Source organism: Apium graveolens, chromosome 6 (genome assembly GCF_009905375.1).
Source record: "Apium graveolens cultivar Ventura chromosome 6, ASM990537v1, whole genome shotgun sequence".
NCBI classification, from domain to species: domain Eukaryota; kingdom Viridiplantae; phylum Streptophyta; class Magnoliopsida; order Apiales; family Apiaceae; genus Apium; species Apium graveolens.
The window spans coordinates 76,393,822-76,465,910 of record NC_133652.1 but is presented as its reverse complement, the minus strand read 5'-3'; the positions used below and the strand labels follow the sequence as shown (position 1 = coordinate 76,465,910).

Genomic DNA, 72,089 nt, shown 5'->3' with positions numbered 1-72,089 from the left:
GACACCTGAGAAGGTCCTTACCTCATAGATTCAGTTGTTGGATTTAGAGCTTATCAGTTATCCACTTTGGATGGCATACAAGTCCCTAGGAGTTGGAACGCTTTACACCTGAAATTTTATCACATGTAAAGTTTTCTAATCCCTTCTATTATCTCATTTTTTAGGAAGATCTGATAATAAGTCATTAGGACATAGCTCTTAGTACGTGTTGATCTTGATTTTTGGTTTTTAATATGGCTTATTGCTTTATGAAATAACTTTTTGTTGTATTATTACAATGTGTGCTATGTGATTGCGTGAATTATCTCTTCAAATGTATTACTTCTTATATTCCATAATTTACTGTGATTACATAATGTGCAAGTCTTGTTTTTCCATGTTTCCTTTTGATATAAATAATTAATATTCACTTGCTTACTTACTATTCTTAACATCGAACATTGTGCAAAAAGGGCTTATCACCCTATTGCATTATCTTGTTGCAAAATAAAAATAAATAACGAGTATAAGTGCAGATGCTTTACGAATTCTTATTCATCTTGTCCAAAGAAAAGACAATACAGTTACAATAATATAAAATTATGTATCAATAACACATAATATAGGTCTGTTTCAAGAGGGATAAAAACCTCTTAACCACTCTACGAGTGCATGCACCGACATATAATAACACACATATTACATGTTCTTATATCCATTACTTACTACGATAATGTTAGAACTAAATATACAGACTGTGAGCAATGACTGTCATGACGACTTATAACCCATAAAAACATGTACAAGTAAAAATCGCATTCAAGTTAATATATGGTACTACAACTCACACATCTCATGAATTACACCATTATTCAATATGACACGCAATCTATAACACAATGACTCGTAAATATGCTTACTTCTCATTAGCAACATCCAGATTAGTTGAGAATAAAATTACGTTTAAGTGACTTGTGAATTTGTAAGCCCTCAATCACATGTTCAAAAAATATAAATTATGAATAATGAAAAACCAACAAGAATGCTAATTTGACACCGACACATGATCTATATAGACATAAAATCCATGTCAGTATATAACCAAACTTACTCTTGCTATAAAAATAACAAAAATACGCAAAATGGATAAGAAGGAAACTGGAATGTAAGCAAAGGAACTTAGATAAAGATGACAGGTCAAAGACATATCAAGCGATTGAAAGCATAACAAATGGAAATTAAACTGACATCCCCCACAATAAAGTGAAACAGGGATAAAAAGCAGCAAAATCCACAAAGTACTGAAGCGAAAAGATTTGGTTCAAATATTAAAATATGTTCACAACAAAATCAAATTTCGAAAGCACAAGGATCTAATTATTCATCATCAGGATCACCATTGTTGGGGGATTTCATCTCCTCATTTGTAGCACCAGGATTGTTGAACTCGTCCAGAGGGAATACGTCATCATAAAAAGCTTTGTTATAGATTTTCACCATCTCAAGCACATCCCAGAATTTCTATTCTCCTCTGTGATATTCAAGCATGGTGTCAACTTTGGTACGCATAATTTGCTGGTGGATGATTTTTTCAGTTTCATCACGTATAGCTTGTTCGAGAGACTGCATTTTAGTTGCAAATTCATCGAACTCTTTTTGCATATTTTTCATTGTCTCTAGGCTCTCTTACATGAATCATTTTGCATCATGTAGCGTACTGGCATACTTGTTGTGCTTAATCTCCAACTCCTTGAAAAATCTCATCTTGTGTTCATGGACCTCTTTAGCAACCAGTACACTTTGAAGTGCCTATACAATACATGATCAAAATGAAGCAAAATAAGGGGGAAACAAAAAATAGAACATGTCATAAAACATTACTCACATGGAAAGAATAACCGGCTCCATCATCTAAAATCTCTGAAACATCTTTGGCAGAAAGGTCCTCCAGGGACTGAGGAAGCAACATATCCCCCAACAAGTGTACAAATGTATCACGGTTGGCATGGACGGCATAACTATGAGTCAATAAAGGCACGGGAGCATCAGAAATTATGGTTGTAATAGAAGGGTTGACCTTAACTTTCTTAGTGGAAGGGCTTGCACTGGGGCTCATTAGCATGGGGGCTTTAGAAGAATCAGTTTCAGTAGATTTTCCTCACAGGCTCATTTATTGTAAATATCTTTACCTGAGATGATGGTTGGTTTGATGACAGGTGGTTTAAATTCTATAATCACATAGAAAGGATCAATCAAAGACAGGAGTGAAATCGATAAGAAGGGTGACAAAACAAGAATGTCAAGAAACAAAAGGCACAACAAATACCTTTAGAGTAAACTCATCCAGAAATGAGTTCTATTTTCTTCTCACTCTTAGGACTCTCTTGGGATTCAGATAAAAAGTTTTAAATTGATTGAGACATCATGATGGCAGGAGTAAAAGCTTGCTTGCTCCTTGTATGACTAGCAGCAGTCCTGATAATGGTCTTCCCTAAAATACCTTCATCATGTTTTACAGCATTCTTTTTCATCTTCGCGACAAACTCATCTTTATCAACAGCTCCAGCATCACAAATAGGACGACCAAGGCAATTGGGCCAAATTCTCTCAGCAGGGGCTAAGTCTCGAATTTTGTCCATAATGGTTTTGGTGGAAAAAATATTCTCATCAGGCTCAAAATCCAGATCTGGCCAGTAAATAATAAAATAATAATAAACAACAACATGACTATTAACGATTTGAGCACTGACATGTGGATTGATAAAGCTATAAATAATGGACAAGAAGGAATAGTAATGATATTTATAAAGGGTTGTTTAACATGAATTATTATGATAAAAGGCCAGATGAATTATAAACGACTAGTATGAACAACATGCAGTACTGATCGATTAACATATCGAATAATGGAAGTATTACAAGAATTAAATTAAGAAAAAGAGGATGATTTGAATACATGACTTATTCCAGCGGTCCAACCAATAGTCAGCATCATCACCAAGAGATTTTTTCTCAATAAAGAAGTAGTCTTTCTTCCAATTATGATCGTTGATAGTGTCATTTTTGAGTATTAATGGATCGTCAGTGTCTTGTTGCCAAACCCAACTCTGTAGTCACTGAATTGTTTTGAGACAGTAACAATGTTCTCCATGCAAAAGGTATCAGTTGCCCATGTTATACATTCAGGGTTTTGAAGACATCGGATTTTGAGAAAGAAAATGTAAGATCTACATCAAAGGGATTAAAATAAAAACAAACCCATCATGTTTGATGATGATCAGCACGCACAGAGGAATTGGGAAGAACATCGACGATGTTGGAAAGGAATAGCATCTTTGCCTCTTCACATTTATCGGGTTTCATAGCACTTAGAATACTGTCACGAGAGCCAAGTAAACCAGTAACAGCCCAATCGGTGTTTTCAACAAGAGCGTCGATAGGTTCATAATTGTGAGAGCTAGAGATTTTAACACTTTTCTTGGCTATGGAAAGGGTTTGAGAAGAAAATATGTGGAGATAATTTTGTTGACAGAAAGAGTTTGAAAAAAGAGATGAGAAGATGAAGGCTAGATTAGTGGTAGAGTGTATATAGGGAATCCCAAAGAATTGTGATAAGGTTTTGGGAAAAGATTTTTTTGATATATGAACAGCCAATGCATGCATATCAGATGAGTAATCACGCGAGGTCCCAGGAAGTTGAACAATTACTTCACGATATAGATAATTATCATTGTTAATGATTTTTATTTTTGGTTATTTACGGACATATCTAGTCTCAAATAGAGATTTTGTCATTTTAATTATTAAATTGCACTATAACAAAAATAACTAAATTCCACCAACTAAAAGCCACCGAATTCCATCGATTTAGGTGGAATTTAAAGTCAACTAGAATTTTCGTTGACGAATGAATAAAATCTACCGTCTGCGGTGGAATTTAAGTTTGGTCGCTTTTAATCGGTGGAATTTATAGTCGGTCGCTTTTAATCGGTGGAATTTAATCTTAGCTGTACTTTTATTTTTATTAAATTCAATAATAATAGGCGGGAAATTTCCCTCCAAAAATTACAAATATTGGAAACAACAAAAACAATGAATTCGGTGACTTTTATGTTAACAATAAGTTTAAAATAATTTAATTTACCTATATTTAAATATTTTAACAATATGTTAACAATTACCCACCCACCAGCAGCACTCTCGCCCCCTCCCTGCATTTCTAACCGAAACAGAGTTGTTAAAAATCCAACTACCAAAATCGAAATTGATGGTTTGGTTGCAATTTTCAATTTTTAAAACTGAAAATATTCGATTGCGTTTCCGATATTAATCAAAGAACAAGCCGATCATTCCTACCTCTAGTCCTCCGGCAATGTCACCCGCGGCTGTAGACTCAACCCAATAAAAAAGAAGCAAACAAAATGCATGAAGGGTAACAGATTATGAAACTTTGTCAGAAGCAAATCAGCAGCGTCCACCCCTGGGAATGATTATATCAATATCATCATCAGTTGAGGGCTAAGCTCATTTCAAATCTCGCAATACTTCTTGATGATCCCATTCTCTCCGACATCCCAAGAAACCCTTCTCTCTCCGATTTCGACACCCTTATTAATATGGAACTCGGCAGTGTTATGCGTATATTAGTTCTTAAAATGGACGCTACTTCCTTTGGTTGTTTTGCATTCATCTTTTATCAATTCAGCAAGCCATTTTATCAAACATGTGGTGTCCATTCTTTTTATAGTGATGTTCGTGTTGTGTTTTACCCAGATGTTCCTCCCCTCTTCTCACCGATCCATCCCTCCCTCCCTCTCTCTCTTCCTTCACTCGCAGCAGGCCATCACCACACCCAAACCGAACACACACACAGACTCACACACCCAAACACACACACAAAATTTACACAGCACACACAATCACCACAACATCTCTCACACACCATAACACACGTTTGTGGGTTCCAATGTGTGTTACGCATGTTTCAGTGTGTGTTATGACGGTCGATAATTTCTTCTTTCTTATATGATCTCTTGGTATGGATAGATTTTATGCTAAAACATCCATTTTATGGTGAGAGATGGAGTTGCCGGAATTTTTTTCGGTGGTGGCCGGCGGTTGCTCGGTTGATGGGGGTGGTTCTCTTTTCTTTTGAAAGATTTTATATTAAAATCGACCGATTGTGGTGTAATTCATTGAAAGGCGGGAGATTCAAATTTTTACAAAATTTTGAACTTCAAATTTTAAATTTTATAAAAGCGACCAAAGATTCGGTCGATTTTATATAAATTCCACCGCAAAACTTAAAATCCACCCTCTTAAAAGCCACCAACATTTTTCGGTCGATTTTATACTAAAATCCACCGAATATGGTCGATTATAGTTAAATTCCACCAATATTTGGTAGTGGATTTTAGTAATTTTTGTTGTACTGTTGACAAAATCTGGGGCTATTATTATTACTGATTTTTCTTACTAAGACATGACGGGAAAGGAAGATATAAGACGAGACGGGAAGCTGATTGAAGACATGATACTAGACGGAGAACAAGTCGTGAGCAACATGGACGACAAGGTGACCAGATAAGCACAAATAGGCAGTCAACTAACAGCTCTGGTTAGTAGGAGCCGAAGTTGAACTACAAGACCTATTCTTCAGCAACGTGTATACGCATAGGAGCAAAGGTAGGGAGGATAAGAATGATTTTGAATGGAGAAAAAAAGAGGGATGAGGTGATATTGAGCTACACAAGTCAGAACAACATACATATACGTCACATACATAATCGACACTCAAGTACAAGGATAAACATATAATGTATCTCTTTGAATTTGAAGTTTGGTAACTTGGTTTGAATGATCTCACTTACATTGTAACCATATTCGATATCTTAGTGAAATATTTTCGGTTGGGTACACAATCCCACCTGTAGTTTTTACCTATTCATAGGTTTTTTGCGTCACCAATTCTTTCTCTCATTTACTTTTCCGTTTATACATTTGCTTGCAATTAGTTCATAATAATCAAGAGTAATCTTTATTATTTAATTTATAAATTTTGGTAAAAACAAATGTATAGTGAATGAGTTCGTGATAGTTAAATGATTTGGCTCGACTCGACTCAATAAACTCGGCTCGAATTACACCAGGTTCCAAATTCGGCATGCTCGACCCAAATAATCATCTTTATCAACCGGAGTTCCAAGAAATAATTTTCTTAATAACCTAAAAATTACTTTTGACACGAAAAATTCTAGATTTTTCAAAATTTGGTAATAAAAGTTTCTCGGATTATTATATGTCACAAAATAATTAATCATATTCTCAATAAATATATGGGACACCATTCTTTCAAGAGTTATTTTCTTCAATGCTGTGTAAATATGTTAACTCGTTTATTATTTTGGTTAATTTTATTCTAGAAAAATCCACATTTTTCATAATAGTGCCAATATTTAGGTCTATTGTATCATCTGTTAATCTGTTGTTCGTTGTTCCTTCCATGAAACCTACTAAAAGGTGTTCCTTTTTTATGATTAGAAATCTACTCAAGTTCGTGCAAACTATTAAATTCGTTGCTTGTTACTTTTGAGCCTACACTTGTAGTCAAATGACATAGATGTGAAATGAACAAAGAAAGGCTTTCTTCAAGGGAAATATAGAATAATAGAATATAGTTTCAACTTTCACGATAATAGTGGTGTAATATCATATGAGGAACTATTTCCCATGTGTTTGTCCATCTTTATCCCTTTCAATATCATATGAAAGGCTTTCATAGTGATGTTTTTTTTATTTTACTTGCTCTTACGGACTAACCCTCTATATCGTTGGGCTTATCTTCTATGCGAACACTTTCTATGTTCATCCGGGTATCCTCCCTGGCCCATTTAAGAAACAAGGAGCAACGAACAATTGTCTTTCACATGCTTGCATCTCCCGCTTTTCACATTGAAAATAATGGTAATGTACCTTATTCTAAATATGTGCCATAGCAGCATCCCCAACGATACTCTTTAGCAATAATATCTTACATAACATAATTTGTAGCAATAGTGATATAGATAAAAAAATACATCCTGAAGACATATTAAATGTCGCATTAAATAAACTTGGAATTCTTATCCAAAGTCCAGTACAGACTAGGCTAGTCTAGACTCATAATAGACTAGAGACGGCCCAAGCGGTCAAGGCCCACAAGCAGAGGTCTTCAGGGTTCACGAACTTGAGTTGTAAAAGATATGCCTGTACTTTAACAAGACTAAGACATCTTGTCAACCCTAAGTAAGTTGTATTGTTATCTTAATTTGTATTTTGTACTTGTAACACTTAAAGTCTGTAAAAATGCAAAGGAGCATACTGGAGTCTTTTTCCTGAAACAGTATCAAGCCTAAGGATTCTATCTGGAAGAAGATCAAGAAGATCATGCCTCCGAAGAATTTTAAAGAAGCTTGGAGTTGAATAAATCTGTTTGGAGAAAAATATTCTAAGTCAAGATCTCTATAAGCCACAGATTTAATTTTATAGAGAAGTCATTCGAGAACTCCAGAATGGCTTATCGAGAAGTCAGGAAAGCTACTAGAGAACTCAGGAAGATATCGACAAGCCAAATTGAAGAACTGAAGATTGGAGATATCGACAAGTCATTCCTTCACTAGAGAACTCAGAGTTATCGACAAGTCTACATTCAGTAGAGAACTCTGAGTTATCGATAAGTCAAGTTCCACTAGAGAACTCAGAGATATCGATAAGTCAAAATTCAATAGAGAACTCTGAGATATCGACAAGGTAAATTTTGACTTGAGAACTCTGAGATATCGACAAGTCAAGAATCCACTAGAGAACTAAGACTTATTGATAAGTCAAAGTGTAGATGTGAAGACTAGAGATCTCGACAAGCTGACGACCTCTACAAGCCAAACTAAATATGGAGTGTTAGAGATCTCGATAAGCCTATATACTTATCAAGATGTCAAGTGTTCTATATACCTAAACTGGAGATCTCGATGTATAGTCTCAAAGTACAAAGTTGCAGATCAGTTCAATATCCAAGATAAATAATCAACAAACAATCCAACAGCTGGATTGACAAGTCTACAAAAAGCAGCTTGAAGAGTGTGCAAGATCAATGGTAAAGATTAACTGATAGAGGAAGATTAAAGTGAACACGGTATGCTAAAGATATGCTAAGCCAGAAATGGAAGATCTGCTCTTTTATAAATAGAAATGACAAGTGCCAGTTTAGAAAAGCTAATAACATGTTTTATTATCTACTGTGTAAACCAGCAGTTAACTGAGTTATAAAATTAACACTGGTCCTTAGTCAGTTGTAAAAATTTAGATCAGATTTCTTGTAACACTCTCAAGAAGAAGCTAAGCTCTTTATCAGCAAAGAGCTTAGAAATTTTGTAGCAAAACAGTCTTAATTTTAATATAAAATTAAGTGAGTTTTGACGATTTGTGTTCTTTATTTTTCTGCAAGTTTAAATTCTGCATGAACACATTTCTCTACAAGAATCAATTTACTTTGTTCAACCATAAACATTGAAGAAAAGCTCAAAAATAGTAAAACACATTCACCCCCCCTGTGTGTTATTCATTTCCTAACAAGTGGTATCAGAGCCAAATCTGAAAGTAAATAGATTTAAGATCTTGGAAGAATGAATACACAGAAAATCAGTAGCATCAAAATTCCTACCTTTGACAAAGCTAACTACACTCTTTGGAAAAAGAAAATGACGTTGTTCATCAAGATGGCCAATCCACACTACATTCAGATCCTCAAGAATGGACCCTTCATTCCTATGGTTAGAGTTAAGGAATCTACAGATGGAGACATGGTTATCCCAGCTCATTTTGCTCCAAAAGATCCTTTTGAGTATTCTGACCCTGAAAAGGAGAAAGTCTCCCTGGATAGTAGCTTACAATTAATATTGATTGAGTCACTTGACAATGTGATGTATAACAACATTGTTAACTGTGACACTGCCAAGTAAATATGGGAAAAGATTGAGATACTCTGTGAAGGAACGGAAGAAGTTAGGTCAAAACAAAGAAGAATATTGATTTCACAGTATTAGGATTTTATGGGAAGGCCAAAGGAAAGTATTACTGATGTGTTTGAAAGGTTTAACAAGCTGATAAATGACTTACAGCTTCATGAAAAATATTATGAAGTGAAGAAGTGAACTTGAAGTTCTTTCTTACTCTCCCTGATCATTTGGAACAGAAAATCTTAGCAATCAGGGAAGGGAGAGATTTGAGCAGAATAACTCTGGAAGTTCGATATGGAATTCTCAAAATATATGAACTAGAGATGATTCAAAGACAATCATTGAGATCTGGTCAGGGACATATTGTGGATGGTTCAAGTGCCTTAATTGTAAATGAAAGTCAAACATCTAATGATGAACCAAGATCTCAAACTTCAGTTGCCTCAACTAGTGAGCAAAGAACAAAATGATTCACAGGAGCAAGTCATTCTGGAATTGGAATAGGATGAGTTCTATACTCTTGAAGAACTGGATGAGCTAGATCAGTCAATGGCCTATTTAGCTAGGAAATTCTCTAATATTAGAGTAAAGAAGCCAAGATACTTCAAGAATAAAAAACAGTCCTTCAACAAAGACAGCAGCTGGAAGGAAAAAGGGAAGTTCAATTCTGACAGCAAGAATGGCTACAAAACTGGATCTGTTGATAGATCTAATATAAGATGCTTCAACTGTGATGAACAAGGCCACTTTGCTACAGAATGCAGAAAACCCAAGAAAGCAAAGAAAGACAAGACTTATCTTGAACTTGAAGCAAAGTATGAAGCTCTTCTAAGGAAACATCAAAGTAAAGCTTATATTGCAAAGGGTAAAAGTTGGGATGACTCTGAAAATGATGAAGATGAAGAATTTGGTAATTATGTACTCATGACCCTGGAGCAAGGAGAATCATCCTCATCTAAATCACAAACACCAACTCTTACCACTACTAATTTAAATATAAATTAATACAAGGAAACTGTTGAAAAGATGAGCACAGAAATATTTCACATTCACACAAGCATGGTTGCTGTTAATGAAGAAGTTAGCATATTAACAAAGATAAATAAGAAGCTTGAAAGTGAGAAGCAAGAAACTAAATTGTTGTTGGTGGAACTTGAAGCTTTAAAACAAGAAAATGCTTATCTAAAGAACAAGCTCAAGTGTGCAAATGAAATTGAAGCAGTGCTCAGGGAGAAGCTGGAAAAGAATGAAGTGAAGATGAAATCTTTCAGGAATGCATCTGAACTGGTCAGACAGTATCATGAGAAGAATAATCCGTGTGCAAACATTGTTATTGGGCTTGACTATGATGCCATAAATGACAAAAAGAAGACAGTAGGTGACAAAGGGAAAGCAAAGAAAACTGAGAATGCTCCAACCTTTTTGAAAGAGGTTAATGCACCTATATTCCAAGCATGTGAAGTCAACTTCAGTGAAGAAGAATTGATTATCAAGCAAGAAATTGTTGATGAAGATAAAGAGAAGAAAACCGAAGAATCAGTTCAGTCTTCCAATACTGAAGAGAAGCTCATGAACAAACAAAGTCCCAAGACTCTTGTTAAAGAAGCCAAAACTGAAGATGCAAGAAAGAAAAGGACAAATAGAAATGGGAAAATAAGGATAAACAAAAGCAATAATTTTGCTTATGTTTCAATTGCTCCAAGAAAGAAGTGTGAAAAATGTGGATCTACATATCATCAAACTCACATGTGTAAAAAGGTTATTAGCAAGCCAACTAAAGGAACTTGCAAATACAATGAAGCAAATTCAAATGATCCTTATTCATTCTGTGACAAGTTTGATTGCATTCCTTGCAACTTGAAAGTAATGAAGAGCTGCCACAAACTGAGAGTGGACCTTGAAGAAATAAGGAATGAGTCCACATCAGAAGGAAAATGTGCACAACAGTCACTGAATTCTATCTCTTCTAAAATAACTCATTCTACTTCTGCTGAACAAGTTACTAAGAAGAAACTACCCAACACTGCTTGGGTTTCCAAACACACTTAAAACTCATTGTGTGCAGGGCATAGTATAGAGAGTCATCTGGATCATAGACATTAGATTTCCAGGCATATTACAGGTGATAAAGCCCTGCTATCACAGTTGGAGGAGTAAGCTGGCCCTTTTTGTGACCTTTGGAGACAACAGCAAAGGATTTACAATGGGATATGGCAAGATTGTTTCTGAAAATGTTGTCCTTAATGATGTAGCACTGGTAGTTGGTCTTGAAGTGAATCTTCTCAGAGTTAGCAAATTTTACAGACAAAGGTCCTAAGATTCAACAAAGAAGAATGCACTGTTATCACCAAGAAAACTAGTGAAGTTGCTCTAAAAGGAGCAAGGAAAGGAAGCTTGTTTGTTGAAGATTTTGACTCAACAAATAAGGATGGTATTTGTTGCTTCTGTACCAAGGTATCAGGAGAAATAAACAAGCTCTGGCATAAAAATCTGTCTCACTTGATTTTCAAGGAAATTAACATCTTGTCAAAAAGGAGTTGGTAAGAGACATGCCTAAGATGGAGCTTGCTCAAGTTGAAGTTTGAGAAGTTGTGTCAGAATAAGAAAATGAAGAAACTACTCAACAAGAGAATCATGAAAATGGAAGCTCATCTCATACACCTGAGTTTAATTGAACAACCTCAGGAAGAGAAAGAGGATCTTCAGATACTGGGAGGAAGCTCAACTTGAGACTATGGTATTCCAAGGGAATCAGTTTTGAAGCTTTTGGTCTCATAGATACAGATTTTGCTGGATGGAGGGTTGACAGAAAGAGCTCCCGTGGAAGCTGTCAATTTTGTCTTTTCAAAGACTTGTATCCTGGTATAGCATTGAGCTCATTTTTGTACCACTAGATTAGCTGACATTTTTACTAAACCTTTGGATGAAGCAACTCTCACTAGATTTGTAAGTGAAATTGGAATGCTTAATTTTCATCCTAAGGCAAGAACTCAGCTAATGATTTGCAGTAGATTAATCTCCAGTAAATCAAAATTAATTTAATTAAATTGGAAATTAACTGAAATATGAATTATAAATATTTCAGAATTCTCTGCATATTTGTTTTTCAAATTCAATTAACTTGGAATTTTTCAAATTCTAAGTAAACTGATTAGTTGTTAATTTACATTCTCAATATGTAAAATTAACACAAGGCAGAATTACAAAAACCCAAAAGTATATAGAGAACTGAGTTCTCGATAAGTATAAATTGACTTCTCGACAAGTCATTTTAGGACTTCTCGAGTGAGTCGTCGATAAGTCAGTTTACCGACTTCTCGATAGGCTTAAAAGTGACTTATCGATAAGTCCTTGTAGAGTTCTCTAGTAGTGTTTATTCATAGAGTTCTCTATAAGTATAATTTTTAACTTATCAATAACTCAGAACTGAGATAATTTAAATTAATAAATTATTTTGGTAAAATACTTTTGGAAAATTTATTCTAATTTTATTTTGAATTTATTCAAATAAAAGTTGGAATTAATTCAGTCCACTTTTTGGACAAACTGGGTATTTATTTGACATCTCGATAAGTCAAGTTTGAGTTCTCTAAAAGAGTAATTTTAAATGACTTCTCAATATGTACTTCACTTCTCAAAATGACTTCTCGATAGACAAACTCCAAATGTCTATTTTTGAGTTCTCGACAAGTCATCTACTTTTACTATAAATACCCAGACTTCTCGATACATACACTTACTTACAACTTTCGAGATCTATAGTGACCTAGCTTTCAATCCAAAACCGATTTCTCTCTCGTTTCTCATCCTTTCTTAGAAATTTTTCTTACCCATTCATTCTCATCAATCAACAATGGCTCAAAATGTTGTAAGGACATCTATCCCAGAGAAAGGAACCAACTATCTTACTTTTACTGATGCAAACCAAGCCCCTGATAGTTTCAAGGGGTTTGTGAAGCTGCTGGCTGAATCCTATCTTGCAGGTGCTTTGATTGCAAATCTTGTACTGTATCTAGATGTGCTGTATGAATTCTGGACTACAGCTGTAGTGGGGACTGATGTAAACAACAACTCTCTTTCTATTGTGGTGACATGCATAATTGGAGGCCAGCTAATAGAATTCAATGACCAAGATGTGAATAGAGCTTTGGGGCTGCCAACTGAGAATCTGGTGGAGGTACCAACTCCTGATGAACTTACTGAGTTTATGGACTTCATCAACTATGGTGGGAGAATCAACATGTCAAGCTTAAATAGAACCAATCTAAGGAAGGAGTGGTCTTTCATCTTTGACTCTGTAGTAAGGGCCTTTACTTGCAGAAAAACAGGATATGATAACATCTCAAGTGTTGTGCAAAAGCTGGTGTATTCAATTGCCCACAACAGACACCTGAATGTTGGTCTGCTGATCGTGGAAGAACTTGCAACCAGGCTGATTATGCCTCTGACAGCTAGAGGTAAGGAAATTTACTTTCCTAGATTTATTATGTCCACTTCAAATAATAAAGTAGCTGACATACACCTACTGAATGGTATAGATAGTACTAAAATAGGCAATTGTAAGCAAGTGTCCAAAATAATATTTGGCTCACTTACTATAAAGAATAAGGTCAATGTAAGTCTGAATTCACTCCATTTATATTGGAGAGGTTTAGGACATATCCTTATCCTATGCCTAACATGAGATCTAATGCACAATCTAGCACAACTATGATTCCTGAACCTGTGGAAGTACAAACACAGGATCACCAACAGAGATCTTTCCAAGCTGCAACCATTCTTTCACAACCTTTAGTAGCTAGGGAACCAACTACCTCATCTTCTCAAAAGGGTGAGGTAAGTAAAAAGAAGAGAAAAGGGATAAATCTAGCTGTGATAACTGAGAGTGGTGAGGAGAGAGATGAAAGAGAAACACCTCTGGTCACAAGATCCAAAAGGAGTAAACAAACTGAGCTGACCACTCTACCCTCCTCTACATCCTCCCAACAGGATGCAGTTGTAAAAACAACCAGGAGTGAGTCTGTACAGCCAGCACAAGAAGCAATTCAAGTGTATGGTAAGAGAAACAAGGAAGGCACATACTGTGAGGACACATCACTTGAAGCTCCATCATTTATTCAGGGGAAGCTGCCAACACTCACAGCTGAGCAACAAATTCTTATAACTAAAATTTCTTCTATTCCAACTCCACTTGAATCCACCTCTCAAGTGCACCAAAAATCAAGTGACTTAGCTCAAGAAGCTCTGCTCACCACCCAGACACCTCATTCAGATGGTGAGAGGCTACATGCTGGGCTAGACCTTGATGACACCATCATAAACATGGGGGTCTCATTAGTCTTTACTGAAGACCCCATGGATACTTCAAATGCACCTTTATGTGCAAAACAGTCTTCACAGACTGCAAGGTTTGAGGGTAGTACTCCTGAGGGGGAGCTATCTAAATCCTCTCCAATTCAATTGGAGGTTCCTTATGTAGGAATAACTACCCTCACAACCCTAGTAGAAATTGCCTTTGTAGTTGAAGCTAGGAGTAAAATTGCCCATGATCCTGTCATAGGGGAGGCAAGCATAGCAGATTCAAGTGTCATTGTGGTGCAAGACACACAAGGGTTTGAGGCTAGTGTACATGACAGTAACCCAGTTAAATCCCCTTCAATTCAATTGGAGGTTCCCACTACAGGTGGAGGACAACACACTGTCAAAACCATAGAGCAATCTGTGAGTCAAACTGTGATATCAGTCACAGGTATTTCTGATGAAACATCCACTTCTCAACCTCAACAACCTCACATACTCTCTGAGTGGCTACAAGAATCTGCTTCTGAACCAACTTCTGTAGATGATCTACTAGTAGAGCAGATCTCTGGACTGGCCAACATCTCACAGCATCTTTTGACTACAGACATGAGCAACCAAGACTATCAAGCTATCATGCTTGCTTACAATGAAGAGGTTGAGGAGCAAAAGGAGAAAAATGTCAATGATGTTGAGCCAGATGGGAATGTGGATGCATGGCTGTCTGATCACTTTGCCCTGGATATGAATCAAGTTCTAGCCAGATTCAGAAAAGAATATGTTACTATTCTGGGAAGCAATGTAAAAGATTTGATTCCAGAAGCTGTCTATGATGCCATTACAGATGTATACAAAGCTCAACTCAAAGCATTTTACCTGTTTTGTAAGGCTCTTGAAATCAAGCTTACTGGCCATGAAGACGGAATCAGGAAACTGGTGAATGAGAAAATGGACAAGATCATACCATCTCAAGAGCAAATCTCTTCTAAATTCAAATATTTTTCTGAGCAAATGACCAGGATGGATCTTGCCTCTATTGAGAAGGAAGTCAAAAACCTCAAACTATCTTTTTCAATCTCCATGAAGTAATCCAGAAACAGATTACTCACTCAAATGAGACCAAGGTCCAACTGGATGAGCTTCACCAAAGAATATATAAGCCCTCAGTTTTGCTAATGGAAGGGATCAAAGAGGCTATAGAAGAACATTTTAGCACATCTAGCAGCTCTTATCAGCCTGGATCCACTTCAACAAATCTGTAAATTCAGTCTTTATAGGGTCAATTCATAGCATTGCAAGACTCCAACTCCTCTCTCACTGTACAAGTTCAGGCTTTGACATCTCTTGTCAAGAGACAACAAACAAATATCCAAACTCTGGTGGACTCCCATAAGTATTGAGTGGCATTTATGGCACTTTATTATGCGCTAATAAGCTTTGGATTGATGCATTTATACTCAAGTTTGTAAGTCTTTTAACGTGTTTTCTAGTATTTTTGCATTTCAGGCATTTATCTGTGAATCAGGTGAATTAGCATTGTTTTGGTGTTGATATAGTGTCTAGGTGCTGTTGGAATAAAAGCTCGTTGAAGCCGACTCGAAGCTGCAAGATAAAGAAAAAGAAAAGAAGTTATTTCTGGCAGAAGCCTAGCGCGCCCGCACTGAACAATCGCGCAGCCACGCCGAAGTACAAAAAGCCAGCGCGCCCGCGTTGATGAAGCGCGCGGTCGCGCCGTGTCGGGATAATAAAATCCTGATTCTATTACAATTCTATTTTCTAGACTCCTGGGTTGATTGGACTGCTATATATTGATAACTCAAGATTGTTTTTTAATAAGAGACTTACCAGAGCACGAGGAGAAGACGACAATAGACCTATACCACAATTCAACAAAGGCGAAGACGATCTAGTTTATTCTTGTGAATCTTTGTTTTGAGTTGTAATCTTGGATGTTCATTTCTTGTTTTGTTGAACCTATACTCTTGTTTGTACTTGGTTTTAATTATTCGTTATAAAGACTATATTTTATATACCATGCTTTCATCGGAACCCACGTTGATGATGAGTCTGATTATGGGCTAATCGTTATCGTGAGGTTTTAACGGATCTATTTATGGATTTATTTAGTTAAATTGTTTGATGCCTTAGTATGTGGTGATTGTATGATATCCTAGTGTTGGTTCTGCGTATTCGTCTTATGAGCGTCGCGAACTTATGAGATAGTGTGTTAATTCTTAATGAAGCGAAAGTGAGTTTAAGGGTTTAGAACTTGCCATGCTAGCATAGGTTCATATATTTGTTATGCATGATTTGTGGGTAATTTTAACCATCTTACTTGCCCTGTGTAATCAAGATAGATAACTTGTGTTTAAACCGTTATGTTGTCAAATTCTATGGATATATAGGGTCTCAATATAATTGGTGTCTATTCAGCTTCTATCTCTTTTGTGGATGTATGGTAGTATGGTACTCGTGCAATGAAAGTTGGCGTTTATCAGTTTCGTGTTATCTGATTAGTGTCATCACCATTGCATGCTAAGTTTAAGAACAATAAGGCTATTGAATGAAGTATTTAATGAAGTTAGAATCTCATATTTGTCATACTTATTAATTCAATCAATCTTATCCTCGTAGTTATAATTTTTAGTTAAATTCTTAGTTATAAACAACCTCAATTAGTTATCATCTTAGCATTGAATAATAACTATACATTGTTGCATACGTGCGTGAGTTAATCAGTTAACCAATACAGTCTATGTGGGAACGAACTAGAAAAGATTCTATACTACTTGCGAACTCGTATAATTGCGTATATTATTAGCGCGTGTTAGCGACTAACAAGTTTTTGGTGCCGCTGGGGACTGCAGTGTTAATTGATAGTTTATGTGCTTTCCATCAGTGGTCGTTAAAGTTCATTGGCTCGAACATTGTTACTTATCTGTTTCCTTATCTTATTTCAGGTACTCTAGCGAGGGTGTATGCATACGTGTTCGCGTACTCGTAAGAAAACACTGGATAAAGCCGAGGAAGAAGTTGTGGTAGTTCGTAAGGAAGTTTTTGAGGAAGAAAAGAAGATAGAAGAAAAAGAAGAGAAATTCGAAGAACCAGTTGTAGTAGCGATGAGAGATCAAGCAGAAAATTCGAAGGCTTTGATGGACTATTCTCAGCCTAAGATTAATGACATTCAGTCAAGCATCATTAGACCAGCCATCAAGGCTAACACTTTTTAGATCAAGTCAAGCACGATTCAGATGATACAGAACTCAGTTCAGTTTGGGGGTTCTCCTACTGAAGACCCCAACATGCACATCAGGGATTTCATCGAGATCTTCGACACTTTCAAATTCATTGATGTGACTGAAGATGCTATCAAGCTACGACTTTTCCTTTTTTTCTGAGGGACAAGGCTAAGTGCTGGTTACACTCTCTACCAGCAGGATCTATCACCACTTAGGAGGATCTCGCGTAAAAGTTTCTCACTAAATTCTTCCCCATGGCGAAGACTGCTACAATCAGGAATGCTCTTACCCAGTTTGCTCAGCAAACTGGGGAATCTCTATGTGAAGCTTGGGATAGATATAAATAGATGCTAAGGAAGTGCCCACACCATGGCATGCCTGATTGGATGATTATTAATTACTTCTATAATCGATTGGGTGCTACTTCTAGACCCATGCTTGATGCAGCATCAGGAGGAGCCTTGTGGGCTAAGAGCTATGATGAAGCTTATGAACTTATTGAACTGATGGCTGCTAATGAGTACCAGAATCCTTCCCAAAGACTGAATCAGGGGAAAGTCAAAGGAATTCTGGAGTTAGACGCAACTACTGCTATCGTTTTCCAACTAAAGGCTTTGACAATGAAGGTGGACATTTTGGCTAATTATGGAGTAAATCAAATCGTTAGTATTTGTGAGCTTTGTGCTGGTGCCCATGAGACTGATCAGTGCGTAATTTCTAGTGAATCAGCTCAGTTTGTGAGCAACTTCCAGTGATCGCAGCAACCAGTGCCAGCCACCTATCATCCCAACAACCGCAATCATCCTAATATCAGTTGGAACAATGCTCATAATGCTGTTCAACAACCTTATCAGCAGTACCCAGCTAAATAGTACAACCTCCTGGTTTTCAGTAACCACAGTATGCACCTAGACAGCAACTTCAGCTGCAGTAAGCCAACGAAAAATCTGAATTAGAGGATTTGAAGCTTATGTGCAAGAGTCAAGTTGTTTCTATCAAGACCTTGGAAAATCAAATTGGGAAAATTTCCAATGCCTTGCTAAATTGTCAGCCTGATACATTACCTAGTGACACTGAAGTGCCAAGAAAGAGGGAAGCTAAGGAGCAGGTAAGGGTAATCACTTTAAAGTTTGGAAAGCTTGTGAATCCCAAACAAACTCAAGAGTTGACTGAAGAAGTTGGGGCTGAGAAGAAAGTAGTGCAGCAGGATGAAGAAGTGGGACCAAGGAAGACTACTGTTGAGAACACTCCACTTGAGGGTAATACAGGGGAGAAACATATCTATCATTCACCGCCTTTTCCCAAGCGGCTACAGAAGAAAAAGTTGGACAAGCAATTTGAGAAGTTTCTGGAGGTGTTCAAGAAACTTCATATCAACATACCTTTCGCCGAGGCTCTCGAGCAGATGCCTAGTTATGCAAGGTTTATGAAAGGTATTCTCTCTCCGAAGGTGAAGCTAGATGATTTAGAGACAGTCGCCCTCACGGAGGAATACAGTATTATGCTGTAACAGAAGTTGCCTCCGAAGCTTAAAGATCCAGGAAGCTTCACTATTCCATGTACTATTGGAAAAGTGTCTTTTGACATATGCTTATGTGACTTGGGAGCTAGCATCAATCTGATGCCCTTGTCAATCTTCAAGCAGTTGGATTTACCTTATCCCAAACCGACTTATATGACCTTGCAGTTGGCCGACTGTTCTATTATATATCCGTGGGGTATTATGGAGGATGTCTTGGTCAAGGTTGATAAACTCATCTTCCCTGCCAATTTTGTCATTCTTGATTTCGAGGAGGACAAGAAGATTCACATAATCTTGGGGAGACCTTTCTTGGTGACTGGTCGTACCTTGATAGATGTGCAGAAGGGTGAGCTCACAATGCGAGTTCTGGATCAGGATGTTACTTTTAATGTGTCAATGCTATGAAATTTCCTACTGATAATGAGGAGTGCTTAAAGGTGGAGTTGGTCGATTCGGTGGTCACCTCAGAACTTGATCAATTGCTAAGGTCCGATGCCTTAGAGAAAGCCTTGTTGGGGAATTCAGATAGTGAAGATGACAAAGGGGAAGAACAATTGCAATATTTAAATGATTCTCCATGGAAAAGGAAAATTAATATGCCTTTTGAATCTCTTATAATGGAGGAATTGAACAAAGCTCCTAAATGCCTCAAGCCTTCTATTGAGGAAGCTCCAACTCTTGAGCTTAAGCTTTTACCAGAACATTTGAGGTATACATTTTTAGGTGATGCATCTACTCTGCCTGTTATTAATGCATCTGACCTTTCAGGTAGTGATGAGGAAAAGCTTTTGAGGATTCTGAGAGAGTTCAAATCAGCAATTGGATGGACTATAGCAGATATCAAGGGAATCAGCCCTTCTTACTGTATGCATAAAATCTGCTAGAGGAATGTTGCAAACCTACGGCCGAGCAGCAAAGAAGACTTAATCCTATCATGAATGAAGTAGTAAAGAAAGAAACTCTTAAGTAGCTAGATGCAGGGATCATCTACCCTATCTCTGACAGTTCATGGGTAAGCCCGGTTCAATGTGTGTCAAAGAAAGGTGGAATTACTTTGGTAGAAAATGAGAAGAATGAGCTTATTCCTACAAGGACAGTCACGGGGTGGAGAGTTTGCATGGATTATAGGAAGCTAAAGAAATCCACTAGAAAGGATCACTTCCCTTTGCCCTTCATCGATCAGATGCTTGACAGGTTGGCCGGTCTTGAGTACTATTGTCTTCTGGATGGCTACTCGGGTTCTAATCAGATTTGTAACGCTCCAGAAGATCAGGAGAAAACTACCTTCACTTGTCCATTTGTTACTTTCTCCTTCAGATGAGTTTCTTTTGGTCTGTGTGGTATGCCAGCCACATTTCAGAGATGTATGATGGCCATCTTTTCTGACATGATTGGCCAGAATGTGGAGGTGTTCATGGACAACTTCTCAGTCTTTGGCGATTCTTTTGATGAATGCTTGCAAAATCTTGGACATGTTCTCAAGAGGTGTGTTGTGACCAATCTGGTTCTCAATTGGGAAAAATGTCACTTTATGGTGCGATAGGGCATCATTCTCGGGCACAAGGCTTCTAGTAAAGGTCTAGAGGTGGACAAGGCCAAGGTGGGGGTCATTGAGAATCTTCCTCCACCTATTTCTGTTAAGGGAATTCACAGTTTTCTTGGTCATGCGGGTTTCTACAGGCATTTTATCAAAGACTTCTCAAAAATTTCAAAGCCTTTGTGCAGTCTGTTAGAGAAAAAATGTTCCTTTCAAGTTTGATGACGAGTGCCTTGCAGCTTTTGAGACATTGAAGAAGAGTTTAATCACGACACCGGTCATAACTGCACCTGATTGGAATGAACCTTTTGAGATGATGTGTGATGCAAGTGACTATGCAGTTGGAACAGTTCTTGGGCAGAGGAAGAACAACATATTTCATGTGGTCTACTATGCTAGTAAGACCCTAAATGGTGCCCAACTGAATTATACTACTACAGAGAAAGAGCTTTTAGCTATTGTCTATGGTTTTGAGAAATTTCGATCTTATCTACTTGGGACTAAGGTGACAGTTTTCACTGATCACGCTGCAATTCGATATCTCGTCTCATAAAAGGACTCGAAGCCTAGATTGATTAGATGGGTTCTTTTGCTCCAAGAATTTGAACGAGAGATCAAGGACAGAAAAGGAACTAAAAATCAAGTCTATGATCATCTCTCGCGTTTAGAAAATCCTAATGCTACTTCATTGGATAAGACGTTGATAAATGAGTCTTTTCCCGACGAGCAACTGTTTGGAGTTTAAGAAGAAGAACCGTGATTCGCAGACATTGTGAAATACCTTGTGAGTAATATCATGCCTCCCGACTTATCTTATGCTCAAAGGAAGAAGTTTCTACATGAGGTGAAGTGGTATATGTGGGATGAGCCATTTCTTTTTCACCAAGAAATTGACCAAGTCATCAGAAGATGTATTCCTTACAGTGAAACGGGGGAATTTTGCGAGATTGCCACTCAACGGCTTATGGAGGACATTATGGTGGAGAAAAGACAACCGCTCGTATTCTTCAAGCAGGTTTCTTTTGGCCAATGTTGTTTAAAGATGCTCATCAGTTTGTTTTGAAATGTGATCGATGTTAGTGTGTGGGTAATATGTCTAAGAGGGATGAGATGTCTCTTAATGTGCTTCTCGAGGTTGAATTGACTTTATGGGGCCATTTGTCTCATCTTGTAACAATCAGTATATCTTGTTGGCGGTTGATTACGTGTTGAAATGGGTTAAAGTTAAGGTGTTGCCAATGAACGATGCGAAAGTGGTGCTTAATTTTCTTCACAAGCAGATATTCACAAGGTTTTGAACTCAAAGAGTCATAATCAGTGATGAGGGGTCGCATTTTTGCAATCACAAGTTTACTGCTATAATGAAAAGGTATAATGTGAATCATCACATTGCTACGGCTTATCATCCTTAGACGAATGGTCAAGCTGAGGTATCTAACAGAGAGATCAAGCGCATTTTGGAGAAAGTGGTGTGTCCATCAAGAAAGGATTTGTATTTGAAGCTTGATGAACCTGTTTGGGCATATAGAACAGCATATAAGACTCCATTGAGAATGTCGCCGTTTCAGTTGGTTTATGGTAAGAGGTGCCATTTGCCTGTGGAGCTCGAGCAAAAGGCATATTGGGCTTTGAATAAGTTGAATCTGGACTTGGATGCGGCTGGAAAGAAGAGGATGCTTCAATTGAATGAACTTGACAAGTTTCGACTTCAAGCTTATGAGAACAACAAAATGTATTAGGAGAAAGTCAAGAGGTGGCGCGATAGGGGTCTAGTGCTCAAGTCATTTGTGTCGGGGCAACAAGTTCTTTTATTCAACTCTCGTCTTCGTCACTTTCCTGGAAAGTTAAAGTCAAGATGGTCAGGGCCGTTTATTGTCAAAACTGTGTTTCCACATGGAGCGGTGGAAATTTTTGAGAATGATCCGGGCCAAGCATTCAAGGTAAATGGTCAAAGGTTGAAGCATTACTATGGTGACATGGCAAACCGCGAGGTGGTTAGTGTCGTTTTATTGTCCATTTGATCACAAAATTCTACGTCGAGCTAGCGACATAAAAGAAGCACTTCTTGGGAGGCAACCCAAGTATGTTGTACATTAGTAGGTAGAAGAAGCAAGAAGAAAAGGGAAAAACACAAAAAAAACAGAAAAAGGAAAAAATTCAGGGCCAACTACAGAAGCAGGGCACGCTCGCGCTGAACAAGCGCCCGGCCGCGCCATTTTTCCAGTAGCCAAGCACGCCTGCACTGTTCTAGCGCGCCTGCGCTGTTCTAGCGCACGGCCACGCCGATTTTCCAGAAAGTGAGCGCGCTCCCGCTGTCTCAGCGCACGGCCGCGTTGGGTCCCTGTTCGAAAAAAAAATATGGCAGTTTTAAGAGAAAATCGGGATTTTTAACTAAATATCAATTTTAACCCGATTTTTACTCTTCCACATCCTATAATTCCCTCTCCTAATCAATTCCATTATTCCCACGATGCCCATAATCAACTCCCACTTATAAATACCTCTCCACCTATAAATACATACACTTACACACAACTTCTCCACCAATTCACTACCTCTCAACACAAATTCTCTCTAAACACTTAAACTTTTATTCTTTCTTCTTCAATCCCGATGGCACCCAAGAGACAAAGAACACAAGTTAGAAGCAGCACCACCGACTCTTCATCTGCGGGTGGTGTGAGGCCCAGGTTTTCTACTCCTGAGGCTGACAAGGAGTACACTAGGCTTCTCTCGAAGCCTATTGCTAAGGAGCAAGGTTTTCTGCCATCAGGGAAGGATGGTAAGCTGTTAGAGATGATTCTCGAGATGGGATGAGTTTCTTTTTATGAGGCGCCCACTGCCGTGCCCATGAGTGTTATGCGGGAGTTCTATGCGAACGCCAAGGCGGAGAAGAATGGCTTCACGATGGTGAGGGGAAGGACTGTAGAGTATAGTGCTGATGCTATCAGGGCGGTGATTGAGCAACCTGCGAGGAAGGTGGGTCGGGATACTTGGAACGATAAGACTCCGGAGGACTTTGATTTGGATCTCATCGTTGCTACTCTCTGTGTGCCTGAGACTCATTGGAAGTTCAAGAGGGGCACTACTGATTACTCCACATTCCCTGCGTCGTGCATGAACAGGTTTGCACGGGCTTGGAACTCGTTTATTTGTGCTAAAATCATGTCATATTCGCATATGCATGAGATTACTGTGGAGCGTGCTCGCCTGTTGTGAGGTATTCTGCAGGGTGATTACATTGACTTGGGGATGGTGATATATCAGGGGATTCTGAGATTTTTGAGGGGAGGTACTACAGGTGTTATTTCGTACGCGTCAGTTGTAACAAAGTTGTGCGTGGCCTTTGGAGTTCATTGGCCACCACATTAGCAGCTTCACCTTCCCAGTACTTCTATTAATAGTTCTACGCTGCAGAGCATAAAGAAGTGGTATGGAGGGAAGCCCAACCCTAAGGGGCTTGGTTATTCTTATGATCATCTGCCAGGCGGTGTGCCCATGGAGGCTGCTACTGCAAGAGGTTCTCAGCATGCCCGCCGAGCAACTTGGAGAGCTCAATATGGAGAGGAGGCTGGTTCGTCGCAGTAGCAGCAACAGCAGGAGGCAGCAGGAGCAGATGGGAGCTGATTTGAGTTCGACGCAGTATAAGCGTCTCGCGAGGAGGATGGATGCGATGCACGACATCCATAGTCGGTTTGCACACGATCTCACCCAGGCACTTGGGACAGCTTTCAGAGCCACTGGTGTTGACATCCAGTGGTCAGTTTTTGGTGAGGATTCAGTGTATCCGCCTCCAGACACGCCTGACACTCCCCCGTTGAGGGTGACGATTCTGTTCACAATAGGTATGCCTGATTTCTTACTATTACCTTCACTGAGGATAATGAATATTTTAAGTTTGGGGGTAGTAGTTGAAGGAATTTTAAGTTTGGGGGTAGTAGTTGAAGGAATATAGTTTGTGTGAGTCTCATATAGTTTGCATGTTCATGATAGTTTTATTTCATATAGTTGCATATTTTGCCATGTTTTTTTTCTTTTTGGTAGTTTTATGATATTTTGTTCATGTAGTTTCATGCATTTGCATTATAATATGATCCCTTAGATAACTTTCCGATTGATTTGTGATATTGATGCTAGTGTAGTGATGTCGTATTTTGTGATGTTGAGTCTTATTGGATTGATATGCATGCTAGAGACACTTGTATTTCACTACGTCTTATAGGTTGCTAGAGTTCTAGATCATAGTCAAGATTTGTTTGATTGTCGAGGTTTAATCACTTGTTTATATTTGGAATTTAGGATATTCTCTTAATAATAAAAGACATGGATATTTAATAATTGGAGAAATTGGATTTCATCGCTAGTTGTGTGGCTAGGTGTCAAATGGCTAGTAGCCGGCTCATATTTTTATGAGTAGTCTAGAGTTGAATGAGATGGAGTGAAACGCACTCATACAGAAATTATTGAAAAAAAAAAGAGAAAAAAAAATAGAAAAGAAAAAAAAAGAATAAGTGTATTGCATAATTGATTACGAGTGGGCTTTTAGTACTCGAGTTATTAAGTTCTTAGGGGACTTTGTGCTTAGTGACCTAAGGCTTTTATATTCTGGGATCCGCTAACCTAACGCTCGCTACATGGGTGCTATTGTATAAGTCTTTTGTGGACCTCACTCATTGTATAATCAAATAAGCATACTTGTGTTATTGTGAATAAAAGCATGAATCCATGAAAACTCTGATATAAGAATTGAAGTGTTATAAGTTATTTTGAGTCTAGCTTTTATTCTATTTATAAACTTGCGATTCTTTTGATAAGTAGTGAGTCATGATTGTCGATCTAGTAGCAATAGTATATTTGTAAGCATTTGCACACACGCACGTCTCTGGTTTGTAGGTTGATTTGAGAGATTTGATTGATCTTTATGCGAATAATTGCATTTGCTGAGGTGTTGCTTATTGGTTGGTTTAGTTACTCTATGGGGATCATTGCATTCATATTAGTTGCATTCATGTATTTTTAATTCTTGTTCTTTGAGTCTGTTTATGCTTGAGGACAAGCATCGATTCAAGTTTGGGGGTATGTTGAGTGGCATTTATGACACTTTATTATGCTCTAATAAGCTTTGGATTGATGCATTTATACTCAAGTTTGTAAGTATTTTAACGTGTTTTCTAGTATTTTTGCATTTCAGGCATTAATCTGTGAATCAGGTGAATTAGCATTGTTTTGGTGCTAATATGGTGTCTAGGTGGTGTTGGAATAAAAGCTCGTTGAAGCCGGCTTGAAGCTGCAAGATAAAGAAAAAGAAAAGAAGTTATTTCTGGAAGAAGCCCAGCGCGGCCACGCCGAAGTATAGAAAGCCAGCGCGCCCGCGCTGATGAAGCGCGCGCCCGCGCCGTGTCGGGATAATAAAATCTTGATTCTATTACAATTCTATTTTTTGGACTCTTGGGTTGATTGGACTGCTATATATTGATAACTCAAGATTGTTTTTTTAATAAGGAGACTTACCAGAGCACGAGGAGAAGATGACAAGAGACCTATAACACAATTCAACAAAGGCGACGACGATCTAGTTTATTCTTGTGAATCTTTTTTTTTGAGTTGTAATCTTGGATGCTCGTTTCTTGTTTTGTTGAACCTATACTCTTGTTTGTACTTGGTTTTAATTATTCGTTATAAAGACTACATTTTATATACCATGCTTTCATCGGAACCCACGTTGATGATGAGTCCGATTATGGGCTAATTGTTATCGTGGGGTTTTAACGGATTTATTTATGGATTTCTTTAGTTAAATTGTTTAATACCTTAGTATTTGGTGATTGTATGATATACTAGTGTTGGTTGTGCGTATTCGTCTTATGAGCGTCGCGAACTTATGAGATAGTGTGTTAATTCTTAATGAAGTGAAAGTGAATTGAAGGATTTAGAACTTTCCATGCTAGCATAGGTTCATGTATTTGTTATGCATGATTCGTAGGTAATTTTAACCATCTTACTTGCCCTGTATAATAAGATAGATAATTTGTGCTTAAACCGTTATGTTGTCAAATTCTATAGACATATAGGGTCTCAATATAATTGGTGTCTATTCAGCTTCTATCTCTTTTGTGGATGTCTGGTAGTATGGTACTTGTGCAACGAAAGTTGGCGTTTATCAGTTTCGTGTTATCTGATTAGTGTCATCACCATTGCATGTTAAGGTTAAGAACAATAAGGCATTGAATGAAGTATTTAATGAAGTTAGAATCCCATATTTGTCATACTTATTAATTCAATCAATATTATTCTCGTATTATAATTATTAGTTTAATTCTTAGTTATAAACAACCTCAATTAGTTATCGTCTTAGCATTGAATAATAACCATACATTGTTGCTTAAGTGTGTGAGTTAATTACTTAACCAATACAGTCTATGTGGGAATGAACTAGAAAAGATTCTATACTACTTGTGAACTAATATACTTGCGTGTATTATTAGCACGTGTTTAGCGACTAACAGCATGCATCTTCAAATGTAGAATTCTATAGCTTTAGGAGCCATCATGGGTAAACTCAACATACCACTACCTTATCTGCCTGAACAAGTAAGGCCTGAAGTTTCTACTCCTCTTCTAATGCCTGTCAACAAGACTAAGGGGAAGATAGAGGCTAGGTTGACATGATCAAATTCATCTCAACAGCAAGTTCAGGGTGCTGAAAAGAAAGCTAAAGAAGTTGATCTTGACATGGAGAGACTTATTAGGTCTGCTGAAGGACCTAGTCTGAGCAGAGAGTTTGAAGAACTACTCAAAGCCTTAAAAGCTTCTCTCAACAATAATCACTTCACATATAAAAAGGCCCTAGACAAAAAAATCAATTTCATAAGAGTGATCAAGGTCAATAAGGATAACTTCCTGGAAGAAAGGATAGTGGTTAATGCAAATGACTCAGGGATAGTCAGATGTATGCAGGTGTCCCTCAATTTCCTTGTCTCAAGGAGGGCATCTGAGTTAGATATCTTTATCTGCAAAGTTAGAACTATAACTCGTGAAGATACCATTCTATTAACTACACTAAGAGATGCTCAAGTAGCTGCCTTCCCAGAAGCATATCTACAGCCAGGTAAGGGTATAACATACATATGTCCCACCATCAAACAATTCAGATATTTTTAGATCCCCAAACATTATGTCATGAGCAACAAGAAGCTTATCATGATCCTAGGAACTGGCTTAAAAGCTAAGAAAAACAAGAACAATGATGATATGGAAATAATACAGCTACTAAGGAGATATCTAGATAATGCAAAAGCCAATTTGCCCAAAATTCAGCTCAACAAGAATAACTTGGATGATGATGAGCAGGATAAGAATGATCAAAATCCTTCTGGATCAAATCCTAGTCAGTCCAGTAAGCCATCTGGTAGCAAGGGTGGAGAGAAGAAGAAGGAGGATGATAAGAAAGATGAAGAGAAGAAGAGAAGAGGTGAGAGGAAGAGCAGAAAGCCTCATGATAATTCAGAAACTCAAACAACCCTAAAAATCCAAATACAACCATCTCAAACCTCAGCTCAACCCACAACATCAACTATCTCGAACATCAAACCTTCCCAAACATCTAAGCCAAAATTTCTTTATAGACAAACTGCCAACTCCTTCCTAAAAATTCCAATCACCACAAGCCACACAAATCTCAAGAAAATGACAATCCTACCTTTAGCCAAACCTTCACTAAAATTCAAGCTCAAATCTTTTGGAAGAAAGTCAAGCCTGCAAAGAAAGTGGAGGTCACTGAAAGAGCCATCTGTAATTGCTTTAAGGAATCTGACTTTTCACCTCTATATTGGTGCACCTTAGATGTAATAACCCCAAATTTTGGAATTTTTGAAACCCTTATGAATAGTGTTTTTTTTTGATTATGCTGAATAAGAAAACTTTTTATGCCACACTATGTAGGGGTTCTTTTATTGTTATTCTGAGATCGTATTAGTACTCTATATGATAAATAAGTGTATGTAATGATCGTCAGAATCCAAATCCGAACACTTTGATTTTTCCCGAAAATCCACCAGATACCGAAAGAATTGAGTATAAGGTAACATGATTAAAAGAATTTAAATTCAAGGATTATAAGAGAGGATCATAAAAGGAATATAATGTATTGAGAAAGGTTAAGGGAACCCAAGTAATAAGATCCCGGGTATGATCCCTCAAACGATAAACGAGAACGAAAGTTAAGCGAACCGTATAACAGATCAGCGGTCATTAGCCAAGTAATTAGGGGTTAATCAAAGAGGTTAGTGGGTGATGATGTCATCATACCAATAAGAAGAAAACAAGTGTAAAAGAATGACATAATCAAGATGACCTAAGCATGACCTAGTAGATATTTTGAATTGGTGGAATATTAGCCAAGTATTTTTAACCATGGTAAATTCTAAATATGGTTAATTAAAATAAAAGAGAAGCAACCAAGTAATTCACCACACAATTAGTCAAAGGGCAAAACAAGAAGCATTTCACTTTCTCCCCCTTGAAAGCTTGCTCTCGGCCAAAACCAGAGAAGCAACTTCAAACTGCCATATCTCCTTCAATACTCACTCAAATGATGGGTTCTATAGCTCGTTGGAAAGGTATTGAGATGGCCTACAACTCTTGTTCATAAGTCTCTTCCAAATAAGTAAGGTAAGACCCTTATATTTACAGTTCTTTCAATCTGACTTTTAGAAATTTCAAAACCTAGCAACTTAACACCTCCCAAGGAAGGTATAAAATTCAAACCCTAGCTTTGATTTTATGATTCCATTAAGTTTTATTGAAGCATTGTTAGTATTAAGGCTTGATCTTTGATTATAAGTAGTTTTGGTGGATTTGTATTGGTTTTGAATATTGGGTCTTTGATTGGTTGCATAAATTGGTAAAATTTGGAGTTGGGGACTGAGTTGTAGTATGACGGTTTAATATTGTTGTGTTGGTGGTTGTGAGTGAATTGATGAGAATTTAGAGTGATAATTAAATTGGAAATAGCGTAAACATAACCGTCATAATGCCCGTTTTCCTTAGACTGTTGTACATGAATCTCGGACCAGATAACTCACTGACCAATCTATAACATTGCCATGATTAGCTAGAGCGTGTCGTAAGCTTCGTTTTGATATATGGTTCGCTTGGTTCCGATGTACGGTTTAGGAGAAACGACCGTTTTAAGTAACGGCATTTCGCGAACGAACCTTTACCCCTCGCCTTACTTTGAAACCTTGGTTAAGGCCCTTAAATGACTAATTGGAGTATAAAACAATTATTTAAAGTGGATTAGGCAGTTGGGAGGGTACTTGCAAAAGAATCGCCTTAAAACCCTTAATGGTTAATTTATTAAAAATGGTGGAGCCGAGGGTACTCGAGCGACTTAAGTGAATCGTTAAGCGCAAAAGCGAGCGTTAGAGTCTAGTTGGTTAAAGTGTAGATTCTTAAGCGACTTTGGTTTAATTCCAACTTATATGTTGTTTATAGGTTACCAGGCTCATCCCAGGCCTTTTACCACCCTCAGTCGCTCAGGCAAGTTTTCTACCCGTTATACTGTTGTTGTGATGTATACATTTGTGTATGCATTATCTTGTGATAGATGCATGATGGTTAATAAGCAAATTCTTGCGATATATTGTAGGATGTGATATGGTATATATGCATGCCTGTTTCGTATTCTTGATACATATATCTGTTGATTCAGTTGATAATACCTATGCTAGAGATAAGCGGTAAATTGCATATACCCTTAGTATAGGGGACCCAAAGGTGAACAGTTTTCTAAAACCGGGAGTCGATGCTCCCGAGTATAATATATATATATTTATATATATATATATGAACAGTTTTTAAAACTATGAATCAAATAAGGTTTATTCGATAACTTTATTTTATTAATGAATATTATTTTGAATATTCATTCGAGGGCTTATGACTCCGTTGATTTTATTATTGAATATTATTTTGAATATCCATTCGAGAGCTTATGACTCCGTTGATTTTATTATTGAATATTATTTTGAATATTCATTCGAGGGCTTATGACCCAGTTTATTTTATTATTGAATATTATTTTGAATATTCATTCGAGGGCTTATGACCCCGTTTATTTTATTAATGAATATTATTTTGAATATTCATTCGAGGGCTTATGACCCCGTTTATTTTATTAATGAATATTATTTTGAATATTCATTCGAGGGCTTATGACCCCGTTTATTTTATTAATGAATATTATTTTAAATATTCATTCGAGGACTTATGACTCCGATTAATTACTAATTATTATTCTTTATTTTATTAAGGAATAATGTGTCGATGATCAAACTCACTTTTGATTATTCAAATAAAGATAGTACTTTCGTATAAGTATATCTTTGGTTATTTAATATTCATTGCAAGTATAAGTTTTAAAACTTCTACTTCAATTATTTTTATAAAGATTATTCTTTATGAGAATATTATTTAAATAATAATATTCAGATATTTCCTAAAATATTGGGACTGGTTTATTTTATTAAATCAGCATCACTCCAAACATTCTTAAAAATGTTTTGCGAGTCTTCAAAATGATTTTAAAAGTTAGAGCGAATCCCAAAACTCATTTTTATATTTAAGATCCTCCTTTCGAAGGGGATTTAAATACTCGCTCAAAACCTGAGGGATCCGGCTCTGTGGTGTATTATATATTCGCAACAAGGTTGCTATTTTGATAAAAGAATTTTTGATTACTTACCCAACACTCGGGAAGTAAAATTCTTGGAACAAGTTAATCCATTAACAAGCATCGCCTGGGAAATATCGGTGAGTTCTCCTTTCCAACTAGATACGACTTCTTGGTGGAGCCGTATCAACAAGTTTCTACTTGGGGAAAGGGGGAACGAGCTTTACGTTTCAGGGTCATGGATTTCATCTGAACTAGGAGTGGCGTAAGTGATCGAGTGGCGCCGGCCCAGCCTTATTATATTGGCCCAAATGGCCCGGAAGTTCCGCTAAGACGGTCCATTCCTTAGGAGTCCAGTGTTCGGTTGACAAGTAAATCCGAAAGTTTCTCCTCTACATGTAGAAAATGGTGGGGTTGCACTACTATGACTGATCATCGTAAGTGGTCTTCCTGGCGCAGCAAACTCCCGTAATGAGTTCATCATCCAATTGGATATTTCTGCAACACTACCCAGAGCACTTCGATAGAAAGGCTACGGTTGGGCGATTGTTGAGTGTTGGCAGGGTCAAGTTTTCAAAATGATGTTTGCATCAAATGAAGTATCTCGTAACTTCATTTTATTTTGATGATATTTTAAAGATTGATTCTATACAAGTTTTGTCTTGTAGCTTAATTTATGGAATGAACTATTTATACATTGAACGGTGGTAGTTCAAGTAGTATTCGGAAAAGATATAAGTATATTGGAGTATCTTGTAACTTCATCTTTTAAACTTATATCTAGTTAATGATTATCTTATGAATTACAAAGATTTTCAGAAAAACGTTGAGACAAGGTTATATATATGAGATCACCTTGCAATGATATTTTTATACAGTTATAAACTGGAACTCTGTGTATATTATACATGTCAGAAGATTTCAAAGATTGTGAAAAGTATATATGTATATATATACTGAATATTTTGTGACTTAGTCGCGTTAAGATATCAGCTTGGTTCATTTCTTCTTGACCAAGACTTTCATGAGTACTATGAGAATGCTCATATATTGTTAATTATTATACATATTATTTCGGTGGGCTTGTTGCTCACCCTTGCTTTCTTCTTTCATCACATAACATCAGATAGACAAGATGAACAGGACCAAGCTCCCAATTCGCGAGCGGATAGGAAACGTTTCGCAGTTTCCTATAGGCGTTGATGTCGCTATAGTTGAGGTAGGAACTACCAATAGGCTAGGCTTTTAACTTTTGATGTACCAGACTTATGTATCTTTATCAATTGTAATAATGGCAAAGAAATGTAAATTTATTCAGAAACCCTTTTAAGGTGTAATGGCATATAATTTTGGAATAAAATGACTCGTGTTATTTTTGGATATTCATCTATGAGACTATAACTTGTGGTGTGTGTGTTTATTGTGGGGTCACAGTACAGAGTAGTTGATTGTTTTTTTAAGATTGGGTGTTATTAAGGGAAATGGAACTCGTGACAACCCGGATCCCCGACCCCGGATTTGGGGGTGTTACATTAGATGAAGACCATTTCCAATATCTATCTGAGGAAATTGTTAAAGTTTGGATTGTATCCTTGAGAGAACTCAGAATTTATTTTAAGGATGGTACATTCACTCTTCTTAACAAAAGCTTAATGGATTCTTTGGCTCCTACAGAAATTAAGAGAGTGTTAAGTTTGTTAAAAGGGAAGGATACTGTTACAAGGGCATGAAGACATATTAAATACATCCTAAAGACATATTAAATATCGCATTAAATAAACTTGGAATTCTTATCCAAAGCCCAGTACCGACGAGGCTAGTCTAGGTTCATAATAGACTAGAGACGGCCCAAGCGGTCAAGGCCCGCAAGCAGAGGTCGTCAAGATTCACGAACATGATTTGTTAAAGGACTAGGCCCAATACGGCTATAAGAGCAGGGACATGTGTCCAAAATGGATACAAAATCCTACAAGGAAGGATCTGGAATTCCTTCCTATACAGGAGTCCTAATTACCATCTAAGTATGAGACTTTTCCGCCAAGTCTCCCAACACAAGTCTGACCTTAGACTCATCTCTATATGTTGTAAAAGATATGAATGTACTTTAACAAGACTAAGACCTCTTGTCAACCCTAAGTAAGTTGTATTGTTATCTTAATTTGTATTTTGTACTTGTAACACTTAAAATCTGTAAAAATGCAAAGGAGCAGACTAGAGTCTTTTTCTTGAAACAGTATCAAGCCTAAGGATTCAATCTGGAAGAAGATCATGCCTCAGAAGAATTTTGAAGAAGCTTGGAGTTAAATAAATCTGTTTGGAGAAAAATAATCTAAGTCAAGATCTCTATAAATCACAGATTTAATGTTATAGAGAAGTCATTTGAGAACTCCAGAATGGCTTATCGAGAAGTCAGGAAAGCTACTAGAGAACTCGGGAAGATATCGACAAGCCAAATTGAAGAACTGAAGATTCGAGATATCGACAAGTCATTCCTTCACTAGAGAAGTTAGAGTTATCGACAAGTCTACATTCAGTAGAGAACTCTGAGTTATCGATAACTCAAGTTCCACTAGAGAACTCAGAGATATCGATAAGTCAAAATTCACCAGAGAACTCTGAGATGAGATATCGACAAGGTAAATTTTGACTTGAGAACTCTGAGATATCGACAATTCAAGAAGCCACTAGAGAACTAAGACTTATTGATAAATCAAAGTGTAGATGTGAAGACTAGAGATCCCGACAAGCTAAGACCTCTATAATCCAGACTAAATATGGAGTGCTAGAGATCTCAATAAGCCTATATACTTATCGAGATGTCAAGTGTTCTATATACCTAAACTGGATATCCAAAGGGTGAAGCGTCATCTGGAGGTACAATTGACTCCAAGAACTCCACTTGCAGTGAGACAAAGGGATTTTCCTCCAATCATAGACCTGGAAAGTCCAACACCAAGAAGGGTTGCTGCCCCAAGGGCTGATCCAAGTGATTTGATGCCCCTAGGAGATACTGATGATTTAAACCCCCATTCACTGAAGAGATAATGAATGCCCACATCTCGAGGAAGTGACGACAATGTAGTTATGATAGCCCTACAATAAGGGACTAGAGATAAGTTCTTTAAGATGTCTTTGGCCAAATATCCTCCCGAAAGCATGTTGCAACTTCAGGATAGGGCTGGAAAGTATATCAAGGTGAAGGAAAGTCTGAAAAAGATATTGGTGAGTAATGAGCCTTTAGGCAAAAAGAAGCGGAAGATGGATCAGGAGTATAATGCCAAGGACAAGTATCCTCGAGTAAAAAGCTCTGACTCTTCTTCTAAGAAGAATCAACCACCAAGGTTCGCTAAATATGCAAGGTTGAATGCTCCAATGAGCCAAATCCTTATGGAAATTGAGAAAGACAAGGAGTTCAAATGGCCAAAGCCACTAAGGGGAGATCCCGAGAAAAGAGACAAGAGCTGGTACTGTAGGTACCATAAAGATATCGGTTATGATACTGATGATTGTAGGCAACTCAAAGATGAAATTAAGTATTTGATCTGAAGAGCAAAGTTTGGACGTTTCACCAAGGGTGAAGAGGCTGGAGGCCAAAAAAGAGATAATGATCGAAGAGATGATGATCGAAGGGGTAATGATAGGAATCGTGACCCACGGCCCCGAGGGCCAGTAATCAACATGATCTCGGGATGACCTATAGCAGGTGGGACTACAAGGTACTCTCAAAGAGCTTATGCGAGAGAGGTAATGAGCATAGCCAGATAGTCGTCAAAGTGTTCTAAGTCAGAGATGATGCTTGAGTTTGGTGATCCAAATCTTGAAGGTTTGAAATTTCCTCAGGACAATCCTCTTGTTATCACAACAATTATTAGAAATTATCCTGTCATGAGGGTCCTGGTGGACAGTGGAGCTTACGTGGATATTTTTTTCCATGACACATTCATAAGGATGGGATAAAATGATTCCCAACTGACTCCATCTGACACACCCATCTACGGGGTTAATCAAGTGGAATACAAAGTTGAAGGAGCAATACAACTTCCTATGACTATTGGGAAGAGCCCAGGGAGGCCACGTAGATGTTAAACTTTCAGGTTGTTAAGACAACCTCTACTTATAACGCTATCATGGGTAGAATGAAAATCCGTGCGTTTAAGGCTGTGACATCAACCTACCATATGGTACTGAAGTTCCCGACTAGGAACGGTGTTGGAGAGGTAAAAGTAGATCATAAAATGGCCCGTAGTTGCTATATTGCAGCACTTAGGTCCAATAGAACTGGGGACTAGTCCTCCCCATAAAATACATGGATGTTTGTGAGAATAAAGAACTTTGAGGGAAGCCCGCAGAGGACTTAGTCCCAATTCCCCTAGACTCCTTAGACACGGAAAATGTCACATATATTGGAGAATCTTTAGAAAATTCCTTGAAGGGCCAATTGACAACTTTCTTACAAAAGAACAGTGATGTGTTTTCTTGGACGATAGCTAATATGCCTGGGATTGACCTAACCTTATAAGTCATAGGTTGAATGTTGATCCAACTTGCTGTGAAGCAAGAGTATAGAACTTATGCCCCTAACAGGCCGGAAGCCATTAAACAGGAGGTCGAGAAGCTCCTAGAAGCCGGGTTCATTGAGGAAGTGTAATTCTCTGAGTGGTTGGCCAACCCCGTAATGGTCAAAAAGGCTGATGGGAAGTGGAGAATGTGCATCGACTTCACTGATTTGAATGATGCATGTCCTAAGGACTGCTACCCCTACCAAGGATTGATACCCTAATTGATGCCACCGTTAGGCACGAGATGCTTGATAAGTGGCATTTTATACCACTTAGAGCGTCTCATAATAGCTTGAATTGGTGTCTTGGACTCAAGTATTTTATGTATTTGACGCGTTTTCTAGTGTTTTTGTATTTCAGGGTATAACTTGCATAGATAGGTGGTTTTCATCAAATAAAGCTTAAGGAAGTACTTGGAATCAATCTAGGGGTGATGAGCAAAGAAATAAGCACAAACAGGAGCAAAATGAAGAATTTTCCAGAAGGGTAACACGCGACCGCGCACTAGGAGCACGCGACCGCGTGCAAGCAGGCGACCGCGTGGAGGGAGCAGGCGACCGCGTGGAAGGAGCAAGCGACCGCGTGTGTGCGGAATTTCAGATTATGGTTTTCTTTGTTTTCAATTCTGTTTGGCCTTCTGTTGGCGCGGTGACTCCTGGACTCATATATAAACCTTATGGGAAGACGTTTTCTTCAACAGGAGTGAAGGCAAGAAGATTGAGAAAACCGTTTTAGCATACAACAAGGAAGAAGAGGGAGCATTAGTTTATCTCGTGATTCTTTTAATTCGTTATAACAGTGGATGCTAGTTTTCTCTATGCTTTGAACCTTAATACTCTTGTGACGTACTACACTATTTATTAAGTATTTTTTTCAGCCTTATATAGTTGTGTTATTAACATGCTTTCATATGAACCCATGATGACGATGAGTTCTATTATGGGCTAATCGTTATCATGGGGTTCCAACGGATTTACTCATGGATTTCTATAGTTAATTTGTTCAGATACCTTAGTGTGTGGTGATTGATTGATATCCTGGTATTGGTTGTGCTTATTCGTCTTATGTGCGTAGCTAACATATAAGATAGCGTGTTAATCTCTATTGAAGTGACAGTGAATATAGAGGTTTAGAACTTGCCATGCTAGCATAGGTTCATGTATTTATTATGCATGATCCGTAGGTAATTTTAACCATCTTACTTGCCCTATGTAATCACGATAAATAACTTGCGCATTAAACCGTTATGTTTTCAATTCTTATAGACATATAAGGACTAAGCATAATTGGTGTCTATTCAACTTCTATCTCTTTTATGGATGCTTGGTAGTAGGGTATTCGTACAACGAAAGTTGGCGTTTACTAGTTTCGTGTTATCTGATTAGTGTCATCACCATCACATGCTAAGGTTAAGAACAATGACTTGGAATGAAGTAGTAATGAAGTTAGAATTCCATGTTTGTCATATATAGTAATTCAACCTCAATTCTCTTAGTTATTGTTATTTAGTATAATCTCTTAGTTTAATAAAAAATTAATTTGTTATTTGTCTTAGCATTAAGAGATAACCATACATTATTGCATAGGTGAATTAATTGAACTTAACCTAAACCAGTCTTTGTGAGAACGAATCTGATTTATATCTTATACTACTTGCAAACGCGTATACGTGCGTGAATATCATCGCGTGTTTTCGCCCTAACAAGTTTTTGGGGCCGCTGCCGGGGACTCGTTGTTAATTTTTAGTTTATGTGCTTGTCATCAGTGGTCGTTAAAGTTCACCGACTCGAACTCTTTTACTCTCACGGTTTATTTTTTTGTATTTCAGGTACTCAGTACAATGGGAGATCCAACAGCACGAATGAAAGCCTTGATGGATTTTTCTCAACCCAAGATCAATGACCTTCAATCTAGCATTATCCGGCCAGCTATCACAGCTAATACCTTTGAGATCAAGCCTGGCATAATTCAATGGGTGCAGAATTCAATCCAGTTTGGGGGTTCTCCAACCGAAGATCCCAATATGCACATTAGGGATTTTATTGAGATCTGCGACACCTTCAAGTTCAACGGTGTTTCTGAAGATGCTGTGAAGCTGAGACTATTCCCATTCTCTCTGAGGGACAAGGCTAAGAGCTGGTTATACTCTCTATCAGCTGGTTTGATTACTACTTGGGAAGATTTTGCTCAGAAGTTTCTTACTAAATTCTTCCCTATGGCGAAGACAACTGCACTCAGGAATGCTATTACTCAATTTGCGCAGCAAATGGGAGAATCGCTATGTGAAGCTTGGGAGCGCTACAAGGAGATGCTCAGGATGTGTCCTCATCATGGAATGCCTGATTGGATGATCATCAATTGTTTTTACAATGGGTTGGGAGCACAGTCCAGACCCATGCTCGATACAGCATCAGGCGCAGCATTATGGGCAAAGAGCTATGAGGAAGCTTATGATCTAATTGAACTGATGGCTGCTAATGAATATCAGTATCCAACCCAGAGATGTCCACAAGGCAAGGTAGCAGGAGTTCTTGAAGTGGATACAGCTACGACTATCACTGCTCAACTAAAGGCGTTGTCTATGAAGATTGATTCTCTGGCTAACTATGGTGTTAAGCATATAATTAGTGTTTGTGAACTGTGTGCAGGTCCGCATGTGACGGAGCAATGCGCTATATCTAGTGACTCAGCTCAGTTTGTGAGCAACTTTCAGAGATCGCAGTAACCAGTTCCAGACACTTATCATCCTGACAACTGGAATCATCCTAACTTCAGCTGGAGCAATAATTTAAATGCGATGCAACAGCTGTTCCAGCAGTTTGGAAATAAGCTATTCAACCCTCCTGGTTTTCAGCAACAAATTACACCAAAACAACAAACTCATGGTGCATGTCTATCTTCGAATGAAAAATCTGAATTGGAGGAGTTGCGGCTTATTCACAAAAACCAGGCTCTTATATGTCAAAGCCAGGCTGTTTCTTTCAAGACTCTGGAGAACCAAATAGGGCAAATTGCTAATGCCTTATTGAATCGACCACTAGGAACGCTTCCTAGTGATGCAGAAACAAATCCAGGCAAGAGGGAAGTTAAAGAACAGGTGAATGCCATCACCTTGAGGTCTAGAAAGGTCGCAAGCCCCCAAATTCAGCAAGACGAAGAGCCTAAAAAATCTCAAGTTTCAGAAAATGCAGTTGTGGCTGAAGAAGAAGTGCAGAAGGAAGCAGAGGTGGAACCAAGGAAGACTACTGTGGAACACACTCCTCCTGAGGGTAATACAGGGGAGAAATAGATCTATCCTCCACCTCCTTTTCCTAAGATGTTGCAGAAGAAAAAGCTGGATAAGCAGTTTGAGAAGTTTTTGGAGGTGTTCAAGAAACTTCATATCAACATACCTTTCGCTAAAGCTCTTGAACAGATGCCTATCTATGCGAGTTTTATGAAAGGTATTCTCTCTCGGAAAGTGAAGCTCGATGACTTAGAGACCGTTGCTCTAACGGAGGAATGCAGTGCTGTGTTGCAACAGAAGTTGCCTCCGAAGCTTAAAGATCCTGGAAGCTTCACTATTCCTTGCACCATTGGAAACTTGTCGTTCGACAAGTGTTTATGTAATTTAGGAGCTAGCATCAATCTGATGCCCTTATCTATCTTCAAGAAGCTTGGTCTGCCTGATCCAAAACCAACATACATGTCATTGCAACTAGATGACCGTTCCATCGCTTATCCACGAGGTATAGTCGAGGATGTCTTGGTCAAGGTGGATAAACTCATCTTCCCTGCTGACTTTGTAATTCTTGATTTCGAGGAAGATAAGAAGATTCCTATTATCTTGGGAAGACCATTCTTGGCTACAGGCCGAACTATGATCGATGTGCAAAAAGGAGAGCTTTCGATGAAGGTTTATGATCAAAAGGTCAGTTTTAATATGTTCAAGGAAATAAAGTTACCCACAGCTAAATAGGAGTGCTTTAAAGTAGAGTGGGTCGACTCTACAGTAAATTCAGAGCCTGAGCAATTGCCAAAGTCAGATACCTTAGAGAGATCCTTAATAGGGGAATCAGTAATTGAAGATAAAGAAGGAGCAGGGCAATTGCAGGATTTGAATGCACCTCCGTGGATGAGGAAGCTGGATATGCCATCTGATTCTCTTGGGTTAGCAGAGCTGAAAATTTTTCAGGAGCGTTTTGAACCATTTATTCAAGAAGCTCCCACACTTGAGCTCAACCGAATGCCAGATTACTTGAGTTATTCATTCTTAGGTGCACCCCATGATAAGGGGTTGGGATATATTTTTGATGATGTAGAGAGTGGCTGGACGGATATTCTACAGAAGGTTCTTCTCATGTGCAACAGGTAGTTGATAGGACTGGTGTTGGTGATGCACAATATAGAAGATTGACTAGGCGTATGGAGGACATCCATGTCATCCACCGATATTTTGCGGAAGATTTGACACACGCTTTCAGTACTGTTATTCGAGACACTGGTGGCGAGGTTGATTGGCCACCTGATCCTCCACCCGACGAGGGTGATTCTCCCGATAATTAGGTATGCCTGAAATCCTTATTATTACCTTCAATAAGGACATTGAAAATTATAAGTATGGGGGTATTAATGTAAGGATTAGTAGTGTGTGTGTCTATATAGATTCATATAGATTCATATTGCATGTTTAGTTGTAGTTCATTCATATTTTTGCATGATTGCTCATTTAGAACATATTTATTTACAATTTTGTTTGTGTTATTATGTGAGTCCATGTAGTTGCATGTTCATGCATATGCCATGATCCCTTTGTGTTGTTTTACCGATTAATATGTGATACCGATGCGAGTGTAGTGATAACGTTAGAGTGATGTTAAATCTTGTTAGGTTGACATGCATTCTAGAAACATTTGTAATTTCACTAAGTCTTAGAGTATACTTAAGGACTAGATCGTTGTCATGGTTTGATGGTTTTTGAGCTTAATCTATTGCTTATACTTAGAATGCATGCTAGGCTCTTAATGATAAAAGACATGAAAAGGTAAAAATTGGAGATAGAAAATTGGAATTCATTGCTAGTTGTGGTTAGGCGTCAAATGGCTAGTAGCCGGCTCGTATTGTATAAGAGTAGGCTAGGGTTGAGCAAGATGGAGCGAAACGCACTTGCTCAGAAATTGAAAAAATATATACGTGTGAAAAAGAAAAAAAAGGGAGAAAAAAAGAGAGAAAGAAACAAAATATGGTTTAATACACAATTGATCACAAGTGGGCTCTTTGGTATTCGAGTTACTAAGTTCTTAGGGGACTTTGTGCCTAGTGGCCTAAGGCTTTTATAGTCTGGGATCCGCTAACCTAACGCTCGCTAAATGGGTACCATTGCATAAGTCTTTTGTGGACCTCACTCATTGCACGATCAAATAAGCATTTGTTTTATGTGTTAAATAAAAGCATGAATCCGTAATAAACTCCAATAATCTTGTAGTGTTACAAGTCATTTTGTGTCTAGAATATATTCTTCGTATAAGCGTTTGATTTCCTTGAGGATAATTAAGTTATGATGATTGATCTAGTTTCGAAGCATATATGTTAAGCATTCGCACACACCACATTTCTAGTTGTATGTTAGCTTGCGTGATTTGATTGATCTTTAGTCGCCTAATTGCATTTGTTGATATGTCATGTGTTGGTTGGTTTAGTCATCGTGAGGGGATCGTCGCATTCATATAGTTGTATTCATGCATGATTTATTCTGAGTTTGAGTCTGTGATGCTTGAGGACAAGCATCGATTCATGTTTGGGGGTGTGATAAGTGGCATTTTATACCACTTAGAGCGTCTCATAATAGCTTGAATTGGTGTCTTAGACTCAAGTATTTTGTGTATTTGACGCGTTTTCTAGTGTTTTTGTATTTCAGGGTATAACTTGCTTAGATAGGTGGTTTTCATCAAATAAAGCTTAAGGAAGTACTTGGAATCAATCTAGGGGTGATGAGCAAAGAAATCAGCACAAACAGGAGCAAAATGAAGAATTTTCCAGAAGGGTAACACGCGACCGCGCGCTAGGAGCACGCGACCGCGTGCCAGCAGGCGACCACGTGGAGGGAGCATGCGACCGCGTGCGTGCGTAATTTCATATTCTGGTTTTATCTATTTTCAATTCTGTTTGGGCTTCTGTTGGCGCGGTGACTCCTGGACTCTTATATAAACCTTATGGGAAGACGTTTTCTTCAACAGGAGCGAAGGCAAGAAGATTAAGAAGACCGTTTTAGCACACAACAACGAAGAAGAGGGAGCATTAATTTATCTCGTGATTCTTTTAATTCGTTGTAACAGTGGATGCTAGTTTTCTCTATGCTTTGAACCTTAATACTCTTGTGACGTACTACACTATTTATTAAGTTATTTTTTCAGCCTTATATAGTTATGTTATTAACATGCTTTCATATGAACCCATGGTGACAATGAGTTCTATTATGGGCTAATCGTTATCATGGGGTTCTAACGGATTTACTGATGGATTTCTATAGTTAATTTGTTCTGATACCTTAGTGTGTGGTGATTGATTGATATCCTGGTATTGGTTATGCTTATTCGTCTTATGTGTGTAGCTAACATATAAGATAGCGTGTTAATCTCTATTGGAGCGACAGTGAAAATAGAGATTTAGAACTTGCCATGCTAGCATAGGTTCATGTATTTGTTATGCATGATTCATAAGTAATTGTAACCATCTTACTTGCCCTATGTAATCACGATAGATAACTTGCGCATTAAACTGTTATGTTTTCAATTCTTATAGACATATAAGGACTAAGCATAATTGGTGACTATTCAACTTCTATCCCTTTTTTAGATGCTTGGTAGTAGGGTATTCATACAACAACAGTTGGCATTTACTAGTTTCGTGTTATCTGATTAGTGTCATCACCATCACATGCTGAGGTTAAGAACAATGACTTGGAATGAAGTAGTAATGAAGTTAGAATTCCATGTTTGTCATATATAGTAATTCAACCTCAATTCTTTTAGTTAATGTTATATAGTATAATCTCTTAGTTTAATAAAAACCCAATTTGTTATTTATCTTAGCATTGAGCGATAACCATACATTGTTGCACAGGTGCATAAATTGAACTTAACCTAAACCAGTCTCTATGGGAACGAATCTGATTTATATCTTATACTACTTGCGAACGCGTATACTTGCGTGAATATTAGCGCGTGTTTTCGCCCTAATAATGCTGAGTTTTAAGATGGTTTCAGCGGATACAACCAGATCAAAATGCACAAAGATGACACCCCAAGGTATATTTCATAACTGACTTTGGTGTCTTTTGTTATTTTGTTATGCATTTTGAACTTAAGAATGCAGGAGCTACCTACCAAGGGTTGGTAAATAAGATATTTTCCCATCTAATTGGGACGGCCATGGAGGACTCTGTTGATGACATGTTAGTCAAAAGCCTAGTCAAGGCCGATCATAGTAATCACCTCGGAGAGGAATTCGAAGTGTAGATGCACTAAAAATAATGTTAAACCCCACCAAGTGTGCTTTCGGTGTTGGGTCTGGGAAATTTTTTGGTCGCATGGTCTCGAAGAGAAGAATCGAGGCCAACCCTGATAAAATCAAAGGCACCTTAGACATGGAGCCGCCACGCTCCATCAAGGGCGTTCAAAAGCTAACTGGAAGAATTACAGCTTTAGGGAAATTCATCTCCAAGTATGGAGACAAATGCCTGCCCTTTTTCAAAGCCCTGAAGAAAGTGAAGAATTTCGAGTGGACAGCTAAGTGCCAAGAGGCCTTTGAGCAACAAAAAAAGTACATGACTGAAGCCCCATTACTGGCCAAACCAAGTACGGAGGATATTCTTTACTTATACCTTGTAGTATCTGAACTAGCCATGAGTGTAGTCCTGATAAAAGAAGAACAGAATCTCCAGAAGCCTGTCTATTATGTGAGTAAAGTACTCCACAGAGCGGAATTGAACTATTCCTCTACTGCGAAGTTTGCGCTTATCCTGATCATAACCTCAAGGAAGTTAAGACCATAGTTCTAGGTTCACAAGATTGAAGTCTTGATGGACCAACCTTTTAGGAATATCATTCATAGCCCAAAGGCTAGTGGAAGGATCATCAAGTGGGTGATCAAGTTAGGAGAATTTAACATCAAGTACAAGCCTCGTACAACCATCAAGGCTCAATCTTTAGCAGACTTCGTGGTCGAATGCACCATTAGCGATCAAGAAGTGGGGGGGTAAGAGATAGTAGCCCTAGAAGGAGGAGAGAAAGAGAAAGATGAAGATGCGACTCTGAAAAAGTCCATTTTGACGGACCGTCCAAAATAAAATCTAGTGATGCGGGCCTAGTCTTGCAAAGCCCTAAAGGGTTCATGATTGAGTATGCTTTGAAGTTGGACTTCCCAACTATGAATAACGAAGCAGAATATGAAGCATTGATAGTCGTGTTAGGCCTGGCTAGAGCCGTGAGGGCCAAAACTCTTAAGATATGTGGAGACTCAAGACTTGTAGTTGCTCAAGTCAATGGAGAGTGTGAGGCCAAGGATAAATACTATGGCCAAGTACCTAAGAGTCGTGAAGGGAATACTGGCCCAGTTTGATGAATGGTACGTAGAACACGTTTCGAGAGAGTAGAACACTACGGCCGATACCCTATCCCAGTTCACCTCGTCTGAAATCGAGAACTATCCGAGCAGTATCTACTTTCAGGTCCTCAAGACCCCTCCTATACATGTCATAAATTTAATAGCACCAGTTGGTGTGGCAAGTTATTGGATAAATCCAATCAAAACCCACATTGAGTCTGGATGGCTTCCCGACGATGCCCAGGAAGCACGCAAGCTGTTAGTGTGAGCATTGAGATATTCGTTGATTGAAGGCCTTCTGTACAAAAGTTCCTTTGTTATTCCATACTTGAAGTGCTTGAGACATCGTGAAGCGGAGGAGGCACTTAAGGAAGCCCGCGAGGGGATTTGTGGACAGCACTTGGGGGGCAGGGCCCTCGCTCACCCAAAGATCACCTAGAGTCAAAGCTTATAAACCAGAAACCAATGAAGAAGGCCTGAGGCTCGCTCTCGATCTTATTGACGAGGTCAGAAATGAGGCAAATTCCCGCAATGAAGAGCATCAATGAAGAGCCTCCCTCTATTACAATAGAAGGATTAAGGAAAGGTTCTTTTAGCAATGAGACTTGGTTTTAAGGAAGATTGAGGCATCGGGAGTCGGGGAGAGAGGAAAGTTAGCCCCAAACTAGAAAGGGCCTTATAAGGTCAGAAAGATATTAGGACGAGGATCCTACAAGTTGAAAACCTTGAGCGGTGATAAAGTGCCTCGTACTTGGCACGCTTCAAACCTGAAGGTTTATTATGTTTAGGAAATTTGTAACGTGTTCCTAGTACTTAGTATAAAATATATGAATAAGGTCAACGAAACCATCTTATATAAGGGTTGAACCCATTTTCCAGAGATTTTATCTATTTATGCAAGTTTATTTCTATCATCTTGTCTACCAATTTATTTAAGTACGAGCATCTAAAGAATGCAAGTCCCGAAGGACCAAATGCCAAAAATAAAAGACAAGTATGAAATGAAACCAAATGAAATGCATAAATAAAGATCCCGAAGGATCGCAAATTAAGTCCCAAAGGACCAATAGTTTACAAATCAATATAGTTCAAATAAATAAGTTCTAAAAATAAAGCCACATATGGCATCCAAAGCCATACAAGGCTATCAAAATCACTTCTCAAAAGAGTCCTCCTCCTCGTCATTCCCCGCTTTCTGGGCATCCCCATCCTCTTCCTCTCTGAACCTTCCTCAGAGGAGGAGCCACTGCTCCCTAGAACCAGATCCCTGATTTTTTCGTAGAGGGCCGCTTTAGAGCTGGGACTTCCTGAAAGGGCCTAACCCTTGGAACCAGAACCCCCATGACTTGAACTAGATTGAGATCATTGGCGGAAAGTCTTAGGCATAGACCCAGAGGCCTGCCCCGATGGGTTCATAACTGGGATCTCCATGGGAAAAGTGAAGAGAATCAGATCGACCACATCCGCATACAAGCTATAAACATTTTTAATGCCCTGTTTCCATTCTAAGGCCAAGTTCACGGGGTGCATCTGGTCGTCATGGTCATCCATCATCTGGGTAAACTCCTGGGATTTGTGATATACGTCCCTAAGCTTCCTCCACTTCATACTTCTCCTCTTTACCTCCATGGAGCATTTCTTCTCCAACACAACAACCTTGGTTTCCGTCTGATGAGCCTTAGATTCTCATTTATATGAGTAGATCTTTATCTTGTTCATGGAAGTCTGCAACGCCACATAGTCACTCCTCATTTTGATACTCTGAGTAGAAGACGCGGTGAAGTAGGCATTGTCCTGACAGAAAACGCAAAGAGGAGTCATAAAAAGACTAACTCAGACATAAGTTAAAATACTAAGACTTCAAAGGGCCGATTCCCCAACACGTAGAGTCCCGGCCGACCAGGACCTTCTCGAAAGAGTGACCCTAGCCGACCAAGACCAAGAAGGGCCGAGTAGGCCACATGGGAGGCTAATTGCCGACCAGGACCTCCTGTAAAGTTGGTCCAGGCTCTCCTGGAAGATTTTCCTTAACCTTCCTGAGAGACTTTCTTAGAAATTCTGAAAGAAGTATACTTGAATAAAAATATATTCAAGTTGAAATGTACCTAGTACAAGGCATGAGCCCCCAACACCTCGGCTTCAAGCAACTTCTCAGCCGAAGAGACGTGAAGGAAGTCTGGAGGAGTAATGCAGTTCTTCGACCACTAAAGAGCTAGGGCCGGACTCCCAAACATCGAGCCATTGGTGGAGATGCCCCATGAAGGTTCCCAAGGGATTTTCACACTCCTATTAAAATATTTGAGCCTCTTCTTGCCAGATCCAGTGACCTCAAGGAAATCCGAAACCTTGGGGATGCGGTTAGTCTGCTTGGTTACTTTTCTAGCCATCATTCCCGTGATCTTGTCGCTATTGTCAGTCATCGCGTCTAGGGCCTCAGCAGCTGAAACAAAACGAAATAAATGTGGATATAAGAACAAACTTGAACAAAGTTAAGATAGAATAAAAATAACTACCCTCTCTGGAGAGGCTGCTAATACCAGCCTTGACAAGCTTGGTCTCCTTGACAAACTCCCAATAAGGGGTTTTTCTGTTATCATCGATAACGCGATCACGGTCATGAAGCTCAGCATCTGTAATATGAAGGATATAGTGGGCAATGTCCATAGGGCTGCTGAAATCATGCCTGAATTATACCCCTCAGTCGCCCTCCCTCCATTCCAAGACTACAAACTTCTTGTTCCAACCATGGATAGAGTCATGAAGTGAGTGCGTATCCATGATATGAGGAACGCGAGGCATGTATTACAGAAGAACCCAACCAGGCTTATTTAAAGGAGATGCCTTTAGCATGAAGATACTCCAAAATAGTGGGACGCTCAATGGAATACCCGGGTCATTACACCTCACTATAAAAATAATGATGAAAGCCCACCCATTGGGATAGAGCTGTCACGGGTGAACCTTTAACTCGTCAAGGAGTCTCGGGATAAAAGGATGTAATGGAAACCTTAGCCCGGATTTCAGGGTTGTCTTATACACATACATCCTATTGGTGTTGAGGTTACAGGTCCTCTCATTGGGATTAGCTTTGAAAACCTTTATGCATTCAGGCCAGGGGTAGCCCGACCGAATCTCACTGATATCCTCTTCATCAAGCACGATCTTATGCTTAAATGCATCAAAGTGGACGGTGTTGGGATACTCATCAGACCGCTCATCTAGCATACTCTTTAAGCCGTTAGAGCAACGGTTAAGAGAGTAAGGAGAACATAGGGTATACATTTCAATGAACGGATTGTAGCCCTCTAGCAAATTGCTTCCATGGCTGAGATGGAGGGCTTGTTGGAACCTTGAGACATCTTGAAAACTTAAGAAGTTGAGAGCTTCTAACACTTGAGAGAATTTGAGAAGTTGAGAAATGAAGGTGTGAATGAAAATAAGCACTTTTCATCTTCTTTTATATAAGAAAGGTTACCTGCTAGAGCAGGTCATAACTCTGCTGCTTTGCGTTGGCAGGTATCTCTCGAAAAAATACCAAAAAATGGTGAGGAAAATAATCAGAAAATAAAAAAAAGGACATAATAATTGAAGAAAGTGATGCAAAGAGTTGCTTATTGTATCAGTCCTCCAAGAAAAGCCTGGTTGAGGATAAACATAAGTCACTAGTCTTAACTCAATAATTAATTATGCTAATCACCATGATTAGTAAAAGCTATGAAGATTAGAGAAAGATCAAGCTCTTAGCTGAACACCTATGGCCATCTGTAGCTTAGACTCGATCACAGAAGCATTCTGAAAAACAAGGTTCGTGAAAAACAGAGCATTCACAAGAACAAGAACAGAACGATCACTGAAAAAGAGTAGAACGTCCACCAAAAAAGAGTAAGATGTTCACCGCATCAAGTTCGAAGAACAATCGCCCCCAATCGACCAGGACCACCATGAAGGTGGCTCCATGGCCAACCAAAAGCAGGATTGGCCGACCAAGCCACATGAAGGCCTTATGGCCGACCAGAAACCCCTGTAGGTTTGGTCCAGGCCTCCTGAAGGTTTTTCGGTGGCCCTACTGTGGAATTTCTTGAAAATTCTTGAAAAGATTGGCTCTCAACGGAAATAAGTTTCGTGAATAAAGGGAGAGAGCGAGAGAAAGTGTTGGGAGTTAAAGTTGATTGTGAGGGTGTATTGAGTGTGAGAATGGATTCAGAGAGCTTGTACCAAATTTTTGAACCGTCTAAAAATTTGGGCGGTATTAGTCCAAATTTTGTCCGCTCTAGCCCAAAAATTTCCCTGGGTCGAAGTCCAATAGCTAGAAATTATTTGTACTATGATATTGTAATAACTCCAAAAATAATTATTTTAGAGAAAAAAATAATTTCTTATATGTACTTTATTATTTTTATAAATATGTATATTTAAATTTTTAACATTTTTATTTTTAAAAATTTTATATCATTGTTAATATTAATATGAGGGGGATTTGTAGCATTTTTTATTTCTTTTAAAATTCAAATTTTATATTATTATTTTTATATAATTATTTTAAATTTTAAAATTTTATTATGTACAAAATTTTTATATCATAATACATATTCTGTATTCGATTTGAAAATCACCATAAAATCTTGTAAAATTAATTTAATTAATATTTAATCTTAAAAACTATTATATTCATATTTTAATACTCTAAGGTAACACTTTAACAAGAATGTTACAAGCTGCAACACTTTCTACCTAATGTAACACCACGTTATTGGCTGAGGTAACACCAAAAAATTCATTGTTAAATTAGCTCATGAATACCATCTAATGTAACATATAAGGTAACATTCTTTAGGGGCGTTGTGATAGGCCATATTTGGTGTAGTGAGACTAGAACGTCCATGAGAACAAGGTCCATAAAGACCCAAACGTCCATGAGAACAAGTTCCGTAAAGACTCAAAACATCCACGGAAAGAAGTTTGGTGAAAAGTGGGAAGTTCACCGTAAAAAGTTCGAGGAACGTTCATCTCCCGGCCAGCCAGGACCATTATGGAGGTGGCTCCATGGCCGACCTAAAGCAGATTGCCCGAGTAGGCCACAAGAAGGTCTTATAGCCGACCAGGACTTCTTATAAGGATGGTCCAGGGCCTCCTGAAGGTTTTCCTGTGGCCCTCCTAGGATTTTTTTTGAAAACTCTTACAAAATTGAGTGCTCCACAAGAATAAGTTTCGTGAAGACTAGAACATCCATGGGAAAAAGTTTTAAGAAGGATTGAACATCCACGGGAATAAGGTCCATGAGGGCTAGAACGTTCATGGAAACAAGTTTCGTGAAGTACAGAACGTTCACTAGAACGAGTACATAACGTTCACTAGAATGAATGCAGAAGATTCACTGAAACAAGAATAGAAGAACCACGAGGGGCTCTAGGACCACCATTGAGGTGGCTCCATGGCTTAGCAAGAGCAGAAAAATCCTAGAAGGCCATATGAAGGGCTTGAGGCCTAGTAGAAGATTCTGCAAAAAAAAATCAGGACGTTCACCTCCCGGCCAGCAGGAGGCTCAGCTTCAGCCGACCATGAGGAGCCGAGCAGGATGTATGGGAGGGTGAGGCCGACCAGGACCTCCTGGGAGGATTGCCTACGGGATCCCGTCAGTTTCTCGGTGACCTTCCTGCGAACATTTTTGAAATTTTTTGCAAAGCCCTAATTAGGGCCGCTTAGTGAAATTTAGCCCCGATTAGTGTATATTACACATAATTAACCTAAATTAAGGGTCATTAGTGGTTCGTGTGATATAATTAGCCCAGATTAGGGTCGTGAAACCTTTTTACGCAAATAATTAGTGTGAATTAGGGATAATTAGTGTCCTGTGAATACTAATTAGTACTGATTAAGATGAATTAGCCCTGATTAGGGCAGATTAGCCTCGATTAAGGCTAATTAGTGCAACCTAACTTAAAATTAGGCTATTTTAATCCTAATTAACAGCTTATACATGGAAATTAGCCCCGTTTAGGGCCGATTAGCCCCGATTAGGGCCTCTTAGCATCTTTCACCCTATAATTAATCTTGACGAAGGTTAAGGGGTGATAAAGCTCAGTTTTTAGTCTGGATTATGACCATTTAGTGTCGAACACCATTCAATTAGCATGTGCAAAGGCCTTAAGTGTGTATACTCGCACTATATAAGTCGTATACGTGTAGGTCGCTCCACACTTTATGATAAAATGACGATACCCAAGAAGGGATGATACCCGAGAAGGGCTGAAAGTACCCTGAGTGCCGAATAGACCATTATAACTTCCACAAAAACTTGAGTAGTCTTCCTGGAAGTTGGGGGCAAATGATTTGGATAAAAAATACATCCTAAGACACATTAAATGTCGCATTAAATACACTTGGAATTCTTTTCCAAAGCCCAGTACAGACCAGGTTGGTCTAGGCTCATAACAGACTAGAGACGGCCCAAGCGGTCAAGGCCCACTAGCAGAGGTCGTCAGGGTTCATGAACATGAGGTATTCACGGACGAGGCCCAATACGGCTAGAAGAGCAGGGACAAGTGTCCAAAATAGACATAAATTCCTACAAGAAAGAATCTGGAATTCCTTCCTATACGGGAGTACTAATGTAATATATAATTGATGATGTCAAAGATTCCTGGACATAACAATGTCATTAGCATCTCTGATCAAAGTATGAAGCAAGTCAAATGGACATCTGATCTGAGTAGAAGATTAATGAACAATTTTTTTCAGTATTCAGTTAAGCTTGGGGTCAACCCTGTGTAAGTTATATTGTTATCTAAATTTGTATTTTGTACTTGTAACACTTAAAGTCTGTTAAAATGCAAAGGAGTAGACTGGAGTCTTTTTCCTAAAATAGTAACAAGCCTAAGGATTCTATCTGGAAGAAGATCAAGAAGATCATGCCTCGGAAGAATTTTAAAGAAGCTTGGAGTTGAGTAAATCTGTTTGGAGAAAAATACTCTAAGTCAAGATCTCTACAAGTCACAGATTTAATGTTATAGAGAAGTCAATCGAGAACTCCAGAATGGCTTATCGAGAAGTCATTCAAGTTGTAGAGAGTATCGACGGATGAGGAACATCCATTGGAATAGTAGTTTGGCTAGTCGACGGATGACTGCTGTTAGGCACATCCGTCGGGATACAATCACTACTCGACGGATGAGCAATATCCACCGGGATAGAAGAAATGAATGAATTCAGAGTGGAGAAGTCAAGAAAGCTACTAGAGAACTCAGGAAGATATCGACAAGCAAAATTGAAGAACTGAAGATTGGAGATATCGACAAGTCATTCCTTCACTAGAGAACTTAGAGTTATCGACAAGTCTACATTCAATAGAGAACTCTGAGTTATCGATAAGTCAAAGTGAAGATGTGAAGACTAGAGATTTCGACAAGCTGAAGACCTCTACAAGCCAAACTCAATATGGAGTGCTAGAGATCTCGATAAGCCTATGTACTTATCGAGATGTCAAGTGTTCTATTAATTCAAACTGGAGATCTCGAGGTACAGTCTCAAAGTACAGATTGCAAATCAGTTCAATATCCAAGATAAACAATCAACAAACAATCCAACAACTGGATTGACAAGTCTACAAAAGCAGCTTGAAGAGTGTGCAAGATCAATGGCAAAGATTAACTGACAGAGAAAGATTAAAGTGAACACGGGATGCTAAAGATATGTTAAGCCAGAAATGTAAGATTTATTTTTCTATAAATAGAAATGACAAGTGAAAGTTTAGAAAAGCTAATAGCATGTTTATTATCCACTGTGTAAACCAGCAGTTAACTGAGTTATAAAGTTAACACTGGTCCTTTAGTTAGTGGTAACAATTTAGATCAAAATTCTTGTAACACTCTCAAGAAGAAGCTGAGCTCTTTAACATCAAAGAGCTTAGAAATTTTATAGCAAAATAGTCTTAATTTTAATATAAAATTAAGTGAGTTTTGAAGATCTATGTTCTTTAGTTTTTACAAGTTTAAATTCTGCATGAACACTTTTCTATACAAGATTTAATTTAGTTTGTTCAACCATTAACTTTCAAGAAAAGCCTAAAATCAGACAAACACATTCACCCCCCCTATGTGTGATTCATTATCTAACAAGTGGTATCAGAGCAAAATCTGAAAATAAACAGATTCAAGATTTTGGAAGAATGAATACACAGAAAATCAGTAGCATCAAAGCTAACTACACTCTTTGGAAAAAGAAAATGATGTTGTTCATCAAGATGGCCAATCCACTCTACATTCAGATCCTCAAGGATGGACCGTTCATTCCTACGGTTAGAATTGAGGAATCTACAGATGGAGAAAAGATCATCCCAGCTATTTATGCTCCAAAAGATACAGCTGAGTATTCTGACCTTGAAAAGGAGAAAGTCTCTATGACGCCCTCAATCTCGGGGTTAGGAAATGAGGACTCACACACCTTTAATCTAATAATTAAATGAGAATAAACCCCGATTAACTACTAACAGGATCAACAGGATAAAGTATGAGACAAGATTACAACTACCAATCATAAGATATAACTTACAACCCCAAAATATTATTAAATAAACAATATCGATTCCGGCTGGGAACCGACAGATAACCCACTGTATCTTTACAGATTTCCTTCTAGGCGCGTGCTCACTCAAAAATACCACTCCCTGCTCTAGCAACCGGAAGCCCTCAACACGGTAGGGACCACCAGGTACACTCTTACGAGCAGTGCGCCTAAGCCTGGCCATCTTCTTACTTAACTGCCATGGTTAGATTAAAACAAAACATATGAATATAAAACTCAGCAAGTAACTATAAAGCAGTTCTACGATATCAAATCACAATATACTTTACCAAACTCAGGGCATTCTACTTTATTAGTTCTAGGTGGCAGATTTCCAGCTTTTGGGTTAAGGAAAGGTTTTGAAGGAACAATATGGAGCTTTTAAGGAACAAGGCTCAACGTAGGTCAAAAGCCGACATTCATCACAAATCATTAAAGGATCAGAATAGATCTTTCAAAAAGAGGAAAGCAACAGTATTTCAATATATGAAATCAATCATATGATCAACAGATTCAAGAATCAGGGTTCTTGAGCTTTAAGCTTCATATTGACATAATCAACTCTTTTCGAAACAATGTAAACCATTTTCATTTTCAAGAATCAATTTACTAAACAGAAAGTTTCAGTTCCCCTTTAAAATAATCATTTAGAACCCTTGATTGAATCACTTTATCTTTCCATTTCATTATAATACGGGTGATCAGCCTGTACTGACCTCCATCCGGTCTTTAAGGTACCAATTGGCATAATTTCAGCCTTAAGTTGGACTAGCCCCGCTAGCCTCTTACCATGACTGGACTAGTCCCACTAGACTCTTACGTCCCAATCCAATCCATCAGGAATTCATTTGGAAAACCTTGAGTTGGAAAAACAAATAGGTTTTCTAAAATCCATTTTATCATTACCAAGAATATGAAATCATTCAGACTCTTTCGAGTCAAAACTCATTCTTAAGTCAAATTTTAAGAAAAACAAAGTTCAGGAAGTGATTCGAGGATAAACAAGGAACAATTCTTAAGGATTCTGTATCAAGGATAACAAGGTACTTAAGTTAGAAGGATCAACATCTGTTTAGGGATCAATATGGTGATCAGGAAATAAGGTATCATTAAATAGGGTTCGGAAAGATAATTATAGAGAATCAATACAATTCATGGCTTAATAAATAGTTTGAACAGAATGGACAGGTTATCAAAGGGTCAAAGCAATAAGCTTATCAGTAACAGTTTAACAAGATCAAAGGCAGGGTGTCTTAAATCAAAATCAGGGTTTCACAATTAAACAGTTCAATACTCTACATGGTATGAACAACATTCTCTTTATAACCATTTACACAAGTAATCAGAGTTACTTGCCTGAATTTGCTTTCCTGAAGGTTGAACTACTGCCACCTAGTATATCCTTTCCTTTCCTAGCCTGAATGCCCTCACGCTCCGAATCTACAATAAAACCAAAACCTTAATCGGTTCCTCGACTCTCGTTCCCAGAACGATCACTCAATACGATAACTCGATTATATCCTTGACTCGGGTATACGAATATAGCTTATACACATAAGCACAGAGCACATTCTTTACTCATAGCCTTATATCACTTTGCATATACTCGCTAATCCTTGACTATTTTCCCAGATCAAATATTTATAACTCGTACAAGCACACAATGACATGCACGGCTATTACTTATAGCTTTTAACCTTAATTAACTAAATTCCCTTTTCTTTTATCTATAATTCGAACCAAAAACATAATCCAACAAGAAAAATTCAAAGATTTTCACACATAAACACTCAATCATTCTATCATCTACCAAAAATCAGATTTTTGACTTTGAATTTCTTTGGCATGTCCGGCCTTAACCACAAACATAATCAAACCAAAACATGCATTAACAATTCCTCTTTTAAGTCAACATGCAATCTTATTACTTTCTAGTTAAACCTTAATTATACCAAAATCAAGTCACAAAAATCAATTTCTTCTTTTTATTAACACAAGGTTGAACCATAACTGTAATAACCCCAATTTTTGGAAATTTTTGAAACCCTTATGAATAGTGTTTTTGCTGAATGAGAAAACTTTTCATGCCACACTATGTAGGGGTTCTGATATGGATATTCTGAGATTTTATTAGTACTTTATATGGGATATAAGTGTATGTAAAGATCGTCAGAATCCAAATCCGAACACTTTGATTTTCCCGGAAATCCCATAGATACGGAGAGAATTGAGTATAAGGTAACAGGATAAAAAGGATTATAATAGAGGATCATAAAAAGGAATATAATGTATTGAGAAAGGTTAAGGGAACCTAAGTAATAAGATCCCGGGTATGATCCTTCAAACGATAAACGAGAACGAAAGTTAAGCGAACCGTATAGCAGATCAGCGGTCATTAGGCAAACAATTAGGAAGTTAATCAAAGGGATTAGAGAGGATGATGTCACCCAACCAATGAGAAGGGGACAAGGAGGGGAGGATGACATCATGAGGATGACACAAGCATGACATGGGAAGGAAGGAGGAGTGGTTCAATGAGAACCACACAAATTCAAGGGCAACAAGGTAATTGACTAAATCAAACACAAAAACAAAGCAACCAATCCAAGTAAAATCATTTTCATCAAAATCAAAAAGAACCAAGGCTTGTTCTTGAAGAAGCTCTCGGCTTTTTACTATTCAAAAGAGCAAGAAATTCAAAATCAAAGATCCAAGCTTCCTAAATTGGTGAGTTAATTCCCTAATCATCTTCATGCTTAGTTAGGACTATATCATGAGTTTAAGCCATCAATTCCTTCTCCATCTTCTTCATTTAATCAAAGAAGAAGACTATGAATAGTGTTTTCAAGTTTTTAACTTGAAGTTTTTCTTGTTTTCCTTGAAGATCCAAGCATTCCTAAGACTTCTCAAAGCTTCTTAAGGCTTCCTAGCTCCTCCCACCACTTCAAGGAAGGTATATCATCTCCAAACCCTAGATTCCTATGTATTATAAGATGATTTTGATTAGTAGGATGATATTGTAGCTTGATATTGGTGATTTAGAGTTTGGGATTGAATTGGTATTGAAATGGAATGGTAAATGTTGTTGTTTTGTTTAAAAGAACTTAAGTATGGTTAAAGGTAAGCTTAGGCATAAGTATGAATGTTAAAATTGAATTGGTTGGGGTTGTTATGATGTGATAAGGATGGATGTTGGTTGTATGTTGGATTTGAGGTTGAATTTGGGTTGGTTTTGAATGGTTTAAAATTGGGAAATCGCGTAAACATAGTCGTCGTAACGTCCGATTTCTTTAGACTGTTTTTGTGCATAGCATTAGGACCCGAGAACCCCCTGCTAGATTATGACCATTGCCATGTCTAGATAGCTCATGTTACGAGCTTCGTTTTGATATGTAGTTCGTTCGATTCCGATGCACGGTTTAGGAGAAACGACCGTTTCAAGTAACGGCGTTTCGCGAACGAAACTTTTCCCCTCGCCTTACTTTGAAACATAGGTTAAAGACCAAAAAGGGTTAATTAATGTATGAAACATTTATGGTAAGTGTGTTAGGCAGTTGGTAAGACACTCGCGAAGGAATCGCCTTAAAACTCGTAAAGGTTAAATTATTAAAAATGGTGGAGCCGAGGGAACTTGAGTGACTTAAGAGAATCAGTAAGCGCAAAACAAGCGTTAGAGTCTAAGTTAGTTAAAGTATAGATTTACAAGTGACTTTGGTTTAATTCCAACTTACTTGTTGTTTATAGGTTACCAGACTCGCCCCGAGCCATTCGTAACCCCCAGTCGCTCAGGCAAGTTTTCTACCCGTTATACTATTGTTGTGATGTAAATATATGTATATGCATTATCTTGTGATAAGTGCATGATTGTTATTAGCAAATTTTGCGATATATTGGAGCATGCTGATATGGTATATATGCATGTATGTTTCGTAATCTTGATATATATCTGTTGATTCAATTGATTCAGTTGATAATACCTATGCTAGAGGATAGCGGTAATTTGCATATACCCTTAGTATAGGGACCCAAAGGTGAAAATATTTTCTAAAACCGGGAGTCGAGGATCCCGAGTAGGTTTTGTATATATGGATATAAATATATATATATACTTATATATATATAGTCATAGTTTTCAAAACTATTAATCGAATAAGGTTTATTCGATAACTTTAGCTTTATTTTATTATTGAATATTATTTCGAATATTATTCGAAGGCGTATGACTCCTTTATATTAAATAAATATTATTTTGAATATTCATTCGAGGACTTATGACTCCTTTTATTTTATTATCTGAATATTATTTGAATATTCATTCGAGGGCTTATGACTCAGTTTATTTTATTATTTGAATATTATTTGAATATTCATTCGAGGGCTTATGACTCAGTTTATATTATTTAATGATTATTAATTGGATATTCATTTGAGGATGTATGACTCCTTTATTTTATTTAATGAATATTATTTATAATATTCATTCGAGGTATTATGACTCCGCTTATTACTTATAATATTGTTTATTGTATTAAAGAATAAGGTGTCGATAATCAAACTTATTTTCGATTATTCAAATAAAGATAATACTTTCATATAAGTGTATCTTTGGTTATTTAATACTCGTTTCAAGTATAAGTTTTAATACTTCTACTTCAATTATTTTTATAAAGATAATTCTTTATGAGAATATTATTTAAATAATAATATTCAGATATTTTCTAATATATCGGGACTGATTTATTTCATTAAATCAGTTTTACTCCAAACACTCTTTAAAGTGTTTTCGAGTCTTCAAAATGATTTTTAAAAGTTAGAGCGGATCCCAAAACTCATTTTTATATTTAAGATCTTCCTTTTAAGGGGATTTAAATATTCGCTCAAAACCTGAGGGATCCGGCTCTATGGTGTATTTTATATTCGCAACAAGGTTGCTGTTTTGATAAATGAATTGATTACTTGCCCAATGTTCGGGAAGTAAGCCCATCTAATTGAGTCGGCATAAGCGACAGGCCGGGGTACGGTCTATCAAAGTGTAAGTGGCTGGGTGGCAGTCCATCAACGCGTAAGAGGCCGGGTGGCGGTCCAGCACAAGGTCCTTATGTGGCCAGGGTGATGACCGGTGGGGGATTCATCCATCTACTAGTAGAAAAGGTTACTTATTGGTATCTTTGCCTGATCAGCAAGATATCTGGTTTATGCCAAAATTCTTTTCCTTCCAAATTCATTGGATATTGCAACTCTGTTCATACTTTACATGACAGAGGTTTTCAGGAAATGTATGGGAGATATATATGAATATATTTATATATCGGGACTTAATGAAGTATCTCGTAACTTCATTATTTATAATGATATTCAAAGATTGAATCTATTCAAATCTTGTCTTGTAGTCTCATCTATATGATGAACCTTTGAAACTGATTATAACTTAAACGGGTGTAGTTCAAGTAGTATTTGGGGAAAGATATAAGTATATTGGAGTATTTGGTAACTTCATCTTTTAAGCTTATATCTAATTAATAATTGTCTTATGTATGACAAAGATTTTTAGAAAAATGTTGAGACAAGGTTAGATATATGAGATCACCTTGCAACGATATTTTTTTTATACAGTTATACACTGGGACTTTGTGTATATTATGCATGGAAGAGGACTTCCAATATTTTGAAAAGTATATATGTATATATATATACTGAATATAATGCGACTTCATCGCATTAAGATATCAACTTGGTTCATTTCTTTTGACCAAGACTTTCATGAGTACTAAGAGAAGGCTCATATACTATTAATCATTATACATATTATTTTGGTGGGCTTGCTGCTCACCCTTACTTTCTTCTTTCATCACACAACAACAGATAGAAAGGATGAACAGGACCAAGCTCCCGATTCGCAAGCGATTAGGAGACGTTCCGCAGTTTTCTAGAAGCATTGATGTCGCCGTAGCTGAGGTAGGAACTACCAATAGGCTAGGCTTTCAACTTCTAATGTACCAGATTTATGTATAATTAGGAATTGTAATAATGGCAAAGAAATGTAAATTTATTCAGAAAACCTTTTAAGGTGTATTGGCAGATAATTGTGGAATAAAATGACTTGTGATTTTTTTTTGGATGTTCATCTCTGAGACTATAACGTGTGGTGTGTGTGTTTATTGTGGGGTCACAGTACAGAGTAGTTGTTTAATTATTAAGATTGGGTATTATTAAGGGAAATGGAACTCGTGACAACCCGGATCCCCGACCCCGGATTTGGGGGTGTTACAGAAATGGTATCAGAGCTAAGCGTTATAAACCTCAGAGATGATGGGACGTTAAGATAATAAGTTCACTAAGATAATAAGAACTCTTGCCAAGTTCATAGTCGGGCTACCTAACGTAGTACTGACAGTTAAAACCCTTATGGGAACCCTTATAAATATCGTGATAGGAGCGTAGTTCGTTATCGTATATGGTAGCGGGACTCCGAACCCTGAGGTTGAGGAGCAACATCGCGATGATATTTTATTACTAATTGGAGATCGGATTGTGGATCCGATAGAGTGTCCTAATATAGGACCGGATGATGTTGATATTGAGGATGTAGCGGTTGAGGATGTTGTCCTAGAAGGGATAGTTGTTGAGGAGGATCCCATGGAGGATCCTGACAGGATTGGATAAAGGACCACTGATGAATTGATGACCATGGTTTGGTCGGCTACCAGAGGTAGGATTGGCCGGTCACTATCGGAGGTTCGTTCAAGTTGTAAAGATAGTAGCCCCTTTAACGCGGCTTACTCGTAAGACTGAGAAGTTCGAATGGACAGAGAAATGCGAGAACAGCTTTCAAGAACTGAAGCAGAGGTTGGTGATGGCCCCTATGCTGGCGTTGCCGGATGGAAAAGGAGATTTTGTGAAGTGTAGTGACGCTTCGCACAAGGGCTTAGGGTGCGTGCTTATGTAGCACGGTAAGGTAATCGCGTACATGTCAAGACAATTAAGGTAATATGAAATTCGATATCCCCGCTCATGAGCTTAGGCTCGTGGCAATAGTTTTACCCTAAAGATTGGAGGCACTACTTGTATGGAGAGAAGTGCGAGAATTACCTAAGCCATAAGTGCTCTAGTACATTTTCACGTAGAAAGAGCTCAACATATGCCAGAGGAGGCAGTTAGAGCTAATCAAGAATAATGATTGGGAGATTCTTTATCATTCGGGGAAAGCCAATATGGTGGCTGATGCCCTTAGTAAAAAGGAGAGACTCGAGATGATAATGTCTTTGGGAGAGTTTATAAGAGATTTTGAGAAAATGGAAATAGAAGTGAAGGTAACCGGAGCCGGTACCGAAAAGCTGTTTGAGATTGCAATACAGTCCGAATTATTGGAAAAGATCATATTGTGCCAGAAAAAATTATGAATGAAGGCAGAGAGCCAACAATTAGATAAAAGATTAATATCGAGAAAGATGATAAGGGAATAATGAGGTATTCCTATAGAATTTGGGTTCCGAAAGTTCAAGAGCGTAAGGATGAGAACTTAGATGAGAGCCATAGTTTGAGGAATAAGATTTAGAGTAAACCCTGAACGTGATAGTCAGGGAGGTCGCCATCAAGATAGAAGGAACCCATGACATAATGGAGTGGAAAATGAGGATTTTAAATTAAAAGATGACCCCAATTATGGGGAGTAGGATGAAACATTTCATACTAAGGAAACAGAAAGTCGAGTAAGGAAAGGAGACCCGAGACGGTACTCCTATACGGCAATTCATGGACCTGTCTAAAAAGAACTTAGACTATTATCCCCAACCACCACCCTGAGGAGACAGTGCGGTGAGAAATTCTTTCAGGACCTTTAAGTCGCTAAGCTCTCAGAGTTCCATGGAACAAGCTGACCCAGCCGAGGCAAGAGCCTGGCTAAAGGAAATAGAGGAATCATTTGAGATTCTAAATGATTGACGAACCACAAAGGACTGTTTTTGTCACTTACCCTCCTAAGAGAGAGGCCACCCGCTGGTGAAAGACCAAGAAAGGCACGGAGCCAGAGGTTATGATAAACTGATTAAAGTTCAGCCAATTGTTTTCGGGAAAGTAATTCCCAAGGTTATGGAGAGAGTGTAAAAGCTTTAGAGCCAGAACAAAGGCAGACGAGTATGATGAATTGTGAATTTAAGTTGTAAAAGTTGTCAAGATTCGTTCTAAGGGCACGAATCCAGAATGACGGGATGTTTGAAATCAATGCTTATGTTGTGTTGGTTCATGAAATAATGATAAGAGAAAGGAAAATAAAAAGAAATTGAAGTGGAAAGGAATATAACGGCAATAGAGTTTGAGGTATGATAAGGGAGTTGGGTATGAGGAAACCCTAACGACTCGTAGCAATAGAAATAGAAAAGTATGCATTCGTCAGGATGAGGGTGATTCACCATAAGTTAAAATTGATGGTTGAGGGCATAAGAGATACATATAGTTTATCCCCTGTAAGTTGGGAGGATTCGAGGAAACCTTGAGATAATTCGAAGGATAAATAATGAGACGCGGATAGACTAAGGGGATAAGGAAGTAAGAAATTAGGAAAAATTGGATGAAGGAAGTGACCTTCAAGAAGGTGAAATGTAAGACCGGTGGCTTGATACCCAGAAAGGGAGACGCCATGTATGAAAGATATCCCAACATTGAGATGACTGTTGAGATAAACAACAAAAGTAAATAAGGAATTATTAAGAAGAAGTTCACGTTGAACATGACCAATATCTTCCAGAACATCCTTGTTATCGTTACCAAATTAGGCAAGACAAGCGGATAACCGTTGTTATCTTTTGGAGGCCATATGGATTGACCTCAATTTGAATAAGGATGCTATTATGAAGTTAGGTATAGACTATCGAGGTGGGAAGGATGAATATGATAATCTATCAAGGAAATATGACTTGATTTATTCGTGGAAGGATGCAGGTACCTTTTAAAGGTGGAATTAAGGATAGAACATTGGTAACTTAAAATGAATCCTAGGGGACTGCATAAAGGTTGGCATGTCACCCTTAATAGGGACAGTATGAGTTTTGACAGTATGATTGGAAGAGGGTTAAGGTAACAACAACCTTTAAGAATCAGTGGAGAAATTTTGCAGAAGTATATAGACAATGGTTCTACTATTAGTAAATGGTATTGTGATATGCCCTGTATCTAGGGAATACAGGAGGAACGATTGAAGGATAACCTTAGAGGTTTTATAAGGAAAAAGGTAATATTCAAAATTCTCAAGAATAGAAATGTGGATAAAGGAAATATGACGTAATTATAATGATGCCAAGTGGGGCACGTGTTAAACCACGAGAAAGTATGGATCGAACCAGTAATGGTCGAAATTGTTCAGGGCAATTAGGACTTAAGATAAAAAATGTTCTAAGTATGATTGAGAGTCAGTCTTGACAGTGATTAGCCTCTAAAGACTGAGGCAATAACTTATGGAAAAATGGTGATATTTTTTTTTCCCATCTGATTTTAAGGAAAACATCTTCACTCAAGCAGTGATCGGAAATAAGGTAGAAAATTTATTTGGAGGTGGTTAAAATGACATTGACTGTAAGGAAATTTTACTATCAGGAAAGGCCAAAGAGGTGGCCGACACTTTAAAGGTAAGTGGATAATTATAGGCGCGTGTGCCTAAAGAATACAGTGATGATGGTTAAAAATGTGAAGGTTGAATTATGGTTTGGAAGATTGACATTCCTTCTGATGACTGTGCAATACCCAACCGTAATAGTAGTTGGTAAAAGTTTAATTCGTGTAATCGCCATGAACGGGCTATCTATCTTAGGAGGTCCTATCTTGGGATAAGCCAGGACCATGTTTCCAAAAGGACTAAACAAACCTTTGAGTTAAGTCTTCTATTGAAGGCATATGATTAAGAATGGTATTAACCTGCTATCGTTGCTTTGAGCGAAACTCTTCTGCAAATTTTATCTGCTTCATGTCATGTATGTATGTCAGAATCAGGAGTGTACTCCATGAATCATGAAAGGTGATTATGTATAAGCTCGAGGAAGAGCATGGGTCCATAGAATGATGGACGGGATAGCGAAAATATTTAGGCACGTGAAATGCGATGCTATAATACTTGATGTTGATATAAATACATATATGTTTTGTTCTTCTATGACAAACCTCTATAGTTCAGAGGTAGATTCCAAGCCAGATATTTTATGGCAATAAAATTTTTTTTATGAATATACAATTCTCTTCAGTTCGTTCTTTTCTCTTCTTTTCATTTCATGTAAGCTGAGAAGAACAACCCTTCCAGAAGGGGAGGTATTACCGAATGACTATCTATCTGTGTGATAGAAGCCGAGTAGGATACCAGCTATTGTTTAATTGCTTGTCAAGTACTAAAGGCTGGCCACCTTCTGTACTAACTATGCGATATAACAAGTGTTCATGATCATAGTGATCTCTCAACAAATTCCTTTACTTCTATTTGATTGATCAAATTTTGGAAAATAGAAACAACTGAAAAAGGAGTAATAAAGTGGTGGTAGTATGCGGAATGGGAACACATTCGTGATACTAAGGTTGACGTGGTTATTAAAAGGTTATAGAACGCTAACGAGCAAAAGTATAACCAGTATAATATTAGGAACGGAAGGTAGTAGCGATTACGAACTGGAAAAGAATGGGTATTGAGAAGCAAAAGCTCTAATGCTAAAAGCTATAATGAGAGTCTGTGCAATAGACTTGAAAGAAATTGGAATGGTCACTTAACACGGATTGAGTTTTCTTACGACAATGGATCATTTGTCATTATCGAGATGTCACCTTATGAGATCCTTGAGGGAAGACAATGTCGATCTCCCTTATGTTAGGATGAAGTTGTAGAGCGCAAGATGCTCGGATCCGCAGTAGTCCAAAGGACCAAGGATATGATAGATCTAATCAGAGAACGGCTGGTAGTAGCCCAAGATGGACATGACACGAAAGGACAAAGAGTATGAAATAGGGGACCTAGTAATGTTATAGGTATCCCTTGGAAAGGATTGATGAGGTTCGGAAAGAAAGGAAAGCTAAGACTACAATTTGTTGGACCCTTGGATATATTAAGACGTTTGGGAAGTTAGCATATGAGCTAGCCCTACCCCCGAACCTGTAGCAAGTTCATAATGAGTTCCACGTATCAATGTTAAGGAAGTGTAATTCGGATGCCAGACAAATAGGGGCATATGAGCGCATAGACATGCAACCTGACGTAACCTATATGGAGCAACCAAGAAGGGTTATAGAGTGAAAAGGAACAAGTGCTTAGGGGAAGGATTATCAAACTAGGCAGAGTTTGGTGGCAGGACCACAATATGGGAAAATTTACTCGAGAGTTAGAAAGTGTAATGCAAAGAAAGTATCCCCATTTGTTTTCTATTTGATTCCGGGACGGAATCCTTTTAAGGAGGGGAGACTGTAATAAACCCAATTTTTGGAAATTTTTGAAACCCTTATGAATAGTGTTTTTGCTGAATGAGAAAACTTTTCATGCCACACTATGTAGGGGTTCTGATATGGATATTCTGAGATTTTATTAGTACTTTATATGGGATATAAGTGTATGTAAAGATCGTCAGAATCCAAATCCGAACACTTTGATTTTCCCGGAAATCCCATAGATACGGAGAGAATTGAGTATAAGGTAACAGGATAAAAAGGATTATAATAGAGGATCATAAAAAGGAATATAATGTATTGAGAAAGGTTAAGGGAACCTAAGTAATAAGATCCCGGGTATGATCCTTCAAACGATAAACGAGAACGAAAGTTAAGCGAACCGTATAGCAGATCAGCGGTCATTAGGCAAACAATTAGGAAGTTAATCAAAGGGATTAGAGAGGATGATGTCACCCAACCAATGAAAAGGGGACAAGGAGGGGAGGATGACATCATGAGGATGACACAAGCATGACATGGGAAGGAAGGAGGTGTGGTTGAATGAGAACCACACAAATTCAAGGGCAACAAGGTAATTGACTAAATCAAACACAAAAACAAAGCAACCAAGCCAAGTAAAATCATTTTCATCAAAATCAAAAAGAACCAAGGCTTGTTCTTGAAGAAGCTCTCGGCTTTTTACTATTCAAAAGAGCAAGAAATTCAAAATCAAAGATCCAAGCTTCCTAAATTAGTGAGTTAATTCCCTAATCATCTTCATGCTTAGTTAGGGCTATATCATGAGTTTAAGCCATCAATTCCTTCTCCATCTTCTTCATTTAATCAAAGAAGAAGACTATGAATAGTGTTTTCAAGTTTTTAACTTGAAGTTTTTCTTGTTTTCCTTGAAGATCCAAGCATTCCTAAGACTTCTCAAAGCTTCTTAAGGCTTCCTAGCTCCTCCCACCACTTCAAGGAAGGTATATCATCTCCAAACCCTAGATTCCTATGTATTATAAGATGATTTTGATTAGTAGGATGATATTGTAGCTTGATATTGGTAATTTAGAGTTTGGGATTGAATTGGTATTGAAATGGAATGGTAAATGTTATTGTTTTGTTTAAAAGAACTTAAGTATGGTTAAAGGTAAGCTTAGGCATAAGTATGAATGTTAAAATTGAATTGGTTGGGGTTGTTATGATGTGATAAGGATGGATGTTGGTTGTATGTTGGATTTGAGGTTGAATTTGGGTTGGTTTTGAATGGTTTAAAATTGGGAAATCGCGTAAACATAGCCGTCGTAACGTCCGATTTTCTTTAGACTGTTTTTGTGCATAGCATTAGGACCCTAGAACCCCCTGCTAGATTATGACCATTGCCATGTCTAGATAGCTCATGTTACGAGCTTCGTTTTGATATGTAGTTCGTTCGATTCCGATGCACGGTTTAGGAGAAACGACCGTTTCAAGTAACGGCGTTTCGCGAACGAAACTTTTCCCCTCGCCTTACTTTGAAACATAGGTTAAAGACCAAAAAGGGTTAATTAATGTATGAAACATTTATGGTAAGTGTGTTAGGCAGTTGGTAAGACACTCGCGAAGGAATCGCCTTAAAACTCGTAAAGGTTAAATTATTAAAAATGGTGGAGCCGAGGGAACTCGAGTGACTTAAGAGAATCAGTAAGCGCAAAACAAGCGTTAGAGTCTAAGTTAGTTAAAGTATAGATTTATAAGTGACTTTGGTTTAATTCCAACTTACTTGTTGTTTATAGGTTACCAGACTCGTCCCGAGCCATTCGTAACCCCCAGTCGCTCAGGCAAATTTTCTACCCGTTATACTGTTGTTGTGATGTAAATATATGTATATGCATTATCTTGTGATAAGTGCATGATTGTTATTAGCAAATTTTGCGATATATTGGAGCATGCTGATATGGTATATATGCATGTCTGTTTCGTAATCTTGATATATATCTGTTGATTCAATTGATTCAGTTGATAATACCTATGCTAGAGGATAGCGGTAATTTGCATATACCCTTAGTATAGGGACCCAAAGGTGAAAATATTTTCTAAAACCGGGAGTCGAGGATCCCGAGTAGGTTTTGTATATATGGATATAAATATATATATATATATATATACTTATATATATATAGTCATAGTTTTCAAAACTATTAATCGAATAAGGTTTATTCGATAACTTTAGCTTTATTTTATTATTGAATATTATTTTGAATATTATTCGAAGGCGTATGACTCCTTTATATTAAATGAATATTATTTTGAATATTCATTCGAGGACTTATGACTCCTTTTATTTTATTATCTGAATATTATTTGAATATTCATTCGAGGGCTTATGACTCAGTTTATTTTATTATTTGAATATTATTTGAATATTCATTCGAGGGCTTATGACTCAGTTTATATTATTTAATGATTATTAATTGGATATTCATTTGAGGATGTATGACTCCTTTATTTTATTTAATGAATATTATTTATAATATTCATTCGAGGTATTATGACTCCGCTTATTACTTATAATATTGTTTATTGTATTAAAGAATAAGGTGTCGATAATCAAACTTATTTTCGATTATTCAAATAAAGATAATACTTTCATATAAGTGTATCTTTGGTTATTTAATACTCGTTTCAAGTATAAGTTTTAATACTTCTACTTCAATTATTTTTATAAAGATAATTCTTTATGAGAATATTATTTAAATAATAATATTCAGATATTTTCTAATATATCGGGACTGATTTATTTCATTAAATCAGTTTTACTCCAAACACTCTTTAAAGTGTTTTCGAGTCTTCAAAATGATTTTTAAAAGTTAGAGCGGATCCCAAAACTCATTTTTATATTTAAGATCTTCCTTTTAAGGGGATTTAAATATTCGCTCAAAACCTGAGGGATCCGGCTCTATGGTGTATTTTATATCCGCAACAAGGTTGCTGTTTTGATAAATGAATTGATTACTTGCCCAATGTTCGGGAAGTAAGCCCATCTAATTGAGTCGGCATAAGCGACAGGCCGGGGTACGGTCTATCAAAGTGTAAGTGGCTGGGTGGCAGTCCATCAACGCGTAAGAGGCCGGGTGGCGGTCCAGCACAAGGTCCTTATGTGGCCAGGGTGATGACCGGTGGGGGATTCATCCATCTACTAGTAGAAAAGGTTACTTATTGGTATCTTTGCCTGATCAGCAAGATATCTGGTTTATGCCAAAATTCTTTTCCTTCCAAATTCATTGGATATTGTAACTCTGTTCATACTTTACATGACAGAGGTTTTCAGGAAATGTATGGGAGATATATATGAATATATTTATATATCGGGACTTAATGAAGTATCTCGTAACTTCATTATTTATAATGATATTCAAAGATTGAATCTATTCAAATCTTGTCTTGTAGTCTCATCTATGTGATGAACCTTTGAAACTGATTATAACTTGAACGGGGGTAGTTCAAGTAGTATTTGGGGAAAGATATAAGTATATTGGAGTATTTGGTAACTTCATCTTTTAAGCTTATATCTAATTAATAATTGTCTTATGTATGACAAAGATTTTTAGAAAAACGTTGAGACAAGGTTAGATATATGAGATCACCTTGCAACGATATTTTTTTTATACAGTTATACACTGGGACTTTGTGTATATTATGCATAGAAGAGGACTTCCAATATTTTGAAAAGTATATATGTATATATATATACTGAATATAATGCGACTTCATCGTATTAAGATATCAACTTGGTTCATTTCTTTTGACCAAGACTTTCATGAGTACTAAGAGAAGGCTCTTATACTATTAATCATTATACATATTATTTTGGTGGGCTTGCTGCTCACCCTTGCTTTCTTCTTTCATCACACAACAACAGATAGAAATGATGAACAGGACCAAGCTCCCGATTCGCAAGCGATTAGGAGACGTTCCGCAGTTTTCTAGAAGCATTGATGCCGCCGTAGCTGAGGTAGGAACTACCAATAGGCTAGGCTTTCAACTTCTAATGTACCAAATTTATGTATAATTATGAATTATAATAATGGCAAAGAAATGTAAATTTATTCAGAAAACCTTTTAAGGTGTATTGGCAGATAATTGTGGAATAAAATGACTTGTGATTTTTTTTTGGATGTTCATCTCTGAGACTATAACGTGTGGTGTGTGTGTTTATTGTGGGGTCACAGTACAGAGTAGTTGTTTAATTATTAAGATTGGGTATTATTAAGGGAAATGGAACTCGTGACAACCCGGATCCCCAACCCCGGATTTGGGGGTGTTACAATAACCTTCACCATGCATTCCCAAATTTCGCATCTAAACAAATGTACAAGTCCAATTATCATAGAATCTTAGTTAGCATACTTAATTCACAAAAGAACTTAGCCCTTTTTTGATACATGCAAATATTAAGAAATTTTATCACCCAATCTTTACTAATTTCCAAGAATGAACATTAACAAGTCATGATCATTACTAAAAATCATTTTTGATCTTTTAAAACCAAGATCCCATTCGGGTTTTTTCAAAAAAAACAACACATGCAAATGATCTTTTTAATCCTTAATTCATAAATCAACCCATAATCATATATCAATCAACAACTCATTCATTTTAGCAAAAATCAACTTGGTTTTCTAAAAATGGCAAGGGCCATTCGGCCTTCCTAAAGAAAACACACATGCAAACTCAACTTCTAAACTTTTGCATCTTTAATCCTACTAATCTCTTAACATCAAACTAAATTATCATTACAACCAACAAGAATCAATTTATCAACTTATAATCCACAAAATCATTCGGCCTTTTTATCAAAATACCACATGCAAACACAAATATTTGATTTAAAGATTCTAGAGCTCAGTTTTTAACATCATGGCTCACCACCGGTTCACCGGTGGCGGTGGCATCTCGGTGGTGCCCCCATTCGGGGGTTTCCAACCATTAACCACCCATTTGCACAAGCAATACACACATGCAAACACATATGCTCATTCAAAACACAAACCATTTTGTTTTCATGAAAATCGAACTCAAAAACCACCAAACCCAACTTTGATTTTTCTCAAGAACTTGAAAATAGCTACATGCATGAATGAATACAAGTAGATATCTCTATTTCTCACACAATCAAGGTTCTATACCCGAAAATGAATGAAGAACAAGTGAGAGAGAGTGAAGAGAGAGAGTGTATCGAGAGAGAGAGAGAGAGAGAGAGAGAGAGAGAGAGAGAGAGAGAGAGAGAGACGAGAGAAGAGAGAGAAAGAAGGGAGGGCTCGGAACAAAAAAAAAGAAAGAAGAAGGAGGTGGGGTGGTTTTATATTACCAAGGGAGGGTAATATAGTAATTAGGTTATTCTATGTTTTGATTATCTTTTTATCCTTAAAAGAAAATAGAGTTGATCTGCAAATACTTCTCTCAGAAAGATGAATTTGTTTTGAATAAAAATTTTTACACGTAGATCTCGAAATTAGCTTTCCAACCATTACTCATAATAGATTTTTTAGCGAACGGTTGATTTTATATGATTTTTACAAGTTTGAGCTTATAATAACACTTTTCCACTTAAAAATCAATTTAAAATACAAAGACCACCAAATAAATCCTTTCATCATTTTTAAAAAGTCTACAGGATTATTACGAAGATAACAAAACAATTCCCATATTTTTATATTACTCAGATAATTTTATAAAAATGCGCGAAGGTTAAATAAACCTTTATTTAAATCAAATAATTCCTTTAAATTCATAAAAAATATCACAGAGCACATAGTCATCTACACAGACAAGCAATCACACATATACGATCACATAACGACTCAGGTCTGATCATAGATTTTATCCCTCTTTAATCTTTATCATTTTCTACGCGTACCGGGTCACGTTCAGCCTGACGGCCCGACGCTCAGCGTTTCGATTACGCTTCTCATTATCATTATCGATCGACACGTCACTTAGGATGAAATACTCTATTTACACATTCATTTCATTCAATCACACATAATTCACATTTTATATTCTTTAACTCCTTATTAGGACGGGTTCCGTTCTACCTGACGGCCCGACGACACAGCTTAACTCATAAGCTGACTCTTTAAATTGGAACGTTTTTATTTACGCTCCTATATTCTAATATACAGGAAAAGACAATTAATCAGCACTAAGTTACATAATTATAATCATATCACATAAAGCATACTTTATTGACTTAATTATGTCACAAAATTCTCAGTCGTCACAGTCTCCCTGGATAGCAGCTTGCAATTGATATTGATTGAGTCACTTGACAATGTGATGTACAATAATATTGTTAACTGTGAAACTACCAAGCAAATATGGGAGAAGATTGAAATACTCTGTGAAGGAACTAAGGAGGTTAGATCTAATCAAAGAAGAATACTGATTTCACAGTATGGGGGTCTCATGGCTAAGCCTAAGGAAAGCATTACTGATGTGTTTGAAAGATTCAATAAGCTGATAAATGACTTGAAGCTTCATAACAAATACTATGAAGCTGAAGAGGTGAATCTAAAGTTCTTGCTTACTCTTCATGATCATTTGGAACAGAAAATCTCAGCAATCTGGGAAGGGAGAGACTTGAGCAGAATAACTCTGGAAGTTCTATATGGAATTCTCAAAACATATGAACTAGAGATAATTCAAAGGCAATCATTGAGATCTGGCCAAGGACATGTTGTAGATGGCTCAAGTGCTTTAATATTAAATGAAGGTCACATCTAATGATGGACCAAGATCTCATATTCCAGTTGCCTCAACAAGTGAGCAGAGAACAACTGATTCACAGGGGCAAGTCATATTAGAGTTGGAAAAGGATGAGTTATATACTCTTGAAGAACTGGATGAGCTAGATCAATCAATGGCCTATCTGGCTAGAAAATTCTCTAACATTAGAGTAAGGAAGCCAAGATACTTCGAAAGTAAAGGACAGTCCTTTAACAAAGATAGCAGCTGGAAGGAAAAAGGGAAGTACAATTCTGATAACAAGAAAGGCTACAAAACTGGATCGTTTGACATATCTAATATAAGGTGCTTCAGTTGTGATGAACTAGGCCACTTTGCTACAGAATGCAGAAAACCCAAGAAGGCAAAGAAAGATAAGGCTTATCTTAAACTTGAAGCAAAGTATGAAGCTCTTCTGAAGAAAGAGCAAAGTAAAGCTTATATTGCAGAAGGTAAAAGTTGGGATGACTCTGAAAATGATGAAGATGAAGAACTAGGAAACTATGCACTCATGGCCTTAGAGCAAGGAGGGTAATCCTCATCTAAATCACAGGTACCAACTCTTACCTCCACTGATTTAAATGTGAATCAATATAAGGAAATTGTTGAAAAGATGGGCATAGAAATGTTTCACATTCATACAAGCATGGTTGCTGCTAATGAAGAAGTTAGCAGATTAACAAAGTTAAATGAGAAGCTTTAAAGTGAAAAACAAGTATTTAAATTGTTGACAGTGGAGCTTGAAACCTTGAAACAAGAAAATGGTTATCTGAAAAACAAGCTCAAGTGTGCAAATGAGATTCAGGCTGTGCTAAGAGAAAAACTGGAGAAAAGTGAAGTAAAGTTGAAGTCCTTCAAGAATGCATCTGAATTGGTTGGTCAGTACCATGAGAAAAACAAACCATATGCAAATATTGCTATTGGTTGATTATGATACCTTAAACAGCAAGAAGAAAAACACTGGTGACAGAGGAAAAGCAACAAAGAGTGAAAAT

General features: G+C 37.6%; 2 non-coding genes across 2 annotated transcripts; both read right to left on the bottom strand.

The window, feature by feature from the left end:
- Positions 1-17,778: 17,778 nt before the first annotated feature.
- LOC141668997 (small nucleolar RNA R71) lies at positions 17,779-17,885 on the bottom strand. The gene has a single exon (XR_012553300.1). It is a non-coding gene; the product is annotated as a small nucleolar RNA R71 (small nucleolar RNA).
- Positions 17,886-38,029: 20,144 nt separating this feature from the next.
- On the bottom strand, positions 38,030-38,136 carry LOC141669911 (small nucleolar RNA R71). The gene has a single exon (XR_012554158.1). It is a non-coding gene; the product is annotated as a small nucleolar RNA R71 (small nucleolar RNA).
- Between the last annotated feature and the right edge of the window lie 33,953 nt (positions 38,137-72,089).